The following is a 59,310-nucleotide window of genomic DNA, read 5'->3' as shown; positions in this document are numbered from 1 at the left end:
AAATCGGATAAAATCTGACAATGGGAATATTTTTAGACTTAAATGTTTTAGTAAACCATCGATATTTTGTGGTGTTTACAGCACGCCTTACACGCAAAGGGGAGTAACTCAACTGTGACAGTCATCGAAATAAACATATACACGACGATGCATAACTTCATATGCTATTGATCACAGAGTGAACAAGTCCGCTGTTTGGTCTGTAAACATATGTCCCCTCCCGTAAAACAACAAAAGTTTTGGTATAAATTGCTAACTGACAAATTTATTATGCCTGCAAAAAGGAATTTGTGTTTTACGAGGGGGGTGGGGGGTGGGGGGGTGGGGGTGGTTGTGGTTGTGATGTTTTAAAAATATTTCCCGTTTTCCATTGATTCCTATAGTGAAATAAGTGAACCCAAATTATAGAGTTATCTCTCTTTCTTTTGTCAAATAAATCAACTTTTATGAAAATTCATACAAATATCTGTATTGACATAAACTGAATCATTTAAAAATGATAACTTTTAGAAATTGACCAGAAGTTAGGCGGCGACACAATATTATCGTGAGGAGTTCTTCATTAATTTGGTTGATAGTTCTTTGTAATCAGAAAACCGATTCTTAAAAACATCTACATTGTATATTAATTTTCCCGAAATTTTGTATGAAAATTCAGCATTTTGGCCAATAGTTCAAAATTCTGATCCATAATCCCTATCAGAGACATGTGTACATGTAAAAGAGATAACGAACTCCCTCGGCGGCGTGTTTGTCGCTTAAAATATGTGACGGTCCCAACTATAAATTGTTAATTAATTCCTATTTATTGGTTTGACAAATCTATGTTAAATCTTAAAAGGTTATTTCACTCCTATCATAAACTGGAATCGAACATAACAAGTTTTAAAATTATTTGATGATTTTATGATCAAGAAATATATCTTTAACTTAAAAGTAGGAAATCGTATCCATTTCCTGAAATTTAGCCGATTTTGACGAGTTTGAGTGTTGTCTTTTGAAACTTCACTTTCATTTTACTTTGAAGTGATACATCTTCTGAAAATATTGTATCTCGAATGTTTTAGTGATAGGATTTGGAAGGTTTGAACTTGATTTCTTTCATTCTTTTAAAAGTTGGTATACGTAATTAATATCAGTGCGTGCATTTTTAACGAAAAATAGGGGACTGCGAGATAATATGAGTATAGTTGCTAATCTCTGTCATATCTCGTATGTCTGCCCCTACATTTAAAGTTCCAACTTAAAGGCAAAACTTTTTAAATTATGTGCAATCTAAAATTGACAATACTCCTACTACAGGTTCTTTTGAACTCTCAAATTCCATATGATGAATTTTGCTGTATATTTAAAAGTGTAAAAAGGTAATTTTTTCTATTTCCAGTCTACTAGCATTGAACTTTTTATATCCACATGTATATTGTTAGAAACCATGAGTTTGTATTTATTTCATGTTTTGATTCTTGTTGCTTATTTTGTATTGACAAACAATATAGAGTTTATGTAAATAAATCGTTATTAAATTTTAAGTACAAATAGATCAAGTTTAACACAATGTAGCGCAATAACAAACACTAGGACCCCAGTTTTTCTTTAAAATGTCATAATTCTCCTCCCGTGTGGAAATCAGTTACATCCTACCCCAAAAATTGACAATGCTCCAAAACTCAGGGGCGAACCTCCTTGATGAACTACCTTTTGCATCATCATGATAATAACAATCTATCTTTATGTGGAACTGAACAGCATTCTTTTAATTTGATGTAGGTGAGAATGACACGCAGAGAGAATCAGATCATCTCCTCCCTGAAACAGGCAAGTACCGCCATCATTCAAAAGTGAACAGGAAAATGAGCAAAATTCAAACTATTATGTCTACTCTCTAAGCACTCAACCTTATGACAAACGAGATTAATTCAATTTTTCTATCGTCAGCTTTCCATATTTGTGTAGCAATATTCCATCATATCACCTGGATATGGTGTTTATATCTCTCAATTGATTCGATACGTGAGAGCATGCTCTGCGTATGTTCAAGTGTTGAATCTAACCAGGCTGCAGAAAAATAGGTTGATGTTACTGGTGTTTCAACGGTCTCGCTTAAAGTAAGAATTTCGCAAATTCTATGGTCGTCATAGTGATCTAATTTGGAAATACATGCTACCATTGGGTCAAATGCTGTCTGACGTTTACATAACAATTGTTAGGCACTGATTCGGACTACGGATTTCTCCGTTTACCTGTTCAAAATATAGAGTTCACGGCGGGTGTGACCGATCAACAGGGAATGCCTATTCCTCATATGCACCTGATTTCCATTTCTGGTATAACCAGGGGCCCAGTTTTCCCCTTTTCTTAATTTGTATTCTTTATACGATTTATGAAAATGATCATTATTTGTCACCTTCATTTGCTCATTGCGTCAAAATAGAGACATTAAATAACGTTTAATTTCACGATTAAATCCAAAACAGTGGGGGAATATTTTTTGGAGTTATAGGGAGGGGTTATGCATTTCAAATTTGTACATCAAAGTCCCTTCTTTTGTAAGGAATTTTTATTACAACCAACTTGAGACAAAAATACAGTAAAACTCGCTTATAACGAACGCATTTTTAACGAATTAATGCTTATTGCGAAGTGATGTTTATTTACCTATGGGATAAAGTAACGAAAATTGTATTGAACTAATAATTATAATTAAGTGTGTTTTGCTGGCCCTGGGGGTTCGCTATAACCATGTTTCATTGTATATCAACCCATGTATTATTTGTTTTGTTTGTATCATTCAAAGCTCCCACGAAAGAAGAAAGAAACACCTGCTTTGCTGCCATACAAATAGGTGAAAGATACTGCGGATTTGCCTTTTCCAAAGGTGATGACCCGGCACGAGTACAATTAAGTACTGCAGGATCTCGAACAACTACGAGACTGTTACTGCACAAAGGAAAAGGAAAAGGAAGCAAGGTTGATGTAGAAATGTTTGGCTACGACGCTCGTGAGACGCACATTACTAAGGGAAATTCGTCCAGCTACATCTACTTTGATGAATTAATTTTCATAGAAAAGGTATCATTTGCTTTTAAGAGATAGAAAAATGAAATATGATCATAAAAAGTTGGATCTGAATAAAAAAAAAAATTCTACATGTACACTTATTTCGAGAATCTTTCGCTACTTTCACCAGCTGTAAGTACCACAAAAGTTGACATATGCATAGCGTTTAAGGCAATTATTTGATTTTAAATATTGTAATTTTAATGTTATTATGCCCTTGAAGTTTGATTATATATATATATATATATATATATATATATATATATATATATATATAATTTTCCCCATTTAGGATGACAAAATGTACATCAAAGACAGTAAAGGAAATGAGCACGATGCAGAACAAATATACCAGGAATTCATTAAATGCCTTGTAAAGCACGTAAAAGATGAAGTTTCGAAGGACGTGGCCATTTCTAACACCGAATTTATTTTTACTGTGCCCGATCATTGGGATGAAAAGAAAATTTCACTCATCATGAAGATAATCAAAGAGGTATGATTTTATATACAAAGCAGATTCAAATGGAACTAAACCAAACCAAACAACCGTTGAAAACAAAGCGTAGTTACAATTTATAAGCAGTTACATGGAATATAGATTCAAATTCTTCATTGTGTATAGTTGAAGATTGTTTGTTTATTGTTTTACGCCATTTTGGCATTATTACAGCCATTTTACGGCGGTTAGCTAACTGAAATATGTTTGGTTGTGAGTGTTGGAGTTTCTCTGATGGCCCCCAGTGATCCTACTCTTTTTTTGAAAATTAGGGAAATGATATTTCACGTGCCAAGGGGGTTGTGATCATTGACATGGTGTACCCTTTAACGTCCCATCCGACGGACATAACAGTTAAAATAGGTAAAAATACATATCATATTGTGTATATAAACAGTTATATATTGTTCAAGAGAAAGACTGTTGTGGTAAACGTATAAAGTATGTTAAATCAACTCCAAAAGGATTCTCCTTATAATTAGTAATGCAAACAATCGCATGAAGTTTAGGTTGTAAGTTTTCAGTGTGAGCCCTGGGACCTGGATAATCGAAAAATAGGCATACAATTCACTTACTAGATTATTTTGAAAATGTTCTTGATGATAATAGCAAAAAGGTTACAGTTTATCTAAATGATAATAATGATATGCAAGTAATGAGTATGTGGAGTCGGGATACTGTTTTATATAATATAATACATCTAGTATATTGTTCAATTTATATCCTCGGGGATCCGGGTTATATTAGGTCCTCAGTACCCCTTGCTTGTCGTAAGAGGCGACTCAATGGGGACGGTCCTTCGGATAAGACCATAAAAACCGAGGTCCGGTGTCAAAGCAGGTGTGGCATGATAAAAATCCATCCCTGCTCAAGGGTCGTAAGTGCCGAGCATAGGTCTAAATTTTGCAGCCTTTCACCAGCAATGGTGACGTCTCAATATGAGTGAAAAATCCTCGAGAGGGACGTTAAACAATATAATACTAATCTATCAATCAATCATGTAGGACTCTGTGGTTTCTTTTATCTCGAGTAATGAGGATGTTCAGAAAGGGTATTTGGTTTTTATTCATATACATGTACATCAATTCATTCATCACAGTATGACATCCTCGTCCGTTTATGTCTGAATGGTAATGAAGTTCAGCCTATAGGTTAAATTCTGGAATACATCATTGGAAAAAGTATGCAAACATTCTCATGTAGTGTTATGGTGTCACAAATAATGTCTTTCGGCAAAGCAGGATTATGTTCAACTATCAGAGCAAGGTACAGGATGGTTCAGGTGTGCTTATTGGTCCACGATCATTTCGCGTGACATTCATGGATTCGAATGAGCATCTGTGATACTAGAAGTCAATGACTTAGTGTGTATGAAAGGTGAATATATAAGCAATAGAAAATAGAGAGTTCGGCAAACACGGATTCCTGGATATACCAGAGGTGGGAGCAGGTGCCTAGGGAGTAGTAAGCATCACCCGCCGATTGGTAACACCCGCCGTGATCCCTATATCTTGATCAGATGAATGGAGTCATCCGTAGTAAAAGTCAGTGTGCCAAGATTGAAGAACGGTCTAACAATCGGTATGAAACACATCAGACAGCATTTGACCCAATGATAGGTTGTATTGGTAAACTAGATCGTTATAACGACTATGGAATTTGCAAAATGCTGCCTTTAAACGAGACTGTTGAAACCCCTTAACTTGTTTGTCAGTAGCCTGCCTCGATTTAAAAACTGATCATACACAGAACAAGCTCTTGAGTGTCGAATCAGTTGAGAGATATATCAACACGATATGCAGGTGATAATGGAATATTGCTACATAAAAGTGGGAAGTTGACGATGGAGAAGCTGAAATCATCCCATTTGTCATACAGTTGAGTTGTCAGTTTGCCATTAATGTCTACTTTCAATAAAATATCTAAGTATGAAGCAAAAGTGGATGACTCTACGGTGTCTTTTATTTCGAGTTCACAGGAATATATCGAATTGACATATTAATGAAAAAATTAGCATCGTTAATAGATAAAACGTCGTCAATATATCTAAATGTCGAATTGAAGGCCACGGTAAGAGATTTTTCTTCTCACGTAGAAGTTTTTAAAAAATAATTTCTGCTTCATATGAATATAAGAACAGGTTCGCTAACAAAGGAGCATAATTCCTGCCCATGGAAATTCCAACTATTGGAAGACCTGAAAACCAAAGACTACGAAGATATTGTCAATAATGAACTCCAGCTTATTTTTAATTTCAACTTCAGAGTACTTGGAATCAAAGTTACTGTGGTGTTTAAGAAAGTAATTTTTAGATGACTAATCAATAGATATGAATATTTCCGTTTTCAATTTTTGTTGAAGAAGAAACTGTCTATAATGTCAAAAAGTGTAGTCTTTAATTCATCGTGAGGAATGGTCGTGTAAAGTGTTGAAAAGTCATACGTTTTGATGTTGTTGATTTGAGAAAAGCTTTGCAATTTCAAATTTACTAAAAGTTCTGTAGACTTTTAAATATCCACTTTTGATTTACACCACTTCTTGCATATGTATTGGCACAATACGTTTGAAGTTTCTCCTTCACAGCTGTTTATATTTTCGTGAGGAACAAAGATATAGGCTTGGTAAAACACTTACTGGATCCAGCAATGTATATTTATTTGTAAGGGGTTTTATGAATTTTAAGAATCCAGTATAGGTACGGTAACTCAATACATCTGACCCATTAACTGGGATATTAGATATGTCTAAATCTAAAGCATGGTTTTGAAGAATTTCATCTTTTGAAAGGGCAATTGGCGTATAAGTACGAAGAGTGGAATTAATGCCAAGTTCGTTTAAAATATAATCGTAATAATGAGCTTTACTAACAAAGACAATGTTGTTACTAGTTTTGTCAGCTGGAACCAAAAATATTCCTTGCGTAACCTATCTAATTCTTTTATCACTTCTGGTTTACTAAACACAGAAGGATAGATGGTAGGTACTTTTGTTTTGATATGTCTAATACGATATTTTGATATTCCTGTTACACTTGTAATCCATTCTGACAATGTATCAAGTTCTTCTTTTTCATATTTAGCCCATCGGCTCGCATAATCTTTGACAGAATTCATAATAGAGATGAAGTTCTGTCGCCAATTGAAACATCGAGGTTCTTTGTATTTAGGACCCTTTAGAATAAGTGATTTGAGGTCCTCATTTCAACCCTATCAACATCACCAGTAATGACATGCCCAGCTGGACTATAATTGAATGAAGACGAATATTAAGAACACGTAGGTGAATTAAGTATAAGATAGGGTAAATCTAGGCACTGCAATTTTGTTTATAATTAAAAAGTTCCGATGCAATAGTAGAAGTATATTTGTAGGAAATATAGGGTATAGACTTGAACTTGAAATAAGTTGGAATACACGACCGGACTCTTTTATAACGAAGAATGTTACTTATGTTGACGGCATCTATTCCTTTCTTTGTAAGTTTGAGCTTAGGGAAATGGCAGCATGATTCGGAAGTAATATCATCCATGACCTGTATTTTTTTTATAAAGAGCCTGTGATTGGCAACATCCATAATCATAGAGTTTAGTCTTTATTCAGGTGTTGAAAAATCCAAGTATAGACTAGCTGCTTCTTGGAATAACGTATGTAAAATTCTCAATGGAACAGAATAAAGTTTTGTATGAATATGCTGTGGACCTAATTGTCTGTTGACATAAGGTAAAAGTGAATCAAACGTGATATCATTTATACTTGGTATTTTATATGAACGATGTCCATGACTGCGTCTTTGAGTATTGGGAAAGAGTCCCATCACATTCACGTTATTTACTTGTGGACTAGTTAAATTTCCCACATCACATGCATTATCATTGCATCCATATGGAAATGCAGTACCTAGGGTCCTGATCCATTGATTTTCTCGTTGTCTACAAAAAGGGGTACTTAATGTTGGACTATTTGTGTGATGGTGATCCCCCCCCCCCAAAAAAAAAATCCTACCAGTATTGTCTCGTTATTGTTTATATTCATGAAGGAATATATATCGAGCGACAAGTATCCTCGGGGACAGACTGTCCACCAGCAGAGATAAATATGAGGATTGATATACTTGATATTCAATGTTTTTCAGAATGTTGAGGGTGGAGCTCGGGCAGAGATACTGAATGCTTGCTTGGCTGTGTCACCCTTCTTACACGAAGTAAAGGAAGAAGTCCTGTGTCATAACTTCAATGTAAAAAACTTGTCGTTTTTTACTGGGACTGAATATGCAGTTTTGAATATAGGATCCTGTGAGTTTTTAGAAAATATTGTTTGTTTGGTACATGTATATGAGTATGCGTTTCCGAATTAATTCAAATTTAGATAATGAAAATATATAGAATGCTTTTTTTCTAGTATCTAAATTATTCATATGGTATGGTGGTGGGTTAGTGTCATAACATCAATTTATAGGTTTAATGTTCTATACTATGTTATCTGAAGATTCAGTAGTATCTTTAGATTCCTGTGCATGTGAACTGAAAACATAGTTCATAAAACATATCAACAGAAATAGACTTTTTACTGTTTACATTGGATGTTTGGAGAAATGCAGACAATAAATAAATTCATCATCGATGTATACAGCTTTTTAAAAACTACTTTAGTGACCAACCTGACTATACAACTTGTAAAGTTGATATTTCTTTCCAGATTGTTGTAATATCAGCATTTTGGAAGTGAAACAGGAAGGATATCAGACTGATAAGATAGTGCAAAAGTCTTTCGAAAAGTGGAATAGTAATTCACCGGAAGAATGGTTTTTGAAATTTCTCTCGGATATAGTTGGCAATGATGTAATGAAAACCACAAGGGAAAAGTTTCCCAAAATTTACTTTTCAATGTTACGTGACTTTGAAGTCTGGAAAGAAAATGTAGCTAGTAATAGAAGAGGCCATGGGATTGACATATCTATTTTGCCAGATTTTGTGGAAACAGTTGAGAACGATAAACGTTCAACCTTGGGATCTCTGATCAAAATTTCCGCTTACGCAGATTCAATGAAATTGACGACAGAAGGTGGGTCGCATAAACTAAGTGTGGACAAGAAAGTGATCATACAATGTTTTTCTGAACTTGCAAAACGAACGTCAATGCTGGTGGAAAAACATATCCTCAACAGACCTGACGTGAAATGTGTCTGCATGACAGGTGTTTACTCAAAAGTACAAGTGGTTCAGGATTCTATGAAGAAATGTTTCGACCGACGAACTGTCGTAATTCCATCCATCCCAGAATTAGTCGTTGGAAAAGGAGCTGCCTATCATAGGTATACATTGTATGCTAATAATGTAATGGGGTGAAGGTGCTGAAGAAGTGAAGAAAACCAAACTTTACTTTAAATCTTGTGATTTGTATAACAGTGAACTTGTGACTTGTATATCAGTGAACTTGTGACTTGTATATCAGTGAACTTGTGACTTGTATATCAGTGAACTTGTGACTTGTATATCAGTGAACATGTGACTTGTATATCGTATATCAGTGAGCTTGTGACTTGTATATCAGTGAGTTTGTGACTTGTATATCAGTGAACTTGTGACTTGTATATCAATATAAACCCATGCATTATAGAAGCTAAAGCATTTCTGTACATACTTTACAAAAGTCTGTATTAAAAGGAGAATATTTACATTCCCAACTCTTTTCTTTGTTATAATTCTTTGAAGCTCCAATGTGTTAGTGTCCCCATACAGTACATCAGCATGTGAATATTTTATATCGGTTGAGCATCACTGAAGAGACATTATTTGTCTAAATGCGCATTTGGTGCATCAAAATTGGTACCGTATAAGTTTTACATATTACTTGCGTGGAAATCAGCAACTTGTCATGACGTTAGTGGGCGGGGGACTATGGAAATCAACACTGAATGCCACGTGTATTTCGTTTTGTTTGATATATAGATTTTCATTGTTGTTTCAAATTTAAGTACAAGGTTGTTAGTATGTGATGCGAATTGTCGCGATTTCTAATGTAGTTAATCACGTCACATAGCCTACACAATATACCCGCAGAAAATGATACAGGATATGACGCATGAAAGACCCTGCGCGGGTTTGAATCCCGCTCGCGCCGGTAAGTGCGAAAGTTTCCCAGTTTACTTGCTGAAGGTCGGTGGTCTCTTCCCAGATACATTGTATATGGGTTCTCTCTTCCACCAATGAATACTAGGCGTCACCAGATAACTGAAAAATTGTTGAGTGTGGCGGAAAACAGCAAAACAACCAAACAACCCTATTCCTAAAGAGAAACACATACGCCGAACTCTAATAAGATTTTGATGTGAAAACTTTTCATGTCTCTTGAATATTGAATATCATTTCATTTGCAGTAGACTTTATCATTTTTTATGTTGAAAGTGCCTATTTTTATTATACTACTACTTATCTAATTAGTATTTGTATGCAATTTCCTTTCTCAGATCTTGATTAAGATTTAGTGTAGGAGGTCACCTCCTGGTACAAGGAGAGTGTTTCTAGTGGAAAAGATTATAAAATATTATATTTCCTTTACAATATTGATTCGGTTTTGAATTACGTAATGACAAGTCTGACAACTGTTAATCCTGAGGAAGCAATTCTGGACTACACGAGCTTTTGAATATTTTGTGACTTGGACAAATGTTGTCGTCAATCACTTAGAAAAGTGGATATTGACAGAGGGAACATGGAGCTGTTTCATACTTTTAATCAAGACTTTATAATAATGCAGAGGTATTCATTGTCATTAAACAATATTCCAACAATCATCATTGTCGTGAAGATAATGATGCACATCTAACCGGTACCTCTTTAAAAAAAAAAGTCAATACATAATACTGTAGAATGTCCACTGATATCAACACCGCTCCAATGTTAGAAAATATGGTCTGCTAAATTCAACACACGGGACAACTATTGCATCTTTTTAGGAGATTGATGGGAACAGTTGAAGGTGATGTATTCATTCAAAGTAACCATTATATTGCAGTACAGTAATACCTTGATTCAAACATTAACTCATCTGAATTATGTTGTACATGGACACTGTTAAACCAAGCATATTTCATCTATCTTATCTAACACAGAAACAATAAATGTAGTAGATTTCCCCCTGATATGTCTTTCTTATTATCATGCTTTTAGTTAAAAACGGCCAACCACATCATTGGTCAAGGGATTAATCAAAATCTCCAGATAAAACATGTATATTTTTATGTTTTGGATTATGATATATTCCAGGAATTTGAGTTCTTTCATCGATGTGTTGCTTGCTTTGGGATATGTGATACTAACAGAGACAATTTCATCCGAATTTCAAAATCATGTACTTGTGTACTTAAGGAAAAGTTGGCTTCTCGGCTTTTAAGAACAACCACGCAGGGTACTTAAAGTGTTCAGATACTGGTTCTTAATTCATTGGTCCAAACATACATTTAAACTTATTCACTTCAAAATGTATATGGATTCAAATTTTGATTTAGAAAGAACTATTTTTTGTGGCGGAAGGCTTGTGTAATCAGAAAGGTATAAATCTGCACAAATTAACTATTCTTGTATTTTCCATTATGTCGTAAATATTTTTACCCTAAATGTATTTTTCTATGATACGAGTAGCACGGACTTGGAACCAATTCAAGTGTTGTGAATTCATTAGTGTTCTTTGATTGATATATTTATCCAAAATGAACACTGATTCTTAAAAACCGCTATATTAATTTACCCATTCATACAGCTACTCTCCTGCATTCCTTTGGAACAAACTGTCTCAAAATGTTCGAAACTCTGGTTCGGTTGGCATTTTTAAAGCTGTGTATTTGATGGAATATTTTAATAGAAGTAGCACTTAAACATCGTGCTTTCCTCTTTTTGTTCAGGTGTGCCAAATGTTACAGTTGTGATATGGCACTGTGTGTGTGTGTGTGTGTGTGTGTGTGTCTTATGTGTGTGTGTGTGTGTGTGTGTGTGTGTGTCTTATGCTATTTTTTCTTCTTTCCTTTTATGTCATGTATTCATATTTAGATAATAATTTTATTACTGATCAGTTGTGTCTTATGCTATGTTTCCCCGTATCCTTTTATATCGTATTCATGTTTAGATACTAATTTTAGATGTTAATTTTATGTTTGTGTAGATCTATATGTTTTAATGCAGGACCACAATGGACACTAGCTATTTGCTAATTTGTGTTATCCTGGATAAATAAAGGCTTTATTATTATTATTTTTACCCAAAATGTTGTATAAAAATTTTGTATTTTAGCCAATAAATAAAAAATTTCATGTATAAGTCCATTTTGTAAGTCCCGTCTTAAATTTTGAGACAATTTGAAAATACTCCTAAGATGTTCTCTTGAACTCTCAAATTCCATATCATGATATTTTTCTATATTTTAAGTGCAAAAGGGTCATAATCCATTTTTGATCTTCTAACATCAAACGCCTTTATTTCTATATTGCTAGAGAACCTTAGTATGTAGTAATGAATTACATAAGGAAGAGTAAGCCAACACGGGCCCCTGGACACACCAGAGATGGGATCAAGTGTCTAGGAGGAGTAATCATGAAAGGTGAAGATAACGAACAGTGGTCAATCTCATAACTCCTACAAGCAATACAAAATAGATAGTTGGGCAAACACGGACCCCTAGACACACTAGAGGTGGGATCAGGTGCCTAGGAGGAGTAAGCACGCCCTGTTATTACCTAGAAGAAGTAAGCATCCCCTGTCGACCGATCACACCCGCCGTGAGCCCCATATCCTGATCAGGTAAACGGAGTTATCTTGATCAAGTAAATGGAGTAATCCGTAATCAGAATCATTAATTAAAGAACGGCCTAATGATTGGTATGAAACACGTCAGACTGCATTCGACCTAACCAGGTTGTACATGTATTTGCAATTAAGATCATTCTAATGAAAAGGGAGAATTTGGGAAATGCTAATTTCATACAAGACTGTTGAAACCGCTGTAACATCAACTTCTTTTTCATTAGCTTGCATCGATTCAATAATTAATCATATGTAGAACATGCTCTCGCGCATCGAATCAGTTGAAAGACATAAATATTATACGCAGGTGATAATGGAATATTGCTACAAAAATATGGGAAGTTGACGATAGAAAATATGAAGTCATCTCGTTTGCCGTTAACATCTATGTTCAATAAAATATCTATATACGAGTCCTTTTTAAAGGAGGAAATGAAGAGTTCCTTTTTAAAGTAGGAAATGAAGAGTTGCGGAACATAACAGTCGCCTATATGTATGCGCTTCAACCATGGAATTAAAACTTAAAAATTAAAGCGATATTAAAATCCAAAAGACACTAGAAACATTGGTGCAAGCACCAATTTGGTGGGTCTGAAAGTGTAAGAACTAAATATTTTCAAAAAAAGTGTTCCAAAGAATTCCTTTGTTGAAAAGTGCGAGAAAATTACAACGCGAAGGCGGGTAAATTTTAAAGAAAATGTTGATCAAATTCGGAGATGAACGAACAAAATGAAAAGAATCCTTAATTACATGAAGTAACGATTTATTGGTAGTTGAAAAATGCAACTAGTCTTATATAAGATTTTAACTTAATTCGCGATACCAAAGTCAACAGCAGGCAATATAGAGTTTACCCCTGTCCGATCAATCGATACAAAAATACATTTGTTCCATCAATCGATATACTTCGCCTCGCCTATAAATATAATTTCTTTTCCGTGGTTTGCACGTGAATTTTTTTTTATCTTGCCAGTTTCCGTAATGTCAAGTGGTAAAAATTCTTATATTTGAGTAAAAAAACCTTCTAAATGATATAAAGTTTTCAGAATGCAGCGCGAGTTATTACTCCCTGAATACAGGAACACACAACACGTTGCGGTCCTCAATTCATAGCGTCAATAAAAAGATTTACTATAAGTGCCAGTCAAGGGATTTTTCTTTAGTTGATGAATGCTAATGTGACTGCAAAATAGTTTTATTCACTGATTTTATTTATGTGTTCGTTGTGTGATTTTTTGGCAGGCAATTTTGGGTCATGATGTAACTAATTCTGTAAATATTAGTCATCTATTTATTTAGATCAGGATCAAGATATCCTTAGCATATCATCAATTTTTTAATGGATGACCAAAACAGTATTAGATGTGCAAAAATTACATGTGCAGCAACGCATGTACATTATATAAGCGGATCGGGGTGGGGGGATCTAGAGGGTTCTTCAACTTTAACGGGTCTTTAAGTCAAAATGATATGAAAGGTGGATACTTACATTATTCATATTTATCAACACCAGTATGTAATTCAATTCTAGGATAAATAAGACCACTGATATATACATGTATTTACGATATTTTCGTCAGATAAAAGTATCACTGAAGAATTCTTAACAATTATATATAGCATACAAGTTTTGTTTAAGAAGTAGACAATTTGAAAGCGAAAAATAAGTGCTAGGAAATGCTCAAATTGCAAGATTTTGTAAAATTTACCCCAGAGCTTATAGGAGTTATGAGATTGATCACTGTTCGTTATCTTCACCTTTCACTAAAACAATATTGTGTTAAAATTGTTAAATTTTCCTAGAAAAATCTAAATGTCGTGTTGAAGACCACAGCAAGAGATTTTTTCTCATGTAAAAGCTTTGGAAAACAATCTGCCTCATAAGAATACAAAATAGGTATTCAATAATGAAGCAAAAGTTGCACCCATGGGAATTCCAACCGAGTATGAGTGTTTTAAGACCTGACCACCAAAAACTACGAAGGTAATGGCAATAAGGAACTCCAGCAATTTTTTTTATTTCAAATTCAGAGTACTTGTGCGTGGAATCGGAGTGGCGTTTAACAAAGTAATTTTTGGATGACTGATCACTAGATACGAATATTTCCAGTTTCAATTTTTGTTGAAGAAGCAAATGCCTATGATGTCAAAAAGTCTAACCTTTAAATTATTGTGAGGATGGTCGTTTAAAGTGTTGAAAATTTACACGTTTTGTTGCTAATTTGAAAAGAAGTTTTGCGATTTTAAACTTACTAAAACTTCTTTAGAATCCACATTTGATTTACACCGCCCCTGGCATATGTTGTGTTACAGTACGTTTCGAGTTTCTCTTTCACAGCCGTTAATAATTTCGTGAGGAGCAAATATAGGGCTCGGTAGAACATTTACTGGATCCAGCAATGCATCTTTGTTTGTAAGGGTTTTTGTGAAGTTTAGGAATCCAGTATAGGCACGGTAACTCATATTTATTCATCTAATTGACTGGGATATTATTAAATGTGTCTAAAACTGAAGCATAGTTTTGAAGAATTTCATCTTTTGAAAGGGCAGTTGGAGTATAAGTACGATTACCAAATGTGGAATTAATGCCAAGTTGGTTTAAAATGGTTACAATAATGATCCTTACAAAGACAATGTTGTTAGAAGCTTTGTCAATGGGAACCAAAACATATTCCTCATGTAACCTATCAAATTCTTTGATCACTTCTGGTTTACTAAACATAGAAGAATAGATGGTACGTACTTTTGTTTTGATGTGTCTTATACGAGATTTTAATATTGCTCTTATACATGTACTCTTAATCCATTCTGACAGGGTATGGATTCTTCTTTTTCATATTTAGCCCATCGTCTGGCATAACAACAGAATTTGTAATAGAAATGAAGTTTTGTCGACAATAAAAAGACCGAGGTTCTCTGGATTTGGGACCTTTTAAAATACGTGATTTCAGGTCCTCATTTTCAACTATATGGACATAACCGATATTGATATGCCCAGCTGGAATATAGTTGAAATAAGAACCTGAACACATATTTGGATTATGTATAAGTTGGTCTTTATTTAGGCGCTGCAAATGGTTTTGTAATTAAAAAGTTTGGATGCAATAATCGTAGTAGAAATATATTTGTAGGAAATACAGGGTGTAGACTTGAACTTGAAATATGCTGCAAATACAAGACTGAATTTTCTTATAACGAAGAAGGGTGTTTATGTTGACGGCATATATTCCTTTGTGAGTTTTAAGTTTAAGGAACTGGCGTCATGATTCGGAAGGATTATCATCCATAACCCACGGTGGATTAAAGAGTCTGTGATACCTATATAGAAGTCCTGATCCAGTGTTTTGTTTGTAATATACATCTAAGCATTCTTTGAGTAAGAATATTCTTAAGTTTTTGATACAGAAATAAAATGTTTGTTCTTGTGTATGGTTATTTAGTACAATAGGAAATCCCAATCTGAAAATAAGAATTCTTAACAGCTGACTTTGATAAAACAATGGGGTGGGGAATAAAGTGTTTCATTTGGTTTTGTTATTCAAATTCAATAATGGGGTCGAGTAGACCCCCAAGATATACAATTTAAAGGCCAGTCGATTGTGATTGATTGCTTGATTAGGGTCCCCAGGAAAAGGTTTTCTTCATATCAAGATAGATCCAGCTACGTAATATTGTAACATATAGCTGCCTCAGTCCTAGGCTTTGAATTTACATAATACCTCTCTCAGGCCTGTGTTATAGCTTTACGTAATATCTAATCTCACTACATACGAATACACTCTTTGTTTATAAAACCAATGCCCATTATGACATAGTACATTGGTTTTCAATATCACTTGCAATTTCTAATGTCGATGGCTTGGCGAAGAATCGTTTAGCCACATTATACTTTAGGGAATTAGGTCAGTCACTGCTGGGTTACAGGTTTCTTGATACAGACAGGAGAGAGAGAGAGGGGGTGTGTAGATGTCGTTAAAAAAGAATGGAAAAAAGAGAGAACGCGATAAACTCTACTCTCGATGATTATATTAACATGTACGGAATCATCTATTATTCATTTCGACTCTTTCAGATAGGGATTCTCATAAAATTTGTTTAAATTGCAGTTCAAGAAAATCTGGAACATACAAATGTTTTTTTTTCTGGAGAATCTTGACGTAAAAGATTTCTTCATAGCGTTCAAATTAATTCCAAGAGTTTAGTCCTCTGTTGCAATATTTCTCAATTTGTCATTTTGCGCGTATTAAGACGGAGGAAAACAGGATAATTACATCCATTAGAAAAACAGAAGTTTGCACTTACATCGCGATTTTACCATTAGATTTTACAATTGATGTCTGGAACCCTAGGACAGAAACAACTACGTTGAATATGACCTCCAGATAGGACTTATCTATATTGATTGTTGACACTGCATTTTGTCCCACAAAATGTAATGGGTTTTTATGTTGCTTGAGTCTCTGTATCCCATGTCATTACTATATCTGCTATAGTTCATAAAGCGGTGGATATTTGGTGTTTGAAAGATACGGGTTCGAGTCCATGCCTTAAATTCTGAAAAATCACCCTTTTTGTGACGGATCGTCACATCCTGTTTTGTAATGAGGCGATCCATTGGTAGTCTCCAATCACCGCCGCCGGTAACGTCATACAAAGAATAAACATCTTGACAATTATAAACATTGTGCTTATTTATCAGGCATCTTAGATAAATGATGAAAATAATCACCAGTGTAATCCCCTCCAAAGATACGATGCGTCAATTCACTTAAATTCCTCGAGTCAATTTTTATGGGTTCACACAAAGACCCACAATTTCAAATGACATTCATTTGGAGAGATATTAGCATGGTCGTGGGAATATTATTTCCCGGTTTAAAATATTCTACTGTGTTTCTTCGGTTCAGGAAGGGGGGTGGGGGTGTTAAGGTCATGGGTATGCCAATACCACGTTAACAAAGATAATAAAACTCATGGATAATAAGTGATTGTGTATAATGGACAGTGTCTTAGGGAGTCACTTGTAACTCAACATTTTGGTTGAACACCTTAGTTACGCATTGCAAACATTAAAAATGGAAAAATAAAATTGAAAATTGAAAATGCGCCTTTAACGATGTAGATACGATCAACTTCACGATTTCCAGAAGATTTTTCTCCGTTGCAGTGGATGTCTTTGCGATGATGCATTAGTTTGAAGACATTCCTTGGGTCAATACCTTGTGGGTTTTTTTTTTTATCCTTGTAGGTGAATTTCTATGCCATTCTTCGTGATCTGCGTGGAAAACCAAATTAATACATAATTGAATTAAGAAAAAAAGAAAACGTAGTCAGAAAAATTAACGAATCAGCTAAATAAATGTAGTGCTCTCTTATTGAGGATTATAACCTAATAATATATATGAGATATTGCATGCAATAATTCAACGAAAGCACGCTACAATTCATTCAAAGATATTTATAAATTAGACTTTGCATGGTACTGATCCGTAATGTTATTGAATTAACAATATTTCTAATTCAACAAAAAGGCATTTTAATCGTACTGAGAGAACTGTTAGTTTTCATCACTTGTTCATTTATGAGATTGATCACTATTAGTTTTCACCACTTGTTCATTTATGAGATTGATCACTGTTAGTTTTCAACACTTGTTCATTTATGAGATTGATCACTGTTAGTTTTCATCACTTCTTCATTTATGAGATTGATCACTGTTAGTTTTCATCACTTCTTCATTTATGAGATTGATCACTGTTCGTTTCTCCTTCGTATTTAGCCTGTTATCTGACATAAGCTTCGCTATATGGTATGTTCAGTTAGACTGTAGTTCAAAGAAAAACAAGAACACATAGGATACTTTAAGATGGTCTATATGGAGACATTCTAAACTTTTATTTGTAATTTGTATTTGTAATTAAAAAGTGTGGATGCAATAGACGTATATCTGTAGGAAATTCAGGGCGATGAAGTATACTTGAAATATGACAAGACCGATCTCTTTCATGACCAAAATTGTTGTTTATCTTAATTCCATCTATTCCTATGTCGGTAAATGTCAGTTTAAAGAGGCAATGGTGTGACTGGGAAGTGTTAATGGTGTGACTGTGAAGTGTTAATGGTGTGACTGTGAAGTGTTAATGGTGTGACTGGGAAGTGTTAATGGTGTGACTGGGAAGTGTGAATGGTGTGACTGGGAAGTGTGAATGGTGTGACTGGGAAGTGTGAATGGTGTGACTGGGAAGTGTGAATGGTGTGACTGGGAAGTGTTAATGGTGTGACTGGGAAGTGTTAATGGTGTGACTGGGAAGTGTTAATGGTGTGACTGGGAAGTGTTTTCATCCGTAACTGTCACACGTATCTCAGTGTAATTGTCATTCAGTTAAAAGAGAAATATAAACAGGGTAAATCAAATACCTTTTTCAATTTCAAATAGATAATGGATCTTCCTCACCATTCACAGGCAATACGATATTTGTCGTTGTTTGCATATTATTTCTTGTAAACCATTCCGAGGAACATACTAGAATTATTTTCTTAGAATACTGTAAAATCATGAATTCTTGTGTGGTTATGATATTCGCTGTTTTGATTCTTCATGCTGAACCAGGAATTAAAATCTTCATGAATTTTAAAAAAGTGAACTATGAAACTGAATGGCAGCTCGATCTTCTCAAGAGCACAATCAAGCCGCAACCCATTTATAAATAGCTACTCCACCTCGAATAGCATGAGAAATGAAGCTCGTAAATAACAATTTTATAGAAATACAATTTTTGGTATAAAATGGGGAGATGGAATGAAGAAAGAATAAACGTAAAGTTCTCTGCTTCTCATCAGTGCATGTTCACAGATATGGCAGTCAATTAATCAATTCTGCTGCAAATTCCATCGCATAAAGATCTGTTGTCAATGTGAAAATTTAATGTTCTCGTTTGATTCATGATTTTAGGTCCCAGTGAAGATGAATTGGAAAATGTAATGCAATTCATGACGTCAACCTAGGATGAGCTGATCGTGTGGATTTTTCATAAATGTTTTAAATGAGTATTGTCTCAAAACACCCAGAACAGTTTGAAGTCCTATCCCTGTTAATCAGATATCTCAAAGTTCAAAATCCCGAATATTAAAAACAAAAAGGAAAAGAATGCTTTGAGATATTTTATGAAGAACGTTTCTGTGTATTGATTCATCAGGTTCGTATACAGTCTAGCTGTGCCATCGTAGCTACATTATTCTTGGAGACCTCAACAGTCTTTGAAAGGTAAGCTTAATTCAACATTTTTTCTCTCTCTTAACAATCTAATTAAGACTTTTGAAAAAACGCAAACATACACATAAATTTATAAATACCATAAATATAAGATTCGTGTTTTTCTAAAGAGGTTTCATGCAAGATTTAATTCGATGTATTTAAAGTAAAGTATTTCCACTACTGTATGTGTACATAAATCACAAGTTTTATAAATGCATACAGTTAAGATCTGATGCTACCAATCGACTTTTAATTTTCCGATTGATGTCACGAAAGGTAAAGATAACGAACAGTCACCAATCTCATAACTCCTACAAGCAATACAAAATAGATAGTTGGGCAAACACGGACAACCAGCTGTGAGCCCTATATCTTTATCAGGTAAACGGAGTTATCCGTTGTCAAAATCAGTGTACCAAGAACGGTTTAACAATCGGTATGAAACACACAAGACAGCATTTGACCCAATGATAGGTTGCATTGGCAAACTAGATCGTTATAACGACCATAGAATTTGCGAAATGCTGACTTTAAACGAGATTGTTGAAACCTCTGTACTATCAACTTGTTTGTCAGTATCTTACCTCGATTTAAAAACTGACCATACGCAGAACAAGCTCTTGCGTATCGAATTAGTTGAGAGATATAAACACCATATGCAAGTGATAATGGAAAATTGCTACATAAATATGTGAAGTTGACGATGGAGAAGCTGAAGTTATTCCGTTTGTCATAAAGCTGAGTTGTTAGTTTGCCGGTAATATTTACTTACTAAAGTACATGTATCTAAGTAAAAAGCAGAAGTTAACGACTCTGCACCATGGTGTCTTTTATTTCGAGCTCGCAGGGATATATCGAATCGACATATGAATGAAAGGTATTATTGCTAATAAATAAAACGTCGTCGATATATCTAAATGTCGAATTGAAGGCCACAACAAGAGATTTTTTCTTCTCACATAGAAGTTTCTGAATAAATCATAATCCTCAGTCAGGAATTACTAGTTTGCTCCTTCAAAATTGGTAGGATTTGATCGCATGAAGTTTTTGAAATGGTTACTAATGTTTTAATTTCATCATTCACAACTGATATCGCCTGTAACATTCTTGAAATTCACATGGGCACCAATGGTGCTCATTTATTAGCCTACCTGTATTAGTATTCTTACGAGACAGAATTTATTCAAAAGCTTCTACATGAGACAAAAAAAAACTTTTTTGTAGTTTCAACTAGACATTTACATATATTGACGACGTGTTATCTATTAACAATGCTCACTTTTCATTTTTGATTTTCATTCATATGCCAATTCAATACACCCCAGTGAATTCGCAATAAAAGACTCCACAATGTATTCTTCATATTTGGATATTTTGGTGAATATAGATATTAATGGCAAACCAACATCCCGACATCAGCTTCTCCATTGTCAACTTCCCATATTTATGTAGCAATATTCCATTATCATCTGCATATGCAGTTTATGTTTCTCGACTGATTCGATAACACGGTAGATCCTATTCTGCGTATAAGCATGTTTTAAATCAAGGGAGGCTACTGATAAACAAGTTAATGTTTCATTGGTTTCAATTGAATCGTTTAAAGTCAGCAGGTCTCTAATTCTAGTCTTCATAATAATCTGAATCGTTTAAAGTCAGCAGGTCTCTAATTCTAGTCTTCATAATAATCTGAATCGTTTAAAGTCAGCAGGTCTCTAATTCTAGTCTTCATAATAATCTGAATCGTTTAAAGTCAGCAGGTCTCTAATTCTAGTCTTCATAATAATCTGATTTACAAATACAACCTGTCGTTTGGTCGAATGTTTCATTCCAATATGTTAGGTCGTTCTTTACTCACTAATTTGAACTTTGCAATACTATGTTTACCTGGTTAAGATACAGGGCTCACGGCAGGTGTGACCGATCAACAGGGATGCTTACTCCTCCTAGGCACCTGATTCCATCCCTGGTGCTTCCAGGTTTTTGTATTTGTCCTACTCTGAATTTTGTATTCCTTTATATGCTATTTATAAGATTGATCACTGTTCGTTATCTTCATATTTTCATAGCTGCCAAGGGATATAGTGTCGTATACTTATCCTTTTGTATGATATGAAAAATATTACTCAAGTGTAGGAATTTTTCAAGGCATAAAATATTGATTCCATTGGTTTTCAATGTTAAATGTAGGTCAATGTCGCTGAAGGTAACATCCGAAAAAATTGCTATTGAGACCATTAAAAAGGGTAGATAACTCTTGTAACGGCACGGAATGTTTTAGAATATTTAGAGAATTTTCATTCCGTACACATCCATGATACTAAAATCCTATCTGTTGATCAAATATATAGTAACCGGGAAACAGTTGAAATATTTAGATCCTGCATCCCGGTTCTGAAATCCATTGGTCGTTGATATGTTACATGGCTATGTGCAACTGCGAGTAAGATAAATTAAATTATTTCGCACGAACAGACACTCAGGATCTTGATTTCCAGTCCGTGACGATAACAATTGTCTTTAATTGATATGTTCAACAATTATATCTAAGAACATTAGGTATATTAAAATATGTAAGAAGAAATGTTTTATTTATTTTTTGTGTGTGAATGGAATTTAAGAACAGTCCTACATACATCATTATTATTCATTTTAAATAGAAATTGGGTTAGTATATCATGTTATGTATTTCATTTTAAGGGCAAAAGTCAGCCTTTAGTTATTTTTGCTTAGATAGTGTGCTGGTTTTGTTGGTATGTTTAGTTTCGAAATGTAATTAAATATATACCCGTATGTAAAGAACGGCCTAACGCTGAGTATGAAACTCATTAGACAGCATTTGACTTAATGGCAGGTTGTATTTGCAAATTGGATCATTAAAACGACCATCAAATGACTAGAAACGATACTTTTAACAACCCTACTACCCCAACGTTTTGTCAGTAGCCTGCCCCTATATAAAAATTGATCATACACAGGAAATGCTCTCACGTATCGAATCAGTTTAGAGACATATAAACACCTTATCCATATATTCTGTGTGTGGGTAGGGTGAATGTTACCACAGTGGACAGTATTATTGGAATAGTTTAGATAAAACAAGTTCTTTGGTTAGTTTTCAGATAAAAATTTAAGAACATAAAAATTCGTGAAAATATATATGTATAACCGTACATAACATTTATTTTCATCTTATTTAGATATGGATTGTGACAATTTCACGTATTCCGAATCCTTTCAAATAATGTCGGAATCGGAGAAATACACTTTGGAAACCTTACATTTTTACCTCTACTCCATCTCTACCCCTATTGTGTGTTGCATCGGTTTCCTGGGAAACATCTTAAACATTGTTGTTTTTACCAAGAAAAAGAAGAGCACTGGCGGAATGGACGATATGGAAAACTGTTCCACGGTTGTTCTTCTTGCTCTGGCGGCGTCCGATATGTTATTCTGTTTGACAGTATTTCCGGTTGTTTTCCAAGATCCTCGAAAAAAGAGTTATCAACATACTGATTTTATGCTGTTCTACAACCTGTATAGTAATACAATAATCAGCGTGTTTATACTGAGCAGCACCCTGTTGACTGTACTTGTGGCGGTGATGAGATTTCTTGCTATCTGTCATCCTTTCAGGGCTAGACGAGTTATCACTGTCAAACGCTCCGTTTTGGCTATTGGTATACTATTTCTTTTTTCTGTGGCTTTCAATTTGCCTTCCTTGTGGCAGCGCAAGACTATTCATTGCATGCACAACTACGTTAAAATAATAAATAACGATTCAGCTGATGACTCGTTTATGTATATTCAAAAAATACTGTGGGCAATTGTCGGGAATTTTATTCCTCTACTAATCTTATTTTTCTGTAACATTCACTTAATACGAGCAATACGAAGCAGCGAGCACCTCCAACAGGCCCACCACTGTTCCGAGCCCACTCGTTCTTCGTCACATCGCCGAATCAATATAGCGATGATCGCAATAATCACATGTTTCTTTATCCTTGTGGCACCTTCTGAGTTTACCAAGTTCATTGCCCTTCTCGGAAACAACAATAGATTTGTCTTTTTCCTCGTGTCCTATGTGACCAATACACTCCAGTGCGTAAACTTTTCGATCAATTTCGTGTTGTATTACATAATTATTGCCCCATTTCGTAAAATTTTGCGTGATATCATGTGCACATTTCCCTCGTCCAGAGGGCGAAAGAAAGGACCACCACAGCTGTTGGTTGAGGTATCCACAAAGGAACGTCATCACTTATTTTTACTTTATAGTCTTAAAGAAATTCGGCACCTAAAGTAAACTCAAATTATCATAACTACCAAATTTTAAAAGATTTCTATTTGTGAAACTAATGTTAATGCCGCGTTTGATTTCATGTATTGATTGAAGAATTGCATGTACCAAAATTAGAATTACATTGTATATACACATGAAATGTGCTTTTAGCTACTTTATTTCATCCTTAGTACTTATTGAAATTCTGTGATATCAATTTTTTCATGGTCGATATCTTGCTTAATTGTTCTCTCTCCAGTCATAATTCAAATAAAACAAATCGTTTTTCTCTAATAATATTAAAAGTAAATAAGTATGGTTCCAAAGTGAATTTAGACATTTTAAAAGTATCCCTTTTCATAAATTTGCAGGGTAACCTTCAAGGCCGAGAAATATTTTGAAATGTAAAAGCCGAGGCGTTAGCTAAAGTTTTTATATTTTAAACATTTCGACACCATTATGATTTCCAATGTGTATTTTCATAAACCTACCACACGGAAGAGGGTAAACTTGTCTTTGTATCGTCATCTTTGCTTACATGTGTATCTCTGTACTTAGACGACCGATTTTTTGTTTATTAATGTCCCTCAGTCATTTATGATGGTTTGTATCATGTACATGTATATGAATTAATTTTATGATAATGAAATAAAATTATTTGGTATGATATTTGTTGTCTTGTTAGTAAAACACGAAGTGTAAAAACAGTAGGTAGGATTGCGGAACAACCATAATATAGAAATTTAGCTGTTTTAAGGCAATACATAACATCTGCATATTCAGTTCGATGACTTGCAGATGATATGGCCCCAATAAATTTTACATTTTCAACCCATATTTTAGTTTTCTTATGGACGTTGTATACAGTTCAAGATGAATTTTTAGCGAGGATTTAATTTTAGCATTATTAACGAGAGTGATGTGATCGCTAAAATTGAATTTCGCTAACAATTTATTCCATATCGGAGGTAATAGTTATCTTTCTTGGAATCATAAAGTCGTTAAAATTAGCTCTTGCTAAATATATAACCATTTTTATGGGAAAATCGCTAAATTTATGTCTCAGTAAAAATTCCACTTATAAGGCATATATAATTGTCACAGGATGAAATAATTCATATTTAACATACTAATATAATTTCATTACGTTACTCATTTCATCGTAAGTCGTTTCATTTCATTCATATTCATCGGAATGAACGCTGATTGGTAGAGAGAGGAGTGTGAAAGGTCAGTATGGTTTGTGTATGATTGTGAGTATCTTGTGAGTTGTTTTACTGGTTTGGTGCTATATAAGCAAGATTCGCGCCAATTCCAGAAACTAACCCAGCAACACTCCTACCCGGACTGAGTGACCATATTATTTATATACATGTATATCGTCATATCAAAGAAACTAAGATTTACTACAGTTTCTATTCTTCCGAGTTTACGATCATCCTCCAGAATTAGGATATAATAATAAAGAACTTTATGAACCCAAACCACCAGTGTGTTTTCACTAAAATACATGTACATGACGGTTACATAATTCTTCAGAAATCTTTTCATGATCTAGTCTATACACTTAAGAAATTAATTTCCTACTCGAAAGTTCATTAGGGAATGAACTGACCGCTTCGTGCAGACATACGCCATGTGAAGATTTTGTCAGCGTAAAGTGATACGTCACCAGATACACATGACGTTCCACAAAGCTTGACTTATGGGTGAAGGCGCTTTGAGGTATCTAGCAGTGATAGTTCTTTATAATGACGACGACTTCAGGGGAACAAGAGCATGACATTTCAGAGTTAACGAGCCATTCCAAAGACAAACGATTTTTATCTCCAGTGAAAACGAAGTATATGACTATAATTAACAGTTACTACTTAATGTCAATGCTTTGAAACAAATATGGACGACTTGGTGTAGAAGCAAATGATATGTCGACCCAGATAAGTTGGTAATCATTTCACAAGTGTATTGATAAGTGTTTACATATATACAGGATGCATGTGCCTGCGACTGAAACGGACTTCATGCGTTTATTCTATCAGAAGCATGATACTAATTGTTAGATCACTCTTTACACATTTATTTGACGGAACACACTTTGGAATGTTTCAATTTACAAGATAATTCTGAACACAATTAAATAGCTTCTTGAGTTTGGCACATCTCATTGTGTTTTAAACATAATATTTTCTATCAAACAGTCTACATGTATATATATATATATATATATATATATATATATATATATATATATATAAACCAAAACATGGCACTAGCCTCGTTTACTTAACAAAGAATTGTAAGTGTTGTATCTCACTTGTAACTCAACAACTGATATTCTTGGTTGACCATTAGAAATACTTTAGTTAAGCATTGTAAACAATAAAAATGGAAAAATAATATTTGAAAATCTTAAGCTCAAATCATGTCAATGCCCCTTTAAGAATGGTGTGGGTCGAACGCATCGACTAAGATGAAATCAAGATTGTATGGCTTAAGATTTTAACATACGATTCAAATGAAAATAGATTCGGTTGACGCACGTAAAAGATGTTTTCTTTACGAACATGTTTTGAAAAGTTTGCATTTCTTTGAATTTTTTATGAAAACAAAAAATTACCCGCTTTTTAAAAAACATTATACACCAATTAACGTATCAGACATTCAATGTTCAGTCGTGTTTGTTACGTTTTCAGCATCGAAAATGCTGTATGGGAGTTTTATGGAAGTGGCTCTTGTTGAACCCCTCCTTTCTTGGGTCATCAAGGTCACTATTTGACCACTGAAAATTTAATAAAAATCTCTGTTAATTTTTATTATCTCATTTGCAGTTCATTGTTAATCTTCGTCATTGCTAGCTAACTTCAACCACATGTAAAATTTTGCGTGTCATTTTAAGATTAACTTGCAATTAACTTCCTGGTTGCACGAAATGATTTCGGATATAGAGAACTTCATGTTCTGGAACGTTTAAAAGAAACAACAGAAAACCTAATATTTCCAGACCCTATACACGATTTACTATCGTATTAATCTCAAATTTCTAATTAACTACAGACTTTAGCAATCATAAAATACAATCTACATTCAGAAGATATGTGGAATTTGCATGCAAGAGAGTCGTGACATTGTATTTTGAAACATTGGATGAGAGTCCGACAGGAACGACGGCGAGAACTGTACTGTCATAGCCAATATTCAAACGCGGACGTTGAAGATTGAGGTGGAGAGACGTGATTAACAATTGGGCATGCTGTCAGTCAGTCTTATGAGATAGGATAACTTAGTTCTTAAAAGGGACAATGTCTAAAACGCAAAGTAAACGTAACTGTTTATCACCTATCGAAAGGGAATCGGGTTATTTTTAGAATTACAATGTTGTATTCATTGCTGTCGAAAACTTGTGCAAATAAGATAAGATTTTTTTTGCGTCAGCCCTTCTATGTATTCATTATTATAAAATGTTGAAATGGATGGTTTTTAAAGTTTGTGGATGGAATTATTCCGTGTCTGATAAGTAGTTCATCGACACCGCTATTTCCTTTAGATACGGAAGATAATTACAATCTTTCTTCACTTGTTCTGAAAATCAATACGGAAGTATGCGATGAGCAGCAAAATAAAAAAAAGAAAAGAAAGAAAAGGATTAACCATTTTAATCTGAAATTCACTTTACATTTATACTGCAAAAACCACACCATGTTTCATTAACGCATTTTGAAACTTCATAAACTCACAAGCAGATGGTATGCTGACGAAATGAAATAGATATTTTAAAAAAATGATTGGCTCTGAAAACATTCATTGATTTACCTGAAATTCAGGGATTTTTGCTTTGTATTTTTCAGAAACTAAGATGATATAATCATATTTACCCACTTCTTATTTCAATATTGGAATTCGACGTCACGAAATGGTGAATCATTATGGTTTACCTTAAAATATCAATAAAAACCTAATTGTTTATGTACTTTATAACTGTTTATTGGCTTTAAGCCTTACGGCTCATCAGCATAAAGCATATTAAATTACAAAATAAAAACAAAATGCTATATATTATATACAACATCATAAGTGGAGTAAATATTAGAAGATAAACATACATGGAGAGAGTTATAAGTAAAGTTCACATAACATATTTCAGATGATAATTTGGCTAGAGACATTATTTGTCGAAATGCGCATCTGGTGCATCAAAATTGGTACCGTATAAGTTTTACAATTATGACCCCTGGGTCGAGGCCTCTGCTGGTGGACTGTTAGTCCCCGAGGGTCTCTACAGCCCAGTAGCTAAGTACTTCGTTACTAGCTTGAAAATACGGATGCATATTTAATTGCTGTTATAAAATTTAGAAATTCGTTTCAAAATTAAGGATTATCTCCCTCATGCATAGCTCTTATCCTTAAACGAATTTGACTCAACTTGTTTGGCACTCTGTTTTTCCCTAAAATAGCTCTAAAACTTCATTGTTATTTCGGATTTCAAACATTTCGGTTGATCATCACTGAAGACATTCTTTGTCGAAATGCGCATCTGGTGCATCAAAATTTGTACTGTATAAGTTTTACATTGTAAGACTCGAGCACTTTTTAAAAACCATTCCCAGATTAGTTCATAATCCTTTCATAGTCAATATGAACGAATTGTGTCGCGTGCTGAAATTTGTTGGTTCATAGAGGAAAATGCGATTTGTAACATAAATATTGTACAATGGACATGCTAAAAAAATGATATCCGTCCTTTTTTCATTCAAATTACAAATTCACACAATCAATCTGGTATTGCAGTGTAAGATTATATAACATACAATTTTAGTTTCTTGTCATTTGTTAGCTAGTTTGATACTTAAACATTTGTTTCTTGACCATAGTTCAGAAAATCTCCTTACCTCTGAACTTTTTCCATAGCCAGTTTACTGATCTTTTGGGCATTCGATCACCTGAGTTACTGCCCCCTATTATACTGGTCTCGGTTACATATTTTGGTGCCATCATCACCCCTGGACTTCAATTAAATCTTGCCAGGGGTAAAAGAATCTGGGTTATATGTCTTCGAGTGCGAAGACAATTTAAAGAGGGAGGAAAATATAGAACTTTATAGACCGTGGACATCAGCCTGAATAGTTTAGCGGTTAGAGCGCCTGAGAGATAAATCAGGAGTTATGGGTTTTCTCCTTTCTGTAAATTACATGTACATTTGGTGCCATAGACCAGCCTCTGGAACTGACAGAAGAACATGCCTGCAAGGGGATAAAGATCCTCGTTTGATGTCTTCAAAATATGAAGACATTTAAGAAAGGATGAATGTAACGGTCATACGGGTTCGATCGCCGATGTTGGTAGAGCACCTGACAGGAGATTCAGGTCAGGGTTCAAATAACGGTCTGGTCCGTTGCATTTTCTCCCTTCCTGTTACAGCAGACTAGAATCAGCCCGGAGTGTACATAAGATTTTCAGGCAGAAATAAGCTTTGTTAAAGGAAATCCGGTCCGAAATAAAATACCAAGACCCTTTGTCTATTTTAGACATTCACCAATGAAAATTATCCATGGTTCTATATCAGCAGCGATTTTGGTATCTGTGTATTGATCTTAGTGTATTTTCCATATCAAAATGGCAGCCAAGTCTGAACAACTGAAGACAAACGTGTACTATTTCGAGAGAAAATAAAATCACAATGTATCTAATATTTAAAATAAAACAAAGTATAAAAGTAAATCACAACCCAGTGTAGATATTTGATGTCCTAACATTCACATTACATTCACAATATTATATTCTTATAAAGCAGAGTTTATTCAAAATATTCTACATGAGAAGAAAAAATATCTTGCTGTGGCGTTCAGCTCATCGTCGGAAACCCACGGTTGATTACGCTTTATTCCTCTCTCTATCATGGAGAAAGAAACGAAGCGTGATCATCTGTGGGGTTTCCGACGATGTCTTCAACTCCACATTTAGATATATCGACGACGTTTTTATCTATCAACAATAATTATTTTCATTCATATGCCGATTCCATATATCCCTGTGAACTCGAGATAAAAAGACACCACGTAGTCCTCCACATCTGCTTCGTAAAATAACTTAGGTGTTTAATTGAAGATGGATATTAACGGCAAACTAACAACATAACTTTAGGACAAACAAGATGATTTCAGCTTATCCATCGTCATCTTCCCATATTTATGTAGCGATATTCCATTATCACCTGTATATGGTGTTCATATCTCTCAACTCATTCAGTACACACGAGCTTGTTCTGCGGATAATCAGTTTTTATACGCCCGTCGAAGACGGGACGTATTATGGTATGGCGTCGTCCGTCTGTCTGTCTGTCCGGACCTTGTGGGCAGGATACAGACTGAACCACAAGCCCTAGGACTTTACAACTTGGTACATTTGATCACCATGATGAGAGGAAGATACCTATTGTTTTCAAGGTCAGAGGTCAAAGGTCAAGGTCGTAGTATCACTTATTAGGAAAATCTTGTGGGCAGGATACAAACCGAACCGTAAGCTCCAGGATATCATAACTTGGTATATTTGATCATCATGATGACATGAAGGTGCCTATTGTTTTTCAAGGTCAAAGGTCAAGGTCGTAGTATCACTTATTAGGAAAACCTTGTGGGCAGGATATAAACCGAACCGTAAGCTCCTGGATATTATAACTTGGTATATTTGATCACCATGATGGCAGGATACAAACCGAAGATCATTTGGCTTGGTTACTCATCCGATATAGTAAGTTGATAGACTTGTGTTTTGAATATTGCATTTCAGTATACTGTACCTGTACTTATACTTTAGCACTAACTGTTTCAAGCAAAGATGTGTGGTATATTAGCATATTTATGAAGTAGCGCATTCTAAGGCTATATCCCTCTTTATATCTTGATATCCATTTCTACAAGCATAATAATGAATTAGCTCACAGAGGACAGTGCTAACTTCACTAAAATATGAATCCCACTAAAATATGTTTTCCTTGAGCAAAATCTACAGGCGTATTATGCCACGTTGGCGTTGCTCTTGTTGAATCGTGGCAGGCTACTCACAAACAAGTTGATTTTACAGAGCGTTTCAACAGTCTCGTTTAAAGTCAGCATTTCGCAAATTCTATGGTCATTATAATGATCTGGTTTGCTCATATAACCTATTTCTGGGTCAAGTGCTGTTTAGGCCATTCTTGGCACACTGATTTTGACTACGGATTACTCTGTTTACCTGATTAAGACATATGAAATCTTTTTTCTATCCATTTTATTATGTTTATATGTTAAACTAACCAATAACGTAGCGATTTGAGAATATCGAATATCAACTTGTAGATGTATTCCATCCAGTTTAACCTTTTAATTATGTTTATAAACGGCACTAAACAATGGTTTAGTGGTTTATGAATATCAAACATCCATTTGTTAATATATCGCTGACACTAAGGATCGCTTTAACGTTGATCTCAATGCATTTGTCTTTATTTGTTTGTCAGTGGTACCTTTGTCTTTCTTTGTTTGTCAATGGTACTTTTGTCTTTATTTGTTTGCCAGTGGTACTTTTGTCTTTATTTGTTTGCCAGTGGTGCCTTTGTCTTTATTGGATTGTCAATGGTATTTTGTCTTTATTTGTTTGTTAGTGGTACATTTTTCTTTATTTGTTTGCCAGTAGTACCTTTGTCTTTTTTGCCAATAGTACCTTTGTCTTCATTTGTTTGCCAGTGGTACTTTTATGTTTATTTGTTTGCCAGTGGTACCTTTGTCTTTTTTTGCTAGTGGTATGTTTTTCTTTATTTGTTTGTCAGTGGTATATTTTTCTTTATCTGTTTGCCAGTGGTACATTTTTCTTCGTTTGCCAGTGGTACCTTTGTCTTTGTTTGTTTGCCAGTGGTGCCTTTGTCTTAATTTGTTTGCCAGTGGTACTTTTGTCTTTATTTGTTTGGTAGTGGTACAGTTTTCTTTATTTGTTTGCCAGTGATACCTTTGTCTTTTTTTGCCAATAGTACTTTTGTCTTCATTTTGTTTGCCAATGGTACCTTTGTCTTTATTTGTTTGCCAGTGGTACCTTTGTCTTTGTCAGTGGTACCTTTGTCTTTATTTGTTTGCCAGTGGTACCTTTGTCTTTGTTTGTCGGTGGTACCTTTGTCTTTGTTTGCCAGTGGTACCTTTGTCTTTATTTGTTTGCTATTGGTACCTTTGTCTTTATTTGTTTGCTATTGGTACCTTTGTTAGGAAGCTACACAGCTGGTTATGGAAATGATTACTTAGATTGCACATCCTCTCATTTTTCATGTTCATAGATGGAGAAAGTTCAAACACTTTACAGTATGCATGTATCTGATATATTTCAGTAGAATCATTCGACATTTATCTTCCCATATTAAGGTACAATGTGTGTTCACTGGCTTGAGTGGCTTCTACATGTATGTTGAACTTCTGGGAATGCACCTACAAACCTCATTTTCAGGCACTTTGCAATACAATAAATCATGTGCTGCTTTGCCCGCTCTATCTGATTCGGAATTACACTTTTAATTTCAAGATCTCCCCCAAAACGAAAAAATATACATGTATCTGCCATGTTTAATATCAATCAATCAATTATTCAGAGCCAATCAGCTAAATCAAAATTAATAAATCAAATATATCCCTATGTCTCCGAGTTGTTGACAAGTACATATGTAGTTATATGTTAGCAATGTACATATCAATCTCTTAAAACAGTTAGATAAGGGCCTTCCATGGGATAATCAGTGACATGTTCATTACTTCTAATATCATGTAACTGTGGATTTGCACTATCAGACGTAAAGGACTCCTGATTTAATGTGATGGTTCGAGGTGAGAGATAGTCATTCACAGAGGAAGAATCCGACCGCAAACCAACTACAGACGTTGTTTGAATATCAACTGTAGGGAAAGGATGTGATTCCTTTACGTGTTGTTGCGGATGAGACATCATAGTGAGCTCAATAAAATATTTATGTTGCGTGTCATCAAATACGATATTTGCATCAGCTGGGCCGTTATATAAAGGGGTTTGTAGGCGCTGATTATGTTGTTTACACAGCATGTCTTCATCTAATTCATGATAGTGTTCATGTTTCATTTGTTCCAGATTAATGCTATCCTGTTTAGCACGTTTAAATACCGTGCACGTCTTGATAAGAACTTTAATAAGAATATAAATAACAATAACGCAACACAAAACAAACGTAATGGCTGACATCTCTCTGTCAAAAAATTTCTGCTCTTTTGATCGTACTATTTCGGGTGTGAAGAATCTTCTGTAGATGCCACCATACGCAGACGTTGAATTCTGTGGTTTGGATGTAATACCTTGTTGATGAGATGGAAACAATGTGGCGTTTGCTTCTTATGAAATATATTTGTGGGAAAAATTCAAAACTGGAATATGAATAGAAAGTGGTTACACATACTTTTACTTGGAAAAATATTGCTGTAATTTTTATTTGCATGGTTGAATAATGTTCTCGAATTCGGATTACGTACAAAATGCTCCCATATTGGCCAACCTTAGAACTGCTTAAATAATAAAGATTTCAATACTATTACATATTAATTTTAACAGCATATTATCGTTTTATAAGTATTTGCAGATGTTGATGTAAAAAAAACTGAACTTCCGTGAGGAACATATTGTCAACAAATATCTACTATATATACCCGGTCCCATTGTACTTATTGACAGGCAGCCGTTGGTCTTGTCACAAGTGTCAATTCCGCAGTCACAGTGATGTCGGCATCGATCGCCGTACTTAGGATATGGACATTGTTCTGAGCAGTTGATTCCAAAATAGCCTGCAGCACATCCTAGAAAAGCGTTTCATATTGCCATATAAAACACTGCAAACATTTGATTGGTCAAAAAACGTTTGAAAAAAACCCCCACTGTTTTCTGCTGTGAGTAAAAAGTACACTCTCTCCAAGATGATGACAATCTAGAGGCGAGAAACATTATTTGAAATGTAGCATTAAGAAAATCAAAAGGTGCCAAATTTATTTGAGTTTTAGACCAGGAGGAATTTTCAATACTCAATGCACAACCCAATGAATACAATTACTGTCACAATTTAAATTGTCTTTCGTTGCGATGAAATAACCTCCATCGGGTATATGTAAAGTTTCTCTGTTTTAACAGAAAAGCAGTGGAAACACAACAATATTGTTCAGCTCCATTTGATGGTTGTAACTCAATGGATCCGTGTGTGGATAACATATCATTTGAAAAAAGGAAACCTATGATTCCTTGATACGTTTTGTATAATCCCATAAGAGCCAACTGTTTTATACTTCCCATCATTTAGAAAACATGGGAATTTATTCCTAACATTCAAGTATGAGGGTGCTTTCATCGACAAATGAAATACATAAAGGATGTCTGGCTTGTTTCATACAAAGTGTTGGGCTGTCCTTTACATACTGATTTCGATAGTCAGTGGACTTGATCAAGATATGGAGTTCACAGTGCGTGTGACCGGTCAACAGTGATTGCTGATCCAACCTTTTGTTTGCCTTACTCTTAAATTTGTATTCTTTATGGGATTTGTGATATTGAAAACTTTTTGTTATCTTCGCTTTTGTTACATTAAGAATTCATTAGTAGATGTAGATAATTGACAGCTGAAATGCACAGTGATTGTATACGTATATATATTGTATATATGATATTTACATTTTCAATGTTTGCCTTTGATGAACAGAATCTCTACCACAACGTATTCATGAGAAATGGCTATCATTAAAATTTGTAAAATGGATAAAAATATAAATACAAATGTACTATGAATTCATTGACAACAAGAGTACCGCAAACGGTACAACATACGCCCGTCGGACAGTGAAATTCCATCTGGAAGCACATTGTGCACTCTGAATTGATACAACACACATTCTGAATAGAAAAGCCTTAAAGTGGCCATGGTGCACCAATTCATCTGACATGTGAACTGTTATGTATTTCTCTGAGAGTGAGGTTGTGACAAAATGTCGTTGCAATATCTATGATGATAAAAACTCCAGGAAACTATTTGATCTACTTTTAGCCCTAAAGTAGGTCATGGTGCACCAATTAAGTTGAAATGTGAACTGATTATGTATTTCTCTGAGAGGGAGGTTGTGACGAAATTTCAGAGCAATACCTGTAACCATACCAAAAACAAAAAAACAAAAATCTGGAAAACTGTTTGACCTATTTCTACCCCTAAAGTACTGTAGGTCATAGTTGCTCCAATCCAGCTGAAATGCAAACTGCATTTGTCTTTCTCCGAGAGGAAGATTTTGACTAAATATCAAGGCAATATCTATATCTGTAATGAAAAAAAAGCACGGAAAACTGTCTGACCTATGTTTAGTTCAAAAGTAGGTCAAGGATGGATCAATCCAGCTGAAATGCAAACTGGTATTGTATTCCTTCGAGAGGAAGCCTTTGACTAAATATCAGGGCAATATCTGTACCCGTAATGAAAATAAAGCCCGGAAAACTGTTTGACCTATTTTTAGCCCAAAAATAGGTCAAGGATGGACCTATCCAGCTGAAATGCTAAACGAACTTGTATTCTTCTGAGAGGAAGCCTGTAACTAAATTTCAGCGAAATATCTGTATTTGTAATGGAAAAAAGCCCGGAAAACTGTTTGACCTACTTTTAGTCCTAATGTAGGTCACGAGCGGACGGACCAATCCAGCTGAAATGCAAACTGAACTTGTATTCCTCTAAAAGAAGGCTTATGTGTAAATTTCAGGGCAATATCTGTATCTCTAACAAAATTCCGAAAAAGTGTTTGACCTACTTATAGCCTTAAAGTAGGTCAAGGAAGAACCAATCCAACTGAAATGCAAACTCACTCTTACAATTCTTGAGGGAGATATTGTGACAAAACAAAGTTGTACAAGCATCTGTTATAGAAAAAAGTCCATAAATCATGACCCCAGACAGACGGACGACCAGCCAGTCAGACAGACAGACGGACGCACTGACAGCGCCATAACATAATACGTCCCGTCTAATGACGGGCATATAAAAAAGCTTAATGATAACAGAACAGCAACTAGAAAACATGTTGACAGAAACATCAAATTCGGCCGCAACTTCTTGGTAACTATCTTTTCTCTTGTGTTTCTGTGTAAATTGACAATGCTTTCATCTGCGGCAATGAATATATGTTTGTTGGATATACTAGTTCAATCCCCCTCCCCCTTGTTTTTAAGTTCCGCCTGTCTGTGTAATCATTACCAAATATGGAGCGTCACCAAGGTCAAAGGATGCATTGGCTGTTCTGTTTACCTAACGAATAGGTCAACCACATGATATTTGAATGCTTAAATCTAGTTTATATTTTCAAACAATAAATCAAAATATGAATATAAGCAAGATGTCTTTCTTGGTTGTTTCATCAGATGATGAAGGTAGTAATTATTGCAGAAAAAATTATGAAACAACGAAGAAAGTATTTCATTGTTGAAATAAAACTTAAAATAACGAACAGGGATCAATTTCAATAATATCATAAGGTATACGAAATTAAGAGTAGGTTAAACACAGACCCCTGGAATTATCAGAGGTGGGGTCAGGTACCTGGGAGTAAGCATGCCCTATTTATATCGAAGCTTATTTTTCCTCTGCATTAGTCCTTCAATATATAGTTCATTCAAAATCAGCCAAAACATTTTTGAGTTGTTCTAATTCTTTTTTTATAAAAAAAAAAACTATATTTACCTTTACATTCTTTTGATTTTACATCGAATTGGTAACCAGAGCAACATACAATTTCGTCTCCCCTACAAATCAAGAAAAAAAGCCATAATAATCAATCAACTAAATTAAATATATATGACAAATTGTTAGAAAGCCTTACAAGAATATATATACATATTACTTTCTTGATCTGCATTTAGATTGCGCAGCACAATGATACAGTTTACAAATAAGGTACATAACAAATATCCCTCGATATATCGACATTGTTCTCAACAGTCCACAAGTAAAGTTAAACTACACAACTGCAATTTTGTCTAATTTATAACAACAATAAACAAGGAAATCCGACACCAATTTCATCATTTTAATCTAAAAATAGAGAATATAAAATCAGATACATGTAATACGCATGATACAAAAATGTACATGTAAATTGTGAAATCACTGAGTATTTTAAGGAAGCCGACAGGTGCCAGGGTATAGAATTCATATTCATTTAACTGGTGACCACTACTGTTTTAAATTCCGTTATTTTCACATGCAAAATAAGATATATTGGCGTATTGACCCCCATCCCACTCTTTTGGTGGTAGTAATGAATGGTAAAAATGTAATAATACTGATAAATTGAAGGCGAACGGGTTCGCCTCCCTCCAATTTAATAGTGTGCAATTTGGGCAAAAGAGAAAATTTTAAGTTTCTTTTTGTGCTTGTCAACAATTATAGAAGACAATTTCTCCTCCGGCTGTCCTTATACACATTCACCGAGGGTCTCTACAGCCCAGTAGCTTATAAGTACTTCGTTACTAGCTTGAAAATACGGATGTATATTTAATTGCTGTTATAAAATTTAGAAATTCATTTCAAAATTAAGGATTATCTCCCTCATGCATAGGTCTTATCCTTAGACGAATTTGACTCCACTTTTTTGGCACGCTGTTTTTGGCTATAATAGCTCTAAATCTTCATTGTTATTTCGGATTTCAAACATATCGGTTGAGCATCACTGAAGAGACATTATTTGTCGAAATGCGCATCTGGTGCATCAAAACTGGTACCGTACAAGTTTTACATTGAAAAACGATGCTACGTGTCTGCGTACGATTCTACAGCTTTAAGGTAGCTCATTACACTAAAATCTAATTTGATTGCTCGTTAAAATACCTCTTGTGAAGCATGATTTCACCATCGAAAGTGATGCAAGTTCTCAATTATTTTATATGAATTTTTTGAGATTTTTCCTGGAATGATAAAAAAGGTGTTTTGTTTACAAATAAGAGATTCTCGATTCCTAATTTTGCTGTGATATGGTGCATGATATGAATATTTGATAAAACATGCTTGTGTCAAAAGAATCAGATATAAACGTTCTAAGTTTTAGAAAACAATATTTATGAAAATTGAAAACGTTATTCGTTAAATTTTTTTTTAAATCTACGGATAAAATCTTCAAAAAACATGTCAGTTAAAAGAGATATATCGAAGAAATATATTATAAAGAGAAATTGAAACGAAATGACTAACGTTTAGATATAATCACTATATTCAAACTCGAAAAAATAGTCTCGATCCCGATCAAAATTGATAGAAATTACTTTACTAAAATAATCCAATTGTTGCTAATTTTATGCACTGTTCATCAAGAAATTAGTTTCCTTTATAAATTCGTTTAATCTGTAAACCATTTTACATCAAGGGAATGTAGTTTTCTGATTACAATGTTCTCTATGACTACTTTTTTATATTCCGATCAGGCTTGGTTCAAATATTAAAATTCGTAATATTTCTTAAATTTGACCATTTCATTGCAATTTCTTTTAAAAATATATTTCTCGGAAAAATATTTTTTTTTATAACTGACATGTTTTTCGAAGATTTTATCTGTAGATTAAAAAAAATATCAGCAAACGTCTTAAATTTTCATATTTTTTTTATTTAAAAAAATCGAACGTCTTTCTAAGTCGTTTAGGCATGGTTTCTTAGATATTCATATTATGCATCAAATCACAGCGAAATTTGGACTCTAGAGTATCTTATTTGCAAACAAAGTACCCTTTTTATCATTCCGAGATAAATCACAAAAAATTCATAAACACATGTAAAATAATTGAGAGCTTGTAATTCACTTTTCTATGGTGAAATCATACGTCTATGATCATACACGTTCCATTATATATAAATGTTTTTACGAGAATGATTTCTTTTTGGACTAATCTACAGACAATATTGTCTGTGTGTTGTATAAATTTTTACGCCTGCAACGTTCTGAAAAGGGTATTAGCAATTCCTGGATAAATTGTATTCACAAAATCCTGTCTTCATGTGGTATCCCAAATATATGAGACGGGCAAGATTCTTTAGACAAAAATATTTAAAAAGTTGAATGTTCAATAACTAAGTTAAAAACAATATAAGAATATTAGCAACATATAAACGTGATAAGAATGTACATGAAAAGACAAGGAATAATTTTAAAAGCATTTACATACAATAAAAATATTTGGAGAAAATATAGATAAACGGACGTACATAAGGTAAAACAAAACAAACAAATTAATGAGTCTGAAATAAGGATTAAAAGTCTGCTGACTAGCTTTCAGAATACACTGTGTGGTTATGTATGCCTTTGGTTTAGTATACACCAGGGTATAAATCTGTTCTTGTAACGGTTTGTTTTAAATATTGGTAAATACTATTTTGAGGAGTTTCTTAGATTATATACATATGTAGGTTTTCGCGAATGTCAGGAAGGAGGCAGGGGAGTCGATGGGATGGGTCTTCCATATCCTTGAAAAGTTTTAAACAGCAGTTTTGCGTCTATCAGATAGGTTTTCAAGTCGGGTATATTCCAAAGCTTTTTGGTAGGAGTTTAATGGTCGTATGATCTTGAGAGCACGCTTTGGGATGGATTTTCTGTTATGTATTATACATGTGGTCCCCATTTCAAATCTTCATTTATTACAACTCCAAGTAGTTTACTCACTGACACACGATTTATTTCTGTACCATTCATGTTCAGTTTATCAATATCTGGTTCTCTTCCGAATGAAATAATCATTTCATCTATCGGCTTCCATATAACATTTAAAAGATAGTTAAATACAGCTGATTACGATCGGGGGGACGTCAAGCATGCACCACATTGACTATTTCCATCTATTCAGATTTAAAACGAAAGTAGGATAATATTGGAATTATTTACTTATTTGCAAACATCAATTTTCTGACTTTTGTTGTGCAAAGATGTCAATTAAGCTGTCTAGTGGGAAAATGGTTGGAGTAATTCTTCTGTCGGCGTTCGTCCTCATAGCCAAGGTATGAGAAAGGTTCGATACTTTTAACGCACATACATGTATTTTAAATGTATTTTACCACATATTTGAGATTTACATTCCTGGTACTTGCAGATGCAAGGTGTACATACTTCCTCTTGTCTGGAATCAGAGAGAACATTATCATACGTCAAGTCCTGTCCAAAGTCAGAGGATGAATGGCATCAAAGAGAGAGCGCATTCAACTGCAAGCAATACAGACATACTTGCCCTAGTTTTGTTTACCATTGCACCTTCAGCGAATTTGCGAATGCAACATTGGAAGTTTGCGCCCCAGTAGTTTCTATATTAGGTAATTTTACTTTACACACCTACAAAATAGTTTAAATCACAATAATAAAATGCATGTGCAAATAATGCACAATGATTCACCGTATGCACATTAATATAAGAATACATACTACGTACTCGTATTCATGCCAGGTAACAGATGCATGGAGTACAACATTGGCGGCAAAATTATCCAAGATGCTGCGGGATGGAATTGTTCGTCATGTCCTTTCGCATACAACTCTACAAACGCATACAAATGTAAGAATATTCTAAAAACATAATCTGCATAACTTGTGGGTCAATTCCTTTTTCTTGTTCTGTTTATTACTGCACGGTGTAACACTTCATATCATATTCTCTAATTCCTAACGTCTCTTCAGAGATGAATGGTAATTTTAATTTTTTCATTAACATTTCATATCAAATGTGATTTTGAATTTATTAGAAATTCAGTCTTTATTCAAAGGGCATATCTCATGTTTCCAAAGAACACAAAATTATATGCAATTTCTCTTTCTTATGCATATAATACTGAATTCCAATAGTTAAATCACCGAAATATTGCGATAATTAGTCACAATACGGATGAAAATTTCAGCTCGATTGTAAAAATCTCGTTAATTAGTAAGGTAGTCACATGGTACAGTGACGTCACATGCGACCTTTCTGATCAGCTGATTGTGAAAATAATGTAAAAAACATCCTTAAAACACAACTTTTATTCACCATGAACAATGTTTTTTTTACTTGATGTTATGAGTTCATTATTTCTTTTTATTTTCAAAGCGTTATATTTTAAATTAAAGTTAGGAAGTACAGTTAATAGTTTATCATTTATAAATGGAAGTTCCAATTATTTTCCAGTTTTAATTTTTTTTTAAATCTACGAGTTGGTAGGAACTGGGAGCACAAGTATATGTTGTTACAAGAACTTGTGACATTTTTATTTGCGGATGTGTATTTTATGAAATGATGAAGACCAGAAGAGAATATATATGCTGCAGCTGTTCTAAGCTTATATAACCATTTTCTTGCAGTTTAACTGGGTCTCTGCCCAACTACTTTTTGGAAAAGTTCGCCGACAAAGGCAACAATCTTTTTATACAAATTTCTTGCGCTGAAATAAAAAAAAAAAGACCTACATTATGTTTTCTACAAGGCGTTAACGTGAAAATTGGATTGTTAATCATCCTTTAATAAGATGGCTAACAGTTAGTCTCAAATATTCTAGTCTGGTCCTCGCCCCCGCCACTCTTTGATCACTCGATCAAGGAGTGGCGGGTGGCGGGGACCAGACTACAAACATTATTGTACGAGGTCGCATATGACGTTACACACAATAACACGTGAGTATCGAAAGTAATTAGTTCTAATTGTCTCGTTTAAAATCATGATCAACATTTCGCAAATTCTATGATTGTTATAACGATCTAGTTTGCCAGTACAACCTGTCATTGGGTCAAATGCTGTCTGACGTGTTTCATACCGGTCTTCACACACTTAGGTGGCAGGGGGCAGGGGACAGTTTCTTTGGTTTTGAAACATGTGGATAGGGAGTATACACCAAAGTCAGATTATGACAGACTAATGAAAAATCACATTTCCCTTTTATGTCAATACTTGTATTTCATATTAGTGTAGTTAATAAATTATGACCCTAAATTACATGTAATCTATAAATACTGGTGCTGGTGCACAAAACATGCTCTGAGCAGGTTCCCCCTTTTTGCTTTGATTTTCCCTCATTTGGGCTAATCCGCACCACCCCCACACCATCACAGTACCAAACATGGGGATTTAGACACTGTGCACAATCAAGAACCCTGTCTGCCCTTCTCAAAAATCTACCTCTCATATGGGGCCATCCACCTTCCCTCACAGCTACAGACCTTTTGCTAGACCCTGCATGTTTTCACCGGAATTTCTTCAGCAACTGACCACGTGTCTTAGTTTCGTATTTGCACCCATCTATATGCTAGGAATCATGGTGACACCTACATGTTGTATATCAACATTTTTAATAAGCACTCAGCTACATTTGACATGCATCCTAAAATTATTGTATACATTTTTACACATGTAATATCACTTCAAATATGGGGTATTTCCATTTTTTGAAAAATTTGACCGGGCCTTTAGTGCGAAACTGTCCCCTGCTACCTTATTTTGATGGCAGATTGCCTCGTTTGACTGATAAAGTTATAGGGCTCACGGTGGGTGTAACCGCTCGACAGGGGATGTTTACTCCTCCGAAGCACCTGATCCCACCTCTGGTGTGTTCAGGGGTCCGTGTTTGCCCAAGAGGAGCATTCCCTGTCGACCGGTCACACCCACCGTGAGCACTGCAGGTATATGTTGATCGGATAAACGGGGGAATCAAGAATAAAAATCAGTGTGTTAATAATGGCTTCACAATTGTACGAAACACGCCAGACAGCATTTGACTAACTGACAGATTGTAATTGTAAATTAAATCATTATAACAACCTTACAGTTTGCAAAATGCTGACTTTAAATGAGACTGTTGAAATCCCATTATCATAAACTTATTTGTCAGTACCATACGCAGAACAAGCTCTTGCGCATCGAATCAGTTGAGATACATAAACACCATATGCAGGTGATAATGGAATATTGCTACATAAATAATGGAAGTTGACGATAGAGAAGCTGAAGTCTTTTCGTTTGTCATAAAGTTGAGTTGCTTAGTTTGCCGTTAATAGCTATGTTCAATGAAGTAATAAGTATGACGCAGACGTGGAAGGCACTGTTTATCTTTTATATCGAATCGACATATGAATGAAAATGAATATTGTTGATAGGTAAACCATTATTTAAATGTGGAGTTTAAGGCCACAGCAAGATATTTTTTTCGTATCATTCTCTTTTTTTAACTTCAGATCAAGAATGTTATAAGGTGAAACATTTGAATATCACCGTCCATTCACATACAGTCACGTGCACATCAGTAATTGAGAATAATGCAACACATCCATCTCTGAAAAATACATCAAGGTATTTAGAGTATATATCAGTCCAATTAAAACAAACCACGTTTTTGCATGTTAACATTATTTATATTGTAACTATTTACATATAGGTTCGAGGGGATATGTAAGGACACTCTATGGAACGTGTTTGGAGTTTTATCAGTAACTCTGAATATTGTTTTCATTACACTGCTTACAATAGCGATAGTGTATATCTTGAAACACAGATCTTCACTTCCGCAGAAAAAAAGATCAAATTCAGGTAAAATTTAATTATCATTATTATTATTATTATTGCTGTAAACTCGCTAATCTGTTATCTTTGTATGGAGTCGAAACTTTGATGACTTACCACGACTGAAAGGAATACCATTCTTTTATGACTTGACAATAAATTTGAGTTCTTCGTGACATGATATAGCCATATATAAGCTGAGACAGACTTTTCTCTCAAAGTCAAGTCAATCAATCGTTGACATTATGTACAATAAAACATGCTTATAGCGAAGTGCTGGCGACGAAAAGTTTGATTCGTTATAAACGTCGTTCGTTATATATAATAACTTTAGTGTATATTCTACAAGCTTATCTTTTAAAAAGATTAGAGTGCTAGCGCCACATCTATTCTCTACTATGCAAGTAGAGCTTATTAGAAATGTTGAATTAATAAAAAAAAAATATTATAGTAATATTAATTAATGAGAAGAAATTTTACCCCCTGACTCTGCGGAGATTACTTTCATGCGCTTTGTCATGAAAAAGAAGTTATTTTTAGGTGGAGGCTAGCACACGTGCATTATCTATTTTGTATTGTTTATAGGAGTTATGAGATTGATCAATATTCGTTATCTTCACCTTTCATGCATAGCCTGCTATATCGATCGATTGGACCAGCGTGAACTGTGTGTATTCGGCGGATTGTTCTGCGAATGAAGACATGCTGCATTACTTATTGCTAATATTGTATTTATAATAATACAAGTATAAGCTTTATCGATGATGTCCTCATGTAAAACAAATAGGTATTTTAAGCTACTTGTTAAGATAATATCATTACGTGGAACACGTTTACTATAAAATAAGCCCACAAAATAAAAATCAGACTGCTACCTGTAAACAGTGGCAGAAATAGGGGTAGGGGTGGGGGAGTTCGGACCCCTCTCTTTTTTTTTTTTTTTTTTTTACCACACCCTAACCTATAAAGGATGTGGTGACTGTAAATGAAAGGAAGAAAGAAGGAACAAGAATTTCAGTCGAAAATGCATTAAAATGCACCAATTTGAATCAATCTTTTTAAAATTCCCCCGAGTCTCCCCCCTCAATGGGAGGGGGTTAACCTTTGGACCCTCACCCCCATCCCCCAAGTAAGGTCTAGATCCGCCACTGGTAAACCCTTGTTTTTAACACATTTTTATTACTCGTGTGAAAAGTTTCAATCACTCAGGCCCGTACCGAGGGGAGGGGGGGGGGGGGGGTGCAAACGCACCCCCCTGTGAAAACCATTAAGCACTATTAAAGTCGGCTGTGTAAATCATCAAGCACTATTAAAGTCAAATATTTTCTAAAATCGGCCCCCAAACCGTTCGCCGTAAATTTATGCACCCCCCATTGAAAAAGTCTGGGTACGGGCCTGTCACTAGGGATTTTAATGTAAAATAAAATTCGATACTTCTGTTCTGTATAACTACCAGAATACCGCACTATGGCACCTACATGTAAGCATGCGCATTAGCTGCAAAAACACTAACGTATATGCTATCACCCGAGGGCGCTAGCAAAAACTACAAGAAATGAAAATCACTTTGCTGTAAACGTGAATTCATCATTAGCTGTTTTAAATTGCAACCGTTTTTACTGCATGAAATGGTATTTTTTGAAGGCATACAGGAAGTAAAAAAAAAAACGTCCACCACTAGGACGCACATTTATTGATTACATGATTACATTGAATATATCATTGTGTTCTCCATCATAATTTGTGCTCTTAATTTGCAAAAAAATATTTTGATATCAAGCTTAAATGATATTCGTTTTCATTCCCTAGTAAATGAAAATTCGGATGAAGGGGAGAATATTCCAATGATAACTTATCCGAAACAAGGTAAGATGGATGTATGAAACTTATTATATTGATATCATCATGTTATACATAACCAGTGTTTATCATACTGATATCATCATGTTATACATAACCTGTGTTTATTATACTGATATCATCATGTTATACATAACCTGTGTTTATTATATTGATATCATCATGTTATACATAACCTGTGTTTATTATACTGATATCATCATGTTATACATAACCTGTATTTATTATACTGATATCATCATGTTATACATAACCTGTGTATACTGATATCATCATGTTATACATAACCTGTGTTTATTATACTGATATCATCATGTTATACATAACCTGTGTTTATTATACTGATACCATCATGTTATACATAACCTGTGTTTACTATACTGATATCATCATGTTATACATAACCTGTGTATACTGATATCATCATGTTATACATAACCTGTGTTTATTATTCTGATATCATCATGTTATACATAACCTGTGTTTATTATACTGATATCATCATGTTATACATAACCTGAGTTTACTGATATCATCATGTTATACACAACCTGTGTTTATTATACTGATATCATCATGTTATACATAACCTGTGTTTATTATACTGATATCATCATGTTATACATAACCTGTGTTTATTATTCTGATATCATCATGTTATACATAACCTGTGTTTATTATACTGATACCATCATGTTATACATAACCTGTGTTTATTATACTGATATCATCATGTTATACATAACCTGTGTATACTGATATCATCATGTTATACATAACCTGTGTTTATTATATTGATATCATCATGTTATACATAACCTGTGTTTATTATACTGATATCATCATGTTATATATAACCTGTGTTTATTATTCTGATATCATCATGTTATACATAACCTGTGTTTATTATACTGATATCATCATGTTATACATAACCTGTGTTTATTATACTGATATCATCATGTTATACATAACCTGTGTTTATTATACTGATATCATCATGTTATACATAACCTGTGTTTATTATACTGATATCATCATGTTATATATAACCTGTGTTTATTATACTGATATCATCATGTTATACATAACCTGTGTTTATTATACTGATATCATCATGTTATACATAACCTGTGTTTACTGATATCATCATATTATACATAACCTGTGTTTATTATACTGATATCATCATGTTATACATAACCTGTGTTTATTATACTGATATCATCATGTTATACATAACCTGTGTATACTGATATCATCATGTTATACATAACCTGTGTTTATTATACTGATATCATCATGTTATACATAACCTGTGTTTATTATACTGATATCATCATGTTATACATAACCTGTGTATACTGATATCATCATGTTATACATAACCTGTGTTTATTATACTGATATCATCATGTTATACATAACCTGTGTTTATTATACTGATATCATCATGTTATATATAACCTGTGTTTACTGATATCATCATGTTATACATAACCTGTGTTTATTATACTGATATCATCATGTTATACATAACCTGTGTTTATTATACTGATATCATCACGTTATACATAACCTGTGTTTATTATACTGATATCATCATGTTATACATAACTTGTGTTTATTATACTGATATCATCATGTTATACATAACCTGTGTTTATTATACTGATATCATCATGTTATACATAACCTGTGTTTATTATACTGATATCATCATGTTATACATAACCTGTGTTTATTATACTGATATCATCATGTTATACATAACCTGTGTTTATTATACTGATATCATCATGTTATATATAACCTGTGTTTATTATTCTGATATCATCATGTTATACATAACCTGTGTTTATTATACTGATATCATCATGTTATACATAACCTGTGTTTATTATACTGATATCATCATGTTATACATAACCTGTGTTTATTATACTGATATCATCATATTATACATAACCTGTGTTTATTATACTGATATCATCATGTTATACATAACCTGTGTTTATTATACTGATATCATCATGTTATACATAACCTGTGTTTATTATACTGATATCATCATGTTATACATAACCTGTGTTTACTGATATCATCATGTTATACATAACCTGTGTTTATTATACTGATATCATCATGTTATACATAACCTGTGTTTATTATACTGATATCATCATGTTATACATAACCTGTGTATACTGATATCATCATGTTATACATAACCTGTGTTTATTATACTGATATCATCATGTTATATATAACTTGTGTTTACTGATATCATCATGTTATACATAACCTGTGTTTATTTTACTGATATCATCATGTTATACATAACCTGTGTTTATTATACTGATATCATCATGTTATATATAACCTGTGTTTACTGATATCATCATGTTATACATAACCTGTGTTTATTATACTGATACCATCATGTTATGCATAACCTGTGTTTATTATACTGATATTATCATGTTATACATAACCTGTGTTTATTATACTGACATCATCATGTTATACATAACCTGTGTTTATTATACTGATATCATCATGTTATACATAACCTGTGTTTATTATACTGATATCATCATGTTATACATAGCCTGTGTTTATTATACTGATATCATCATGTTATACATAACCTGTGTATATTGATATCATCATGTTATATATAACCTGTGTTTATTATTCTGATATCATCATGTTATACATAACCTGTGTTTATTATACTGATATCATCATGTTATACATAACCTGTGTTTATTATACTGATATCATCATGTTATACATAACCTGTGTTTATTATACTGATATCATCATGTTATATATAACCTGTGTTTATTATACTGATATCATCATGTTATACATAACCTGTGTTTATTATACTGATATCATCATGTTATACATAACCTGTGTATATTGATATCATCATGTTATACATAACCTGAGTTTACTGATATCATCATGTTATACATAACCTGAGTTTACTGATATCATCATGTTATACATAACCTGTGTATACTGATATCATCATGTTATACATAACCTGTGTTTATTATACTGATATCATCATGTTATACATAGCCTGTGTTTATTATACTGATATCATCATGTTATACATAACCTGTGTTGATTATACTGATATCATCATGTTATACATAACCTGTGTTTATTATTCTGATATCATCATGTTATACATAACCTGTGTATACTGATATCATCATGTCATACATAACCTGTGTTTATTTTACTGATATCATCATGTTATACATAACCTGTGTATATTGATATCATCATGTTATACATAACCTGTGTTTATTTTACTGATATCATCATGTTATACATAACCTGTGTTTATTATACTGATATCATCATGTTATACATAACCTGTGTATATTGATATCATCATGTTATGCATAACCTGTGTTTATTTTACTGATATCATCATGTTATACATAACCTGTGTTTATTTTACTGATATCATCATGTTATACATAACCTGTGTTTATTATACTGATATCATCATGTTATACATAACCTGTGTATATTGATATCATCATGTTATACATAACCTGTGTTTATTTTACTGATATCATCATGTTATACATAACCTGTGTTTATTATACTGATATCATCATGTTATACATAACCTGTGTTTATTATTCTGATATCATCATGTTATACATACCCTGTGTATACTGATATCATCATGTTATACATAACCTGTGTTTATTATACTGATATCATCATGTTATACATAACCTGTGTTTATTATACTGATATCATCATGTTATACATAACCTGTGTTTATTATACTGATATCATCATGTTATATATAACCTGTGTTTATTATACTGATATTATCATGTTATACATAACCTGTGTTTATTGTATATGTTAAAAAGTACCCAATTTTTTTCCACGTTTTAAATCATAACTTTTTACTCGTAAATATTTTGTTTAGACATATATTACAAAAGTTGTAGAGTTTATTGAGATCTTTCGTGCTGTATCAAGAAATGGGCCCATGGGCCTCATGGCTCGCCTGAACCATTGGATTTCTGTTAAAATGATTAACTTTGTTCTCACGAAACTTTTGATAAGACATGTAGAATAAAAGTTGTTCAGATCTATGTAATGATATCTAAAATAGGCCTCCGGGCGTCATGGCTCGCCTGAACAGTCTAATTTGTATCACAATCAATAACATTAATAACTTTTTTCTCGAGAAACTTTTGACAAGACATGTAGAACGAAAGTTGTTCAGTTTTGCAAGGGTTAACTAACGATGTTAATAGGCCTGCAGGTCTCATGGCTCACCTGAACAGTTGGGTTATTGTTGCAATCTATTACATTTTTTTCAATAAACTTTTAATAACACATCTAGAACAAAAGTTGTTCAGTTTTGCAAGATCTTGCAAACAACATCATGAAAAAGGCTAATGGGCTTCATGGCTCGCCTGAACAGTTTGATTAGTGTCACAATCAATAACTTTTTTCTGGAGAAACTTTTGATAAGACATGTAGAACAAAAGTTGTTCAGTTTCACAAGCGTTAACTAACGATGTTAAGAAAAAGGCCTGCGGGTCTTATGGCTCACCTGAACAGTTGGGTTATTGTTGCAATCTATTACATTTTTGTCAAGAAACTTTTAATAAGACATCTAGAACAAACGTTGTTCAGTTTTCCAAGATCTATCTAATGATATAAAAAAATAGGCCTCCGGTCGTCATGACTCGCCTGAACAGTCGAAATTGTATCACAATCAATAACATTAATGACTTTTTTCTCGAGAAAGTTTTAACAAGACATGTAAAACGAAAGTTGTTCAGTTTCGCAAGCGTTAACTAACCATGTTAAGAAATAGGCCTGTGGGTCTCATGGCTCACCTGAACAGTTGGTTTATTGTTGCAATCTATAACATTTTTGTCAAGAAACTTTTAATAACACATCTAGAACAAAAGTTGTTCAGTTTTGCAAGATTGTTCGAACAACATCATGAAAAAGGCAAACGGGGCTCATGGCTCGCCTGAACAGTTTGATTAGTGTCACAATTACTAACTTTTTTCTCGAGAATGTTTTGATTAGACATGTAGAACAAAAGTTGTTCAGTTTTGCAAGATCTTTCAAACCATATCAAGAAAAAGGCCCGAGGGCCTTATGACTCGCTTTCACAATCTGATAAATGTCGCAATCAATAACTTTTTTCTCAAGACAATTTTGATAGGACATGTAGAACAAAATTTGTTCAGTTTTGCGAGATATATCTAGAATGATATCAAAGATAGGCCTTCGGGCGACATGACTCGCCTGATCAGTCGAATTTGTATCGCAGTAAATAACATTATTAACTTTTTTCTCGAAAAAAGGCTGACCTCTTTAATTAGTGGCCGAGAGGGCAGAGAGTCTTTCATTTATAACACTTAAATGATCAATATTTGTAAAACATTACCGAAGCTAAATTGTGCGTCTAGACAATATATTTGTATCATTATTTATTAACGAAAATCTCAGTCAAATTCTTATCTCATCACATCTAAAATTGGACGGAAGACCCACTCGTTGCTCGCAACGAGATCGCATCTAGTTATTATTATTATTATTATCATTGTTATTATTATTATTATTATTATTATTATCATTATTATTATTATCATTATCATTGTTATTATTATCATTATTATTATTACTGTAAACTCGCTAATCTGTTATCTTTGTATGGAATCGAAACTTTGATGACTTACCACGACTGAAAGGAATACAATTCTTTCATGACTTGACAATAAATTTGAGTTCTTCGTGACATGATATAGCCATATATAAGCTGAGACAGACTTTTCTCTCAAAGTCAATCAATCGTTGACATTATGTACAATAAAACATGCTTATAGCGAAGTGCTGGCGACGAAAAGTTTGATTCGTTATAAACGTCGTTCGTTATATATAATAACTTCAGTGTATATTCTACAAGCTTATCTTTTAAAAAGATTAGAGTGCTAGCATATCTAATCTCTACTATGCAAGTAGAGCTTATTAGAAATGTTGAATTAATAAAAAAATTATTATGGTAATATTAATTAATTAGAAGAATTTTTACCCCCTGACTCTACGGGAATTTCTTTCACGCGCATTGTCATGAAAAAGAAGTTATTTTTAGGTGGAGGCTAGCACACGTGCATTATCTATTTTGTATTGTTTATAGGAGTTATGAGATTGATCAATATTCGTTATCTTCACCTTTCATGCATAGCCTGCTATATCGATCGATTGGACAAGCGTGAACTGTGTGTATTCGGCGGATTGTTCTGCGACTGAAGACATGCTGCATTACTTATTGCTTATATTGTATTTAAAATAATACAAGTATAAGCTTTATCGATGATGTCCTCATGTAAAACAAATAGGTATTTTAAGCTACTTGTTAGATAATATCATTACGTGGAACACGTTTACTATAAAATAAGCCCACAAAATAAAAATCAGACTGCTACCTGTAAACAGGGCAGAAATAGTGGTGGAGGTGGGGGCGTTCGGACCCATCTCTTCTTTTTTTTTTTTTTTTTTTTTTTTATCACACTCTAACCTATAAAGGATGTGGTGACTGTAAATGAAAGGAAGAAGGAACAAGAATTTCAGTCGAAAATGCATTAAAATGCACCAATTTGAATCAATCTTTTTAAAATTTTCCCTAGCCCCCTCCCCCTCAATGGGAGGGGGTTAACCCTTCGGTCCCCACCCATACCCCCAAGTAAGGTCTAGATCCGCCACTGGTAAACCTTTGTTTTTAGCACATTTTTATTACTCGTGTGAAAAGTTTCAATCATAGGGATTTTAATGTAAAATAAAATTCGATACTTCTGTTACTGTATAACTACCAGAATACCGCACTATGGCACCTACATGTAAGCATGCGCATTAGCTGCAAAAACACTAACGTATATGCTATCACCCGAAGGCACTAGCAAAAAGTACAAGAAATGAAAATCACTTTGCCGTAAACGTGAATTCATCATTAGCATGTTTTAAATTGTAATCGTTTTTACTGCATAAAATGGTATTTTTTGATGGCATACAGGAAGTAAAAAAAAACAACAAAAAAACGTCCACCACAAGGACGCACATCTATTAATTACATGATTACATTGAATATATCATTGTGTTCTCCATCATAATTTGTGCTCTTAATTTGCAAAAAAATATTTTGATATCAAGCTTAAATAATATTCGTTTTCATTCCCTAGTAAATGAAAATTCGGATGAAGGGGAGAATATTCCAATGATAACTTATCCGAAACAAGGTAAGATGGATGTATGAAACTTATTATACTGATATCATCATGCTATACATAACCTGCGTTTTTCAGTAGTGTACGAGCGTATGTATTGTACAGGATATACAATCATCATTTAAACAATAAAATGCTTTCTTTATTGTTTCATTTGGTGATGAAGGTAACAAGCATTGGGGGGGGGGGGGGGGGGATGCGTAACCCGCTTACTAACCCGCATAAGCGAGTTATGCATTTTTTTTCTGGAATGCTTGCTATCTTCATCACCCGATGAAACAACAAAGAAAGATATTTTATTGTTTATATTTATATTAATGTATTTTGTTGTTTGAAAATATAAACTAGAATCAAGTTCTAAAATATCATTTAGATGACACCGCTGTTCGCTTCAAATAAGTGGTTTGATTATTAAACCAACAGTCAGTGCTGCATTGCTAACAGTCTAAATATATAAATTCCATAGAATAAACTATCACTAAGTCTTCTGTTCAAATAATGACTTCCATTGTGCAACATTTTATCTCCCGAATTGAGGAGTTCCTATATATTTTTTTGAATTAGCGATATAGCAGAATTAAAATATTCAAACTTTTCTTCGCGAGAAGAAGAAATATCTCGCTGTGGCCTTCAATTCGACATTTGTATATATATTGACGAAGTTTTACCTATTAACAATACTAACTTTCATTCATATGTCGATTTGATATATCCCTGTGAACTCGAAATAAAACACACTACAGTTGTCCACTTCTGTTTCATACTTAGATATTTTATTGAAAGTAGATATTAACGGCAAACTAACAATTCAACTTTATGACAAACAGGATGATTTCAGCTTCTCCGTCATCAACTTCCCATATTTATGTAAAAATATTCCATTATCACCTGTATATGGTGTTTATATCTCTCAACTGATTCGATGCACAATAGCTTGTTCTGCGTATAGTCAGTTTTTAAATCGAGGTACGCTACTGACAAACAAGTTGATGGTACAGGGGTTTCAACAGTCTCATTTAAAATCAGTATTTTGTCAATTTTATGGTCGTTATAACGATTTAGTTTGCCAATACAACCTATCTTTGGGTCAAATGCAGTCTGACGTGTTTCATGCCGATTCTTAGACCGTTCTTGGCACACTGATTTTGACTACGGGTAACTCCAGTTACCTGATCAAAATATAGGGCTCACGTCGGGTGTGACCGATCGACAGGGGATGCTTACTCCTCCTAGGCACCTGATCCCACCTCTGGTGTGTCCAGGGGTCCGTGTTTGCCCAACTATGTATTCTGTATTGCTTATAGGAGTTATGAGATTGATCACTGTTATCTTCACCTTTCGTATACAAGTAGGTATGAGGAGATACAATGTATCAGTTACTAGATAAAACAGACTATAGAAACTTGTCAATGTCAGAAAATAAAATATTGTGTCATGGAAGTCATTATTTCAGTGGGAAATTTAGTGACTATTTTCATGTTGGGATTTTATACCTAGACGGTAAGCAATGCAAAATTAATAGTGATAGAGAGTTAGTTTAACAGTCAAATCACTTATTTGAAGCGAACAGTGGTGTCGCCTAAGTGCATATCAATTGCTAGAACCGACTGAAGCTGAAAGTGAATTTCCAGACATGAATAATGAAGGACTGCTCCGAGATTCGGTGAAGGCGTCAATCCAAATTAGGGCCACAATAGCTGTTGCACATGCAAATGTATGGGGAAAATCTTTTTCAAGAAGCACTGGTCCAAAAAAATTCAAATTTATATGACGGCTTCTTGACATAGTGCAGATTCAAGTTTGTAAAAAAAAAAATCATGACCCCGAGGGTTAGATTGGGGCCTTAATAGGGGATCGTAGTTTTCATACAGATATACAAGGGAAATGTGGGCCAAGGTGAGCGATGTGACCTATGGGTTTCTTGTTTCTAGTAATTTACAGTACACATTTGGGTTTTTATGCATAGCCACATAAATTGTCAACTCAGTAATCCTTGCTTTTCGTAAGAGGCGACTAAATGGGGCGGTTCTTCGGATGAGACCGAATAAACCGAGGACACGTGTCACAGCAGTGTGGTACGCTATATATCCTTCCCTGCTCAAAGGCCTTGAGCGCCGAGCATAGGCCTAAATACAGCCCTTCACTGACAATGGTAACGTCTCCATATGAGTGAAAGATTCCCGAGATTAAACAATATTCAATCAATCAACACAAAACAAACAATATGTCTATCTATGATATATTGTTTTATAACCATGAAAACAGTTAATCCAATGATTTATTTTTTTAATTAGGAGGTAGAACGATGGGGAATGACTCAGCTTCGCCGATTTATAACAATCGGGAATCAGAAGGTAAGGCAAAATGAGTTATACAGGTATGGGAGGGTTTGTTGACTTCGTACACACAGGACCGACAACTCTGATGTTTATATTGTATAACGGGTGGATAGTGAGCTTAATATGAAAAATCCCTATTCATCTGATACAATACATCAATTTATATTCTTTCAGAAAATGAATATTGGGTTTCCGCAATTGATATAGGAGACACATATTGTGGCATGGCCTATCTGAATCCAGAATCTCCCAAAGACATAATACCTGTTGGAAAGGTGGAAAGAATCTCTGTCCTTTTGTCTACGAATGGGACAATGCTGGCCTTTGGAGACAGTGCATGTGAAATGTATATTTCAGGAAATCATGAACCCCCAAAATGTTTCTATCTTGATGAATTGAAAATCGATGATGAAAAGGTACATATACAAGTACCAAATGGAATGCGTGTGAAAGAAAAAGAGAGTTGTTTGTAAAATAAAATGCTTTATGTATTTCTTCAATTACAGGTAAAAATTAAGAATCATATATTCCCAACAATTCAAATTTATCGGAGTATTATCAACTATTTACTCTTGAAAATTCATGGGGAAATAGACAAAGCCAAGGATAAAAACACTAAACGCAGACCTGAACTTGACATCCACTATGTGTTGACTGTACCTAATCATTGGAAAAGAAGACTTGACAAGCTCAAAAATGCTATTCTAGGAGCTAAGGTAAGGTATTGTGTTTGATTTTTAAAAGAAATCATAATCTGGATTTTAAAGAAATCATTAATTAAATCAAACGAAGCATATATATGCTTTTAAATTAAAATAAGGACCACTTTTAGCTACAAGTTTAGGAATTTAAATCGCTATTTTTGGTACTTCATTAAAAAGAGAACTGTTTTGTAATCACTAGATTGCTGATCAAAAAGTAACTAAAGAGAAACTGCACGTAAAGTTGAGAGAAACAGCCCTTTCACCCTTTATCCATGAAGTGAAAGCTGCTGTGCTGTGCTTGAATTTCAATATTGACAACATGACATTAAAGGAAAACAGAACGTATGCCGTTTTACACGTTGGTTCCAGTAAGTATGAATATCTAATATCACCGAATTCCAACAACCTTGAAGTAATTAAGAAAAAAATTATGTAAATCACTAAGATGACCAACAACAACAAAGTGTCCATTCCACGCGACAAACAAACAAGTTTTACAACGAAGGTCCGCGCGAACACCCGTGATATATATATATATATATATATATATATATATATACACACACAACAAAGTGTCCATTCCACGCGACAAACGAACAAGTTTTACAACGAAGGTCCGCGCGAACACCCGTGATATATATATATATATATATATATATATATATATATATATAGTCTGTGCTTGATTTGAATTTGTCATTGCTGTCTGCAGTCTTTGATTGGTCAATGATTGATATCTACCCATTTGCATTATTAAAACAATAAATATAAACTGCCTTTTATATTTGAATCACATGTATATGCTGTATATTGTCAATCGATGCATGTAATAAATCAAGTCATTATTTAAGTATAGGTCTATATAACAAAAATAAACACAGATACACTGTCGTTATCATTCAGATCATTGCAGCCTGGCTTTTCCTCACGTTGATGATTCGACACAACCGGATAATATTTCATGTGAACCATATCTACAGAAATGGGAGAAAATGCCTGAAGACCGATTTTTGAGCTTCTTCAAGGATATCTTTACGCCAACTGTTATCCAAAAATGGATGGAAGAGCATCACAAAGAATACATATCACTAATGTATCAGTTTGAAAAGCAAAAAATCAAAATGTACCAAAATACTGATGACGATGAAAAATTTGAATTTGAATTGTCCCCGGTACCGTTTGAATCACGAAAACAAACATTCAAGGCCAGTCAAAAAGATATCGAAGACGAGGTGAGGAAAGTAAGGGGGATGGAAATGAAAAACAATGGGAGAACCTTCATCATATCGTGGTCATTATTAAAACAGTGCTTTGAGGAAGTTATAAATGAAACACGTGTTGTTGTTGAGAAAAACAAAACACTATTTGAACAGAAAAACGTGCATTGTGTCATGATGACGGGAAGGTACTCTCAAATGAGGACTGTTCTGAACGAAGCTGAGAAAAACTGGTTTCATGATTTGCCTGTAACTGTGGCAATTCCAATAGTGACTGGTTCCACGTACGCAATGGGGGCAGCTTACTTTAGGAAAAAATTCCCCAACTTTGTGAGCTGCCAAGACCTGCATTCAAACAAAACTCCCCCGCAATAAATGTCAAGTCAAGTTATGAAGTATTATTATTTTCATTATCAGGCAATAGTCCAGAATAATTTAAACATGAGGCCATAACAACCTTGGTCATCATAATCACTAATGTCCGCAACAACTATACTGCCCCACCCACTTGTCACAATCTTTTGGTTCAGACAGTGCATTTAATCACAAATATGTGTATCAGACTCACTTGGGACGTGTGCATAACTTAAAGTGTCATTCATTTTTAAACGAAATGGCACTAAGTAACTTAATTTAAAACTAATCACATTAATCCAGGCACTGCATGCTGGAACTCCCAGAATGGCAAATTGAGGACAGCCTAGTCAGAAGACGCACCATATAACTAAATCATATGCATTTGAATAAAACAAAAATAAATCTTTTACTTAATAAACCACTCCCTTTTGTTAAAACACCCCGAATAAAAATTAAGTAAATGGGGTTTTCCCCATTTCTTATTCAAGTGTCCAAATGGTCTAATCGAAATGCTTAAAAATAAGGAAGGGCTATGATCTTGCAACTAGAGGGCGTCTAATCTCATACAAGTAGAGAAAAAAATAATCAATTCAACATAATTTAAAAGAATTGAATGAAACATGTAAATGTACATTTACATAACAGTAGCAACATGTATGACGCAACAACATACAATGAGCGAGGATCAGTTTCGTTTTGAACAAAATATTGAAGAGTTTCTAAGATCCACGGTAAATTGCTTATTCAATGCCTGGAACATACATCAAAATATCTACATCGACTCTTGTTCTCTGTTCATTGTATAATGTAAGGTGAAGATAACGAACAGTGCTCAATCTCATAACTCCTAAAATCAACACAAAATAGATAGTTGGGCAGACACAGACCCCTGGACACACCAGGGGTGGGATCAGGTGCCTAGCAGGAGTAAACATCCCATGTCGACCAGTCACACCCGACGTGTCTATGGTATAACATCATGGCAACTGGTAAAATCTTGAAACTTTGAAACTTTTTGTTTCACTTTTTTACCTTACTTGAGGCATGAAAGTATATATACTATCATATAAAACAAACAGTAACAGATAGGTAATGAATAAACTAAATGTAACAAGTTGCTAGTGGAAGGACTTTTTTTTTTTATTGGCATTAGAAATCTACAAAATTTGCCAAACCAATCACAGAAATCTGTCATCACTATTGAATATATTTGCAAAACTAATAGCATTTCTACATTTGTAAATACATGCTAGTAAAAACAGTTTTCTCTCATTATTGAAAATTTCCCAGTTAGACATGTTGTGGTATTCATTTCCGATTTCATTTCCATTACAGAGATCGCCTAGCCTATCAGATCAATCAATGCTAAAATATTTGCCACATTCAACTGGTAATCTGTGACTGACACATCTAAAATTAGTTAAACAGTAAACAACATCACAAGGAAATAGTGAAAAATATTTTTTCTAATCCAAAATCTGTTTTGAAAATTCTATAGTTGATACACTTAGAGGAAAATAGTAGATTTCCAATCTGATATAAATGCATCTTCACACATGTTTTTCACTTCTTCTTTTTTTTGAATAAACAGACATGCTTTGGGGTAAATTGGTCATTACAATGATATACAGACCATTTTTGTCCAAAATATCCTTGATGTGTAGTAACCAGTCCGGGTCTTTGTGAAGATTGAAGATAATATCATACACATGTAACGTCCGACTTATCTTTTCCATTTTCCCCCAGATACAATATTTTGCCACAAGCCAATCATTCTGGCATAAAAACATTTGTAAAGCCACTCTGCCAAGCTCATCATATACAATACTATTATGAGAATACTTTTTAACATTCGTCATATGTTAACAGATGCAACGACTCAATGACATGTACATTATTTTCATATCCCCGTATTTCCAAACTATAAAGCAAAATTAGAACCATTGCATCAAACAATTACAAAAGAACATCGATAGGTAGACACAATTTTCTAGATTTACGTAAAAGACTGAACATAGGTTTTCTTGCTTGTTGAACAAGTCTCACCTTATTCTTATGAAAATTACCTTTCCTTAAAAAATACCAAGATATTGAAATTCTTCTACA

At 34.0% G+C, this 59,310-nt stretch overlaps 4 protein-coding genes across 7 annotated transcripts in view; 3 read left to right on the top strand and 1 right to left on the bottom strand.

Moving 5' to 3' along the window:
• Nucleotides 1-9,238, top strand: part of LOC125650602 (uncharacterized) — a 14,582-nt gene extending 5,344 nt beyond the window's left edge. The window contains exons 6-10 of the mRNA XM_056139232.1: nt 1,768-1,815; nt 2,795-3,069; nt 3,350-3,553; nt 7,688-7,847; nt 8,251-9,238. Of these exons, the coding sequence (XP_055995207.1) occupies nt 1,768-1,815; nt 2,795-3,069; nt 3,350-3,553; nt 7,688-7,847; nt 8,251-8,900 (1,337 nt within the window). The 3' untranslated portion in view covers nt 8,901-9,238. The remainder of the gene's footprint in view (nt 1-1,767; nt 1,816-2,794; nt 3,070-3,349; nt 3,554-7,687; nt 7,848-8,250) is intronic.
• A 13,573-nt stretch (nt 9,239-22,811) lies between these two features.
• LOC125652044 (FMRFamide receptor-like) lies at nt 22,812-24,536 on the top strand. The gene has a single exon (XM_048880941.2). It carries the CDS (start codon nt 22,850-22,852, stop codon nt 23,909-23,911), a length of 1,062 nt encoding a protein of 353 aa, XP_048736898.1. The 5' UTR covers nt 22,812-22,849; the 3' UTR covers nt 23,912-24,536.
• A 7,914-nt stretch (nt 24,537-32,450) lies between these two features.
• On the bottom strand, nt 32,451-40,097 carry LOC125651732 (cell death abnormality protein 1-like). Of its 3 annotated transcripts, none has more exons than XR_008795672.1 (4): nt 40,027-40,097; nt 36,621-36,682; nt 33,571-33,717; nt 32,451-33,291 (listed from the first exon to the last, which is right to left on the bottom strand). XR_008795672.1 is itself a non-coding variant. In XM_048880466.2 (4 exons), exons 1-4 carry the CDS (start codon nt 36,864-36,866, stop codon nt 33,260-33,262), a joined length of 327 nt encoding a protein of 108 aa, XP_048736423.2. In that variant the 5' UTR covers nt 36,867-36,890; the 3' UTR covers nt 32,451-33,259. The 3 variants fall into 3 exon arrangements, 1 of the variants encoding a protein (XP_048736423.2); XR_008795673.1 differs by having other exon boundaries at nt 39,975-40,085; XM_048880466.2 differs by lacking the exon at nt 40,027-40,097 and adding an exon at nt 36,781-36,890.
• LOC125651731 (uncharacterized) lies at nt 39,700-57,238 on the top strand. 2 transcript variants are annotated; one of them, XM_048880461.2, is made up of 12 exons: nt 39,700-39,917; nt 40,010-40,226; nt 40,358-40,465; nt 43,108-43,222; nt 43,308-43,459; nt 45,242-45,298; nt 52,543-52,599; nt 54,882-54,941; nt 55,101-55,342; nt 55,433-55,642; nt 55,830-55,998; nt 56,534-57,238. In XM_048880461.2, the coding sequence occupies exons 1-12, from the start codon at nt 39,846-39,848 to the stop codon at nt 57,220-57,222; spliced, it is 2,148 nt and encodes a 715-aa protein (XP_048736418.2). In that variant the 5' UTR covers nt 39,700-39,845; the 3' UTR covers nt 57,223-57,238. The 2 variants fall into 2 exon arrangements, with proteins under 2 accessions (XP_048736418.2, XP_048736421.2); XM_048880464.2 differs by lacking the exon at nt 54,882-54,941 and having other exon boundaries at nt 39,725-39,917.
• Nucleotides 57,239-59,310: the final 2,072 nt, after the last annotated feature.

Source organism: Ostrea edulis, chromosome 5, assembly GCF_947568905.1.
Source record: "Ostrea edulis chromosome 5, xbOstEdul1.1, whole genome shotgun sequence".
NCBI lineage: Eukaryota > Metazoa > Mollusca > Bivalvia > Ostreida > Ostreidae > Ostrea > Ostrea edulis.
The sequence above is the reverse complement of the archived record's forward strand: the minus strand, read 5'-3'. Positions and strand labels throughout refer to the sequence as shown.

Coding starts and splice junctions, on each gene's coding strand:
- LOC125652044 (XM_048880941.2), top strand. CDS start 22,850: ATGTCGGAATCGGAGAAATACACTTTGGAAACCTTACATTTTTACCTC.
- LOC125651731 (XM_048880461.2), top strand. CDS start 39,846: ATGTCAATTAAGCTGTCTAGTGGGAAAATGGTTGGAGTAATTCTTCTG. Junction 52,600..54,881: donor GATAACTTATCCGAAACAAG/GTAAGATGGATG, acceptor TTTTTTAATTAG/GAGGTAGAACGATGGGGAAT. Junction 54,942..55,100: donor TAACAATCGGGAATCAGAAG/GTAAGGCAAAAT, acceptor ATATTCTTTCAG/AAAATGAATATTGGGTTTCC.
- LOC125651732 (XM_048880466.2), bottom strand. CDS start 36,866: ATGTCGATATATCGAGGGATATTTGTTATGTACCTTATTTGTAAACTG. Junction 36,683..36,780: donor TCTAAATGCAGATCAAGAAA/GTAATATGTATA, acceptor CTTGATTTGTAG/GGGAGACGAAATTGTATGTT. Junction 33,292..33,570: donor AATAAGTACAATGGGACCGG/GTATATATAGTA, acceptor TTCATATTCCAG/TTTTGAATTTTTCCCACAAA.